Here is a 72,089-nt window from a genome sequence, read left to right as displayed (position 1 = left end):
TTCTTAACCCTTTTACCTTTTGCACAGGGCAGGTGAAATGTGGGGGCTACCGCTACCACTAGCTCTGTGTAAAGAATTCCTAGAAGAAGATGTACCAAGGGGTACGGGGGCAACCGTGACCAGGGTAACACCCTTTGCTCTCTTATTCACACACACACACGTGGTTGTACCATCCTCGTCGAGTTGAGGGGCAACTCTCTCGGCGAAGATGACGCACCGGGTGAATTCTCCACACCAAGGGGCCACTTGGTGGAGATGCAACCTAAACCATCTTATTACTCACACTAGTTTCGGGCAGGATAAGAATATCAAACGTAATTTGATATCTAGTTTCCAGTTTAAGATTTTAAACTGTCTCGCGTGCACATCTCGGTTTTCGTCCCTAACGTTATCTAGGGGGTTAATTATAGAAACCACCCCTCGTGAGTATAAGCGTCAGAACAATCATTATTTTATTAAATCTAGTAAAGCGTAACTCGTTAGTAAAAGTAAGTAACGTAACGTAATGTAAAACTCGGTAAATATGTAATAAGTGAAACGTTCAAAAGTATAACGTAAACTAAGTAAATTCACTAGAGTTAAAAGTTATTGAATTGTTTAAAATTATTACTCGTTAATCTCGAAGGTTTACTAGCGTACTATATTTTATTATTATAAGTTCTACGATCTTTCTATCGTTCTAAATTTATACTATTTTGTTATTTTGTATTTTTGTTATTTTATTTGTTACTAAAATATACTTTCTTACGAAGGTTTAATTAATGCCTTATTAATGACTACACCTTATTCCAAATCATGGTATAAAACGGTCCTAAAGATAAATATATATTGTTTTGATAAATTGATAGAATTTAACTAAACTAAGAACCCGGACTCCATCCGGCGAGCAAATCCTTTTGGCAAATTTTAAGATCATTACAGATAGTATATTGTATTTTCAAAATTCACTGATTTGAAATTTTTCGCCAAATTACACTACCGGTCAAAATTGAGAGACCACCCATTTTCAGGTAATTAAAAAACATTTTAAAACATAAAATATATGTAGAGGAGAACGGGGCGAGGCAGGCAAGACGGCACATTTCGTTTGCGAGGCAGTTATTTAAATAGATTTTTTCAATTTTAATATCGCGTTAGAAAGCTTGTCTTATTGGCTAAAAAATCGCCATAGAACATTTTGACGTAGGTTGCACTTAAAAATTTCTACAACCCTTTTCCCAAAGGACCACATTTTGGCATTTTTGAAAAAACGTGGGGTGAGGCGGCCAACTATTTTAATAGTAAAAAAAACATAACTTAAAGTTGATATTAGTGAAACACAACAAGGTAGTTGTCCTAAACTTACTTTTATTTTGTTAGTAAACTACAACAATTTATATTTGAATAATATTATAATTATAACATTAATTAAATTCAATTTAACATTTTAAGGAAATACATATAAGTTTGTTATTCAAAAACTGGTTTATAAAATTCAATGTTAAGTTTAAAATGTATTGGAGTAGGAAAAAAAGAGAAAACATTTAGAAGAACCATTAAAATCAACACAAAAAGACGAAAAATTTAGTGTTGGCTGCCTAACCCTACGTTTAAAGGTAGAACTTTTATGCTGATAACGTAGAAATTGATACAAATACAGCAGAAATGTTACGCCTATTGCGCATGTGCATTCTTTTACTAAATAAGGTTAACTGTCCATACTAAAAACGCTTGATTTTTCTCTCCGTGTGGGCAACGGATTTTCCAAGGTTTGCAATTTCTATAATAAACTTTATAAAAATAAAGTACTAATAGAGGGACAAACCGTCACCAAGTTTTATATGAAAATATTCATTTGTTTATTTTTTATAAACAATTTAATTTTAATGTAACATTTTTTTTAAACATTTATATCTCAGAACTGGATAATCGGATTTTGATGAAAATTTTTGGACACAATTAATGAAGATTTGAGCTTTTTAAGAAAAATTATTTCAATGTTGAAAAAAAATTATTTATTGTGAAAAATAATTGTAATTAATAAAGAAATGAATAATTAATTGTGTTCTGGACCTTTTTCGTAAAAAATTTTTACAGAACCTTAAACTATATAAATCAAGGATTTTATAACTGAAAAAAAAGTTGGTAGATCGAAATAGTTTGTTAACTGTGAATTTTTTTGTGAGCGCGGTCGCGTTGTTCCATGCGTCGCGGCTTGACGTGGAGCTCCATAAGTTCATTGCACACTCACCACAAACACCAAGTATTCTTAAAAACTGAAATACAGAATAAGTATCTAAAATTTAAGATTATAAGTAGAATTATTTTACCACATTATTGTTTATATTAGTGACAATAATATGTAAAAATAATTTTTTATTTAGGTATTTTTAAGAAATGTAATTTATTTTCAATTAAATAAGTTTTACTTTATTAGTGTTTAACTAGTATTTTTGTTTTAATTTTCGACTAAATTTGTAAGTAAATAAAAAATGTTTTTGTTAAATAAGTAAAAAGTTCACAGTAAAAAAATTTTCTTTAAATTAAAATTTTTGTTATGGACTTTTATTGAAACTGATAAAATTTCGTCTAAAGCAGAGAATTCAAATTTCCTTGTGTTAGATTAATAAAACAAATTATACAATACTTTTTGAACAAAAAGTTAAAATTGAAAACTTTCCAAGTGTAAAATATTGTCTTCTGACTAATAAACAGTTTTTTTTCTTCAAATTATCGCTGATGATATTAATAAAATTAATATAACATAAGCAAATTTGAAATCTTTGCTTTAGACGAAATTTTACCAGTTTAAATAAAATTCCATAACAAAAATTTTAATTTTTACTTTTAACAAAAACATTTTTTATTTACTTACAAATTTAGTCGAAAATTAAAACAAAAATACTAGTTAAACACCAACAATGTGAAATTTATTTAATTGAAAGTAAATTACATTTCTTAAAAATACCTGAATAAAAAAATTATTTTTACATATTTTTGTCACTAATATAAACAATAATGTGGTAAAATAATTCTACTAATAATCTTAAATTTTAGATACTTATTCTGTATTTCAGTTTTTAAGAATACTTGGTGTTCGTGGTGAGTGTGTAATGAACTTATGGAGCTCCACATCAAGCCGCGACGCACGGAACAACGCGACCGCGCTCACAAAAAAATTCACAGTTAATAAACTATTTCGATCTACCAACTTTTTCTTTCAGTTATTTAATCCTTGATTTATATAGTTTAAGGTTCTGAAAAAAAATTTTACGAAAAAGATCCAGAACACAATTAATTATTCATTTGTTTATTATTACCAATTATTTTTTACAATAAATAATTTTTTTCAACATTGAAATCATTTTTCTTAAAAAGCTCAAATCTTCATTAATTGTGTCCAAAAATTTTCATTAAAATCCGATAATCCAGTTCTGGGATATAAATGTTTAAAAAAAATTTTACATTAAAATTGAATTGTTTATAAAAAATAAACAAATGAATATTTTCAAATATAACTTGGTGACTGTTTGTCCCTCTATTAGTACTTTATTTTTATAAAGTTTATTATAGAAATTGAAAACCTTGGAAAGTCCGTTGCCCACTTCAGGAATTCTTACCCAGCAACTAAAGTAAACTACCATAAGCAGTCTAAATTATCAATAGCGCATGATTTGAAAAAATTATGCAGAAATAAGAAGCAATTGGCTGCCTCGCGCCGTTCTCCTCTATCTAAAAATTTTTTCTTTTTATTTCTTGAAAGATGATATAATTTTGAAAAGAACAAGATCTTTTAGAAGTCATTTCGGCAATATTTTATATAGATATTTTTAAAAAATCGACATTTTCAATGTTTTACAAAAATTTGAATAACTTCTAAAATAATGAACGCTTGTTAATGAAGTTAGGCTAATTTAAAAGGTAATTTGCTACACTATAAGAATTACTTATAGGCATTAACGTGTAATTTTTTTTAGAAAGTGTAGACCGTCAAACTTGGACCAAAAAAATTCAAAAAATTTTTTCTGTACTAAAAACTATATTCTAGAAAATATATTTAGAAGTTATTCAAACTTTTGCAAAACATTAAAAATGGCAATTTTTTGAAAATATCTAAATGAATTATTGGCCAAACGAATTCTAAAATATCTTTTTCTCTCCAAAATTTTATCAACTCTCAGAAGATAAACAAAAAAAATTTTAATTGAAGGAAGTGAATTTATCATTCGGTGATTAAATATTAAATATGAAGAAGTTAAAAATTTTCCCGAATCAATCTACACAAATAAATTAAATATCTCAAATAAATCTCGATAATCTCATGGGCTTCAATGTATCGACAGCACAGCTGCCCTAATACAGAAACCTGCTTAATTTTAAAAATATTTTCGAAATTAATTAATAATTTCAAAATTATCAAAGAACTCAGAAAAAACGGTAGCATGGTGGGATACGAGCCCACGACCTTTCTATTGCCGGTAGACTGCTCTGACCACTGAGCTACATGTACCCCGAGACTCTCCGAGTTCCTTGAAATATACTATCCCTGCCCTAATACAGAAACCTGCTTAATTTGAAAAATATTTTCGAAATTAATTAATAATTTCAAAAATATCAAAGAACTCAGAAAAAAACGGTAGCATGGGAAAATTGTTAACTTCTTCAAATTTAATATTTAATCACCGAATGATAAATTCACTTCCTTCAATTATAACTGCCTATGAATTGTAAAATTAGGCTTACCATCTTTAAGAACCTTCCTACGTTATCATTAAAATAATGTAGGAAGGGATAGTGCTCAGTGGTCAGAGCAGTCTACCGGCAATAGAAAGGTCGTGGGCTCGTATCCCACCATGCTACCGTTTTTTCTAAGTTCTTTGATAATTTTGAAATTATTAATTAATTTCGAAAATACAGTAAACCCTCGTTAACGCGTACTCGGTTAACACGAATTCTCTCTTAACACGAACAAAAATTGCGGTCCCGGCAGAGATGCATATAAACTGTATAGAGTCTTCCTCGGTTAACACGAAACCCGGTTAACACGAAACTCAAACAGTTTTTGCGGTCCTCATTTCGTTCTTAGCTCGGTTAACGCGTACAAATTTGTACCATCACACTTAGAGTTTTTTGTTCCAAATATTTTTTCACCCCTTAAAATATTTTTGATAATTTAATAACTTTATTAATCGTTTGATCAATTCGTATGAAAACGTATTGTAACAAATTATTATTATAATTAAAAAAGAAAAGAAATATATTTAGCGAGTGATGTCAATTTATTATTAATAATTTAAATTTCTCCGTCCATATAAAATAAACAACATCAATAAAATTTCCTGCGCAGGTATCGAAATTTTATTTATAATAAAAATCATATAATTTATAAAAATGAATTAGACACATGAAAATAATACATATACACACATAGTCACACATACACACATAAAATATAATATTCAAAAGTATTATGATCGTTTTGTACCTCACAAACGAGACTCATGCTTTAAATTCAATTTAACAATATAAAATTAGTCAAACGACATGGTACTTATCATTCTTCGGTCCCAAATCTCAATGTCCGGATAATTATCCCACAATCTGGTCATTAATAATTGGAATCGATGTACATACAGGATGTCTTCAAGGTTCAAGAATGCCGATGTCATCGGTTCCGTTTCATATTTTATTCCAAAAGGTGTGGTTGTAATACAAATACACTGTAAAAAATTTTTGGGGAAAATTCCCCAAAATCTTGGTGACGCAATTTTAACCAAAAAAGGTAAATTTCCACCAAGAAAACTTGGGGAATTTTCCCCAAGAAAACTAGAGGAATTTTCCCTTTAAAATCTTGTGGAATTTTCCCTTTAAAACCTTAGGGAATTTTCCCTTTATAATCTTGGTGAATTTTCCCCAAAAAACTTTAGGAATTTTCCCTTTAAAATTTTGGGGAATTTTCCCCAAGAAACTCGAGGAAATTTCCCTTTAAAATCTTGTGGAATTTTCCCTTTGCATCCTTGGGAACTGTTCCCTTTGAAATCTTGGGGAATCTTCCCTTTGCAACCTTGGAAAATTTTTCTTGTAAATTCTTAGAAAATTTCTCTTTTAAATTACTTATTATGGAATTTTTCTCTTCGAACATTGGGATATTTTTACTGTAAAATAGTACAGAATTTTTCAGTAAATTTTATCCTTTCATATTTGGGAAGATTGGTTTGTAAGGTTGAATAAATCTTGAACAAATTTTTTAAATACTGTTTATTATATTAGGTACTGTCAGTGAACGATAAGTACTTCAATTAAAAGTACTACATCTGAACTTTACAACATTAATAATTAATTTTTTGCTTTCGGATCGCAAATAGTCTTTGTGTAATGCGAAAGTTCTCCGTTTATATTGCCTTTAGGGGGTTGATTGTCCAACAACATACTGTAAAAATAAATTATCATTTACCTTTTACAATTGACATAAAAATACATAAAAATTAAATTGAACAATAATATATTTACCAAAAACTATGAATATATAGTAGTAATGGGGATATGACTTTTCTACTTCAATATTATATTTTATATTTTTATTTATATATTTGTAAAATAAATTAAAAAATTTTTATTTTGATTAAAATATAAAAAATACCTAAACTACGTTATCTAACTAAAATATTAAAAATTAATTGAATTCTATAAGTCAATTGTTAAATTAACATTATATGGCAAAATATGAATAACTAACTAAATTTTTTGATAAAACCAAAAATAGTTTTAAAAAACTTAACAATACAATATGTTACACTTACAATATAATTATAATATATCTTTAAATATTATTTACCTTTTTAATAATTTTTAAATAATCCTTAAATATCGTTCTAGAATATTATTAAATATTGTTGAATTGTCCACTTCACTATTATACATATAACCATCACTATATATTTAATAACTTTGAATATTTTTTTCACTCAAGGTTTTACTCTTACGAAGGCTGAAAAGCAACTAACATGTAAAATCATCTTGAAAGACTTTTCGAAGAAGACTTCTTGAGAATTTCTCAAACATTCTAGCTAAATAAATTTATAAGAAAAAAACGGGTCCTGCGAGAAACTCATAAAATACGTCCCCTTGCAACGAGAAACCCTTAGGTATTGTTGGTCATCCAAAGACAAACCAGATGTGCCAAATCTTTCAAAATGAGAAAATGCTTCAAAACATTTTATACTTTTGACTAAGAGCAAAAAAATTTTAAGGCCCCCCATAGTATATATCTTTTAATAAACCTAACTATTTATGGCAATAATGCTTTTTATAAGTAAAAAATAGTTTATAATTGTTTGTTAAACATGCTTTATTAAAAAATTTTTTACCAAAGTATTAATTGTATTTTTAATATAAAATTTTTACTATAAGTAGAACAAAAAATTTATGTAGTTTATAGTGAAAGTATTTTTTATTATATAATTATTAAATTATTAAAATTATAATAATTGTAAAGTTTAATTAATTTCATTTCTTCTAAATGCTTTTTCTAGTAAAAATTGTTATTTAAATTATAAATTAGACAAAGCTCATTTGTTTAAAACATTAATTTAATGAAGTATTATAAAAAAACATTTCACTGTAATATAAATATTAATTTTTTAGCCCCTAAATCATACATTTTGTAAAAATGTTAATAATTTTGTACATGCAATTTAGTAAAAATTAACCCATTTTATAAAATTTAAAAAAGTTTTTTCAACTTTGTGGAAATTTTCATTAAATTTGGGAAAATTCCACAAAGCTTTCATAAAATGACATTTTCTTACTAATATGTGGAAAATTTCCTAAAATTATATACAAATTTCCCTATAATATTGTTGAAATTTTCACTATTATGTGGAAAATTGCACAAAATTGTAGTGGAAAATTTTTTCCCCTTCGCTTTGTAGAAAATTCCCTAATATTTTATCACTTTTCCCCAAGTTTGTTCAAAATTTCACTAATTTGTGGAAAATTCCCCAAAATCGTAGTGAAAATACTTTTCCCCGTGAATTTGTGGAATATTCCACAAGGAACCTCAGGGAAAAATCCCCAAATTTTTTACAGTGTATGTACAACTTACGTTATAAATAATCTCTTATATTTGACAATTCTCTCAGTATTTCCGTCAAATAATACAAGAAATAGTGTTTACATTGCTAAGAGTAAAAGAAAACAATCAAATATCGACTTAAACGCAAAATTATTAATTATAGTACTTTATGTTATTTATTATGAATGCCTCTATAACACGAATTATTTAAACACGAACTGCTAATTTTTCGGTCCCTTCAAGTTTGTGTTAACGAGGGTTTACTGTATTTTTCAATTATAATTGCCTATGAATTGTAAAATTAGGCTTACCATCTTTAAGAACCTTTCTACGTTATCATTAAAAAACCGCTGCCAAGTTGTACATTTTTATAATTTTGGTGTTCATTTCATGAACACTTTGCTTCCTCATAGAAATAATAATAATTAAAATATAAGAATTACTTTTTATAAAAGGGTTAAAAATCATTAAATCTTGGTCCAAAAAATGTGTTTATATATATTCTATAAGATGGTAATAATAGTTTAATTACACATAAGTTAATAAACAAGAATGTTGAAAAAATGATATTTTCCACAATTTTTTATTTTTCAAATACCAATAATTTCATAATTTCTGCCCGAATCAGGTTAAAAAATAGGTCAATCGAAGAGTTTTTTAATGCTCTTCAAGTTGGTAATGAAAGTTTTAAAGTTTCTTTTATATTTTTCAACAAAATTTTCAAAAAAGTGTTATTTTCGAAAAATTTAGATTTTTAAAAGTTTAATATCTCCGGTTAATATAGACGAAAAATGTTCAATTAGGTCTCAAAAGATGCGTCTGAAAAAACCCTACAAAACTAAATACAAAACAAAACTAAACTTCTACGTTTTTAAAAAAAAATTTAAGTCTTATTTTCCAAAATTTTTGATTTTTAAAAGTTTAATATCTCCGGTTAATATGGACGAAAAATGTTCAATTAGGGCTTAAAAGATGTGTGTGAAAAAACTCTACAAAACTAAAGAAAAAGATTTATAAGTGTCCTAACATTTTTTTAAGTTATGTCTAAAAAACATTTTTTTACAAAATGAAAAATGCAAAAAAAAATAGTTAAACTTCATGAATCGGGCTGAAAATACTCTCATTTTATGTCCCCCGGGAAGACCTACAATTTAAAAAAAAATTGAGGCCTTTAGCTCTTTCTCGTTCTGAGATATTGAGGCAAATGTAATGTTAGTACACACACACACATCGGGACAAATTTTTAAAATCCGTTTTTTGGACTTCGGAGGTCAAAATACGTCGAAATTTTTTTTTAATTATTTAGAACATTTATACGGGGAGTTCCTGTGCATATATAAAGTACTAAAGTATTAGGCATAATAAAAAAAATTATAAATATGTCAAAAAATGACAATCCAAAATTTTGCTAATACAAAGCTTCCTTTATGAGGAAGCAATAATGTAGAAAGGGATAGTATATTCCAAGGACCTCGGAGAGTCTCGGGGTGCATGTAGCTCAGTGGTCAGAGCAGTCTACCGGCAATAGAAAGGTCGTGGGCTCGTATCCCACCATGCTACTGTTTTTTCTGAGTTCTTTGATAATTTTGAAATTATTAATTAATTTCGAAAATATTTTTCAAATTAAGCAGGTTTCTGTATTAGGGCAGCTGTGCTGTCGATACATTGAAGCCCATAAGCTTATCGAGATTTATTTGAGATATTTAATTTATTTGTGTAGATTGATTCGAGAAAATTTTTAACTTCTTCAAATTAAATAAAAAAAATTTTAGTTTGAATAAATTTTATGTTTTAATACGTTTTTCATTCGTCTAAAAATGGGTGATCTCTCAATTTTGACCGGTAGTGTAGTTTAAATTCTACCGATATTGAATCCGACATTTTGAATTTTTGAAAAAATGAGGTCAAATTCATCATCAGCGACCTTAAAAACCCCCGAGTGACAAGTTTCAAAAGAAAACAGTCATTTTACTTCCTCATAGAAGAAGTATTTTAAATTTGTCGTCCGCCATATTGGATCCGCCATATTTAATTTTTGAAATCTAAGGTTATATTCGTAATCAGCCAACTTAAAAACCCCCGATTAAGAAGTTTCATAAGAATTTGTATAATTTTTAAAAATAAGTCCGCCATATTGGATCCGCCATTTTGAATTTTCGAAATATAAGGTTATATGCGTAATCAGCAACCCGAGTTTATATTGTATAACTTTTTTAACGAGTCATTATATATTTTGTGACTTATAGTAAAAGTAGTTGGGAGTACAAGGAACCAAAAAATCATTGAGATAATGATGTGCCTCAATTAAGATAAAAATGGGGTACCTGCAAACTTTCGAAACAACTTTTCTTAAATTTTGACAGCTTAGTAATTAACTTGAGATAACTTTTTTAACGAAGATTTTCAACTAACCATATAACAGGGTTACATTGTCTATACAATAAGAAGAAATTTGAACCCTTACAGGAATATTTGCCACTTATATATAAGAAATGCGATGACTTTAAACTTTCAAAACAAAACTCATAATAAAAACCTATATTTTTGAAGGGCACATGTTGAATTTGATTTCTAAACACTTTTAACTCATTGTATTCTCTTCACGCACATTATAAAAGTATACATAAAAATCGTTAGCCTCTACTCTATTCATAAGAAGTATATATTTAAGAAAGAATATTAGCTGATTCTACCATACACATTGTTTCATGAAGAAAAAAAGCATTAAACTCACAAACTGGCCTAAAATTTATTATTTTTAGTTTTCTGGGGTCTAATCTTACTAATCTGAAGTTAGTTTAAAAAAATTGTATATGGCAAATCCAAAATGGTGGACGAAATTTTTAAAAAATTATCACCCATACAGCACATTATATTTCCTAAATATTTTCTGAATATTTCACTGAAAGATTGAAATATTTCAGTGCAAGGTTCTTAAAATATTGCTGCAAATAGGAAAATGTCCATATGTGAAATATTGACGCGAAAGTTTAAAAAATATTTCATTGAAATATTCCTGCAATATTACAATGACAATTCTGCAATATTTTGAAAATATTTCACAAAATTAAAAAATTTGTTAAGCATCTGTAAACCAATAGGAATTTCACGTCAATATTTCACATAGGCGGACATTTTCCTATTTGCAGCAATATTTCAAAAACCTTGCACTGAAATATTTCAATCTTTCAGTGAAATATTTAGGAAATATCATGTGCTGTGTGGGCAGATTTTAATGTCTTTTAACATTTAAGAATTTTTTGGTTTGCCGATTACGAATTTGAAATAATTTTAAAAAAATTTTAATTAGAAAATCCAATATGGTGGATACATTTTTGAAAAATCGATTTTTTTTGCATGATACATATTATTTGAACTTCTCGTTATATAAAGATTCATATGTCATTCAAAAATAGTTATAAAATTTTTTTACTAGTCTTTTATAGGTAATAAGACTTAAAATGTTCAAAAATTTAACAATATTATTAAAAAGTTTTTGTTTTTATAAGTTTCCATGGTAATACTATTTTTAATATGTCACAATATTTTGAGTGCCTAATTTAGATATTATGTATTTTATATAAATAATTAATTATGGATAAAGAACGAGAAGTAAAACTGTTAGTTAAACGATAAAAAGTGCAGCAGAAACGAAAATTGGCTAAAGAAAAAAAAGATAAGGAAGTCGCGAGAATGAAAAAAATGAATGAAGTTAATAAAGAGAACAAAAATCCTTGAAAAAGGTTAGAACATATTTTAGAAGGCACAATCTTGCTTCGAAAAAATCCGATAAGACTTTCTCGTGGAGCATCCGTAAATTCTACTTCAGCAGAATTTAATGCAAATTTAATTTCAAATAAAAGATTATATTCTTAAAAATTTAATTCAAATTCCTCGAAAACATCAATTAATTTAAAATAAAAAAAAAATTTTAATTCCTTGGAAGAATTTAATTGTTTATAAAAATTTTAGAATTTTTCACAGGAATTCAATTATTTACCAATATTTTAATAAAATTTTTTTAAAGAAATCAATTAGTTTAAATACAATTTTAATTAAATTTTTTTGAAATAATTCAATTATTCTTTTAGATTTCAATAAAATTCTTCCCATGAATTCAATTATTTACATAAATAATTCTTCGAAAAAAGTCAATTAATTCGAAAAATAACAAAATTATTTCCAAAAATTTCTATTATTTTGAGGCATTTTAATAAAATTGTTTGCAAAATTTAATTATTTTCGTAAATAACAATATTCATCACAAGAATTCAATTATTTAAGAAAGTAATAAATTTCTTCTTGGAAATTCAATTATTATCAAAAATTCAATTTGGGGCCGTTTATAAACTACGTCACGCCTTAGAGGGGGGGTGGAATTCATTTTTTGTGACGTTTAGAAGAATTTAAATATTTTTAATACAGTTGTAATGCATTTGATACTATCACTGGTGTGAGTAACAAGGGCGCATAAGAATAGAGAAACACAGAATTTTCGTAAAAAAAATAGTATGCTTCTTATTCTAACATGCAGCCCTGTCCTTGGCCGAGCCATTGGCCACGCGCTTTCCCTGCATTTTCCCTCGCGCCTCCCTTTCACTTTCGTTCCTTTCACTTCGCTCGTCGCTTTCCCTCATTCGCTGGCGGGCTGCCAAGCGTACGGCCCAATTTCTTTCTTCCCCGCGCCGCCTACGCTTTCCCGTCTACCACTCACTTGCTTTCCACTACCACCGGCGCGTCAGGCCCTTTGCTTCGCCTGCCACTTTCTCTCAGTTCCTAGTACCCTGGTGTTTTTCCGCGCCTATTTTCAACTTATTTTTATAAATTATGGATGTTCGCGGGTCACACTGTGTGTTATATTTTTATATATTTAATCAGGAACATATATAGGACTAAAACCGCGGAGAATATAGATATGTTCATATACATGCATATATACATATGGGGCAAAATTCCTTGACTGTCAAGGTCAAAAAATGAATTTTCTCTAAACTTTGCTAAAATGTTACTATTATTAGTAGAAGTGTAAATATAATTTTTTTTTGAATTTGGTAAAATATTTTTTGAGTTCTGAAGTTTCAAAATTTTGATTTTTTTGAAAATATATTTTTTTCAATTTAATATATTGATAAGTAAAATTAATCAAATTTAAAGTATGAATAGTGATTCTTAAAGGGGTTTTTACGGGCTATAAGCTGGTGATGAAAAAAAAGTTGTTTTCTTTCAATTTGACCTTGAAATTCAAGGTCAAATTCCTAATTTCAATATATCTCAAAATCGATGTTTTTGATTTTTTTAACCTATCCCAATCGAAATCTTACCTTTTTTCCTATGAGCCATGTAAAAATCAGAGTGGGACCTTGGAAATTTTTGAGGCAAATAATAATTTATCATTATTTTACATAGAAAATCATGATTTATAATTAATTTCTTCAAAAATTTCCATGGTCCCACTCTGATTTTTACATGGCTCATAGGAAAAAAGGTAAGCTTTCGATTGGGATAGGTTAGAAAAAAATAAAAAACATCGATTTTAAGATATATTAAAATTAGGAATTTGACCTTGAATTTCAAGGTCAAATTGAAAGAAAAAAAATATTTTATCAAATTCAAAAAAAATTTATATTTACACTTCTACTAATAATAGTAACATTTTAGCAAAGTTTAGAGAAAATTCATTTTTTGACCTGGACAGTTGAGGAATTTTTCCCCATATATGTGTATACGTGCTTACACTCTAGGGTATAAGTATTATATATATGTATAAGTGCGATATGTTTTGAACATAGTTATATTAATTTTTGTGTTAATATAATTAGTGAATAATTAATTGTTTTATATAGACATAGGAGGAATCTAATATATTTAATAGGTTAAGGTATTCAACATACGTGGTATTATATATTCTTACAAGGGTATAATATTTACTACGTAAGTGTAAGCATAATTTTAACCTACTTTATAAATATTAAATTATCACTTTAGTATTAAGAACTACGTTTTGTTATTATTTTTAATTGTTAATTAAGTTCTCGAATTAATTAGAATAGAGATGTGTGCGAATCTTTTAAGATAGAGGGAAACTCGCGAGAAGACGCGCGACTTTGCCTCTGGCTCAAGCGAAACGCGTGAACCGTACGCGCATTTCGCGGAGTCAAAGATAAGAAGCGCAAGCGCAAACTGACCCTCTCTCTAGAGAAGTTTCTCCCACTTTACGTTTTGGAAAAGTCGCGGATGATAAAATCTGATGCACTGGTATACAAACTGCTATTAATAATAAAAGTTGTGACGTGTAAATTGTTGTCTCTAGTTAATAAATACCTTATCCAAATGGTAAGTACACTACTATCTCGAAAGTATAACCGTACCCTTTAACAACCGAGCTGGTTATCCTCTCGACATACACATATTCTAACCGAGTTGGACATCCTCTCGGACACACCACCTTACACCTTTGAGTTGGATTTCCTCTCGAACCGAGAACACCGCGTTAAGTTGGAATTACCTCTTAACTACTCTCACTCCTCTCGTCGAGCTGGAATTTTCCTCTCGATCTGAGTAAACACGATTAAGTTGGACTTTCCTCTTAATTACACATATACCATCTCTTCAACTTGGATTTCCTCTCGAACGGAGAACACCGCGATAAGTTGGAACTTTCTCTTAACTACACACACTCTTCCTCTCGAGCTGGAATTTCCTCTCGATCGGAAGATACACTCACCAACTGGACTCTCCTCTTGGTAGAAACCTAAACTGTTAAGTTGGAATTGCCTCTTGACCTTATTTAATTATCTGTCTACTAGGGAAAGAAACGGTCAAGAAACCGATGGCAGCCGTACGAGAGTCGATCAGCCCCAAAGTCTGAGGGATACTTTACGACAACCCCTGAGCCTCCTCAATCTCCCCCACCATTGGCAGTAAACCAACCTGAGGATCAACCAGCGCTCCTAATTCTGGACGAATTATTTGCGGCCTGTCAAAGGGAACAGTCGGCTCTTTAAGAGATCGAAAGATTAACAGGGCTCCTAGCTCGAGTAACTTATGAAGCGTATTGTCTGCGCATCGAACGGCGACAGCATACGGACGCCTGTCCATCTACTCTGCCTTTGATACCTATCTGGACTGGTATCCCACTGACCTCTCTTCCGCTCGCCGCAGAACCCGTGTCGCCACCCGGGACAATTCGCCCTATCTCACCCGTTAGAAGCTTTCCTAAACCACCTCTCTCACCGAAGCCCGTTCGCCTGCCGTTTCGACGTTCATCGAACTTCGAGAAATAATGGGATTATATATCCTGTAATCGTCGACGGCCCCAAGGGCGGGTGCCTCCCAGGATACACAAACCTCAGCCACTCGAAACGGTGACAATCAAACCGGCAGAATCTACAATTAACAAGTCGACATCGATCGACCAGCCTGACCCCTTGAACAATCGCCGAAGAAGCTAAACCAAGCCGTGGCCCAAAGGACCAACCAATGTTCTGGAGCCAATTTAGCCCACCAACCGCTAATCCTACCAGCGCGTCACCAAGCCCCGTATCACTATCGACAGAGAAGTCTCCTCTCAAATCTCCGAGGGATCCCGATTGTTTAAGAGACGATGACGACATTAATGGTGTCTTAGATGCTGTGCTCCAGACCCACAAAGTCCCGACTCCGTCAGAAGGATCAGACACCTCTATCGACGATACACCGCCTTCTTCCGTTTTTTCTTCTACATTATTGCAGTCACCGTTAGAAGGCACGCCTGGTGTACTTTAGTGTCGCCCTGATTACTTCGATCTTCCTTTTGTTAAGCGTTCTCGTATAAAGCGAAATCTGTCTCTACTCTTCTAATTTTCCGTGTTAGTTTAAACATTTGATTATGTATATTGATACTACCGTCTTCGGAATAAAGTGAGATTTATTAATAATTACGGTTCATCACTTGAGTATACCTTGATTGAAAGGGCATTAACTACCAACCCTTTCAATCTCCTCTCGTCAAGGAAAATATCTAGCGTTCTAGGACATATCTCTAATTCAAAAGAAACCTCATCTTTGTTTTGTACGGATCAATCAAACGATCATCTTTAGAGTAGATCAATTAAGCACTTATTCCCAACTCTTCTTTCAACTCATTGAACCCTTTGTTTTCCGACAATCTAAATTGTCTATCTCTGAGCCAGTTAATCTTCCCCACTACAAGTTGACTGGTATCACATTCTTTCAAAATATTTATTAAAATTCTTTTGAAAAATTTAATTATTTACATAAATTAAATTCTTCACAGAAATTTAATTATTTACAAGATTTTTTTAAAAATTTATTTGCGAGAATTTAATTATTAATAATATCCTTTGAAAAATGTTGATTATTTTTTTTAATATAATTTCAAATAACTTTCTCAATAAATGCAATTATTTACGAATGTTAATTACAAATTTTGTCAAATTTAATTGAAAAAAATTTTATATTTCAAAAAATTGTTTTCTTTATCCTTAAAAATTATTTTACAATATTATAATTAAATTGAAGTAATAAAATAACCAATTACCGAGGCTATTCCATTTTTTAGATCAAGTAAAAATGAATGAGAATGGATTGGAGACAACTAACGGGAGAATGACACCACCTCTTGAACCACCAGGAGTTGAAATTCCGACCCTCGAGATACCCCCTCCACAAACTGGTTCGTTAGCACCAATTGCTGGTTCAGATCAAAATGCTGGTGGGGAAACTATTAGAAGAGATGAATTCTCTGATAAGGAAATTCAAAATATTCCGAAGGAGTATCGTGTAACGTCAACGCGTTTTGCGTCGTACACGATGCCCGTTCAAGGAATTGGTTTTCCAGGGCCTTCACCAAACCAGGTGCAGAATACTAGTTATTCCTTTGCTGGTGGTTTCCCAAAACCGTCCATTTTAAACTGGTGGTTTTTCTGTTCCATTTAGTGGACCATCGCTGAATGGCAGTGGGCAATACTATAAGCATCAAGTGCCCACTATTTCTGCTCCTGGCTTCGGTGTAGGGTATCCCGTTCAGCGAAATCAATTTTCTAGTACGTTTCCCTACCCGCAGCCTCTGAAGCCAGAATTTCCTTCGTATGGTGGTTTTCAACCCCAGCAGCCGATTCTAATGGGGTACAATACTAGAAATCCTATATATTACGGTGGTGAGACTCCGTGGCTTGCGATCATCGAGGTTAAGCGACATCCAGTGCGGTTAGTACTTGGATGGGTGACCGCGCTTCGACTCTCGCTATAGCCCGGTGTTTTCTCACTACTTTCGTAATATATCAAGCGGGAGGTTTGACGTCGAGGTATAATGATGTGCACTGTCGATTATTGTCAAGTACACACCGTTAGAACTCGGCGGTCGATAAACCGGTTGTACTCAGGAGACGTTTTCTACAGTTTCCCTCTTCTCTGGCGAGAAAACCCATTGACGGGTGGTCCAGGCGAATGCGAGTACTCCTAATAAAGTCGGCTGTAGACGCAAAATTAGGTTAATATATAGAAAAATTTTAATTTGTAGAATGGTTATGCCTAATCCAATAGGGCAGGAGTATAAACAATAAAAAAAATACTAGAGACCCTATTGCCTCGATGCTGGCGCTGCAACAATCAATGATGAAGGCACAACTCCAAGAATCATTGATGAGCAGTCGTACAGCTGTCAAGGCAATAGAGTCGAATACGGAGAAAATCTGGACAAGGGCTCTGAAAAACAGCAGAAGATTTATGAGATTAAAAATGATAATTACACATCCTCTTAAAAAGAACCTGCTGAAAAAAAAGAGAAGTGAACGTAAAGGTATATATTTTTTTAATAATTTTTATAAAAATTTCTTTAAACAGGCTTGTCACAAAAATTCCATTTTGATATCTCTGAATTTTCCACTATTTCCATGTGAACGTTTTTCTAATTTCTCTTAAGAATTTTACTTTAAAACCTTCATCTATAAGTCAATTATTTATAATACCTCGAATTGTTTTTAATAAAAATTTGGTATTGTTTTATTAATATTTTATTAAAATAATATTAATATTAATAATTAATAAAAATTCTATTTTAAGAAACATTCAATTACTTAATAATTAATCTATGTTTGTAAAAAATTAATTTTTTGTAGAATTGTCTAATAAAAATTGATTTAAAAATTAAGTTCAGTTACAGTTTTAGATAATATTTGAATATCAGTTGGGTTACCAATAATTGTAATTTTTAGAATTAATTAAATTTTGTAAAGGTTTCAAGTTAAAATTATTGAAAATTTCAAATTTTTATACTTTTATTTAAAGCTTCTATGCAACCAATTTTTTTCAAAAAGCTTAATCGAAATTTTTTAAGTATGTGAAGTTTGTGTTTTCTAATGTATATTTCATTAAAGAATTTCCGAATAATCGAAATTTCTTAATATTAAATTGTAAATAAATAAATTTGACAATTTTCAAAAGAACTTTAAAAAAAAATAATTGATACTTAGTATTTTTAAAAATCGAGTTTTGTTAAAAAAATATCAAAATTTTTTTCCAAATATTTATCACTTTTATCCCTATTGATTATTTTAATACTATCCAAAAATGTTCCTTTTTTATAAGCTTTCTACCACCTAAAAGTTATTTTGGGACAGCAAGCTGCAACTCTCTATTTTGAATTAAATGTCCTCCTGCAGTCTACAATAAATTTTCATTCATAAATTTATAGTCAAATGATGAAAAAAATAAGAATTGGGGAAACTTAAATAACATGATATAACATGAAATGACTTAAATGACATGAAATATGTAAACAAACATTTTTCAAAAACAAACAAAACAGACAAAACAAAAAAAATAAGAATAAAAAAAAATAAAAAAAAAATCTTTAAAAAATAAAAAAATCGGGCAAGTGCGAGTTGCACTCGCATTAAGATCGAGGGTTCCGTACACCAAAATAAAACTCATTTTCTATAAAAAAAAAAATATATATAAGAAATATAATTCATTATTATTAACATATATAAACCTATTGAGCTGAAAGTCTGTACACATATGTATTTTTATTACATATAGATTAAAAAAAAACTATAACTATAATCCACATTAATATTAACATATATAAACATATTGAGCTGAAATTCGGTACACATATGTATTTTTATTACATATAGATTAAAAAAAACTATAACTATAATAATCCACATTGAATTCTTATGTTTTATTTACAAATAACAAAAAAAAATATATTTTTTTACCTTAATCTTCACTTAAAAATGAAGATCCCTACCGAATTTCAGCTCATCAAATTAAGATTCCTAAAAGTTCAAAAGGGGGAGAGAAAAGTATCATTTTTGCAATTTTTTCGTAAAAATTAAATTTCTTTCCCTCCTAGTTCGCAAATATGTCCGTCAATCGAGTTCGCTATATTTTTCCTGTAATCTGCAATTTAAACTGAAGATCCCTACCGAATGTCAGCTAATCAAATTAAGATTTGTAAAAGTTAAAGGTGGAGGACAGGGTAATTTTTTCAATTTTTTCAAAAAAATTCAATTTCTTTCCTTCCTAGTTCGCAAATATGTCGGTCAATCGAGTTCGCTGTATTTTTACCTCAATCTTCACTTAAAAATGAAGATCTCTACCGAATTTCAGCTCACTAGGTTGAGATTTGTAAAAGTTAACCGCAGGAACAGGGTAATTTTTTCAATTTTTTCGAAAAAATTGAATTTCTTTCCCTCCTAGTTAGTGTTGCACGTCAAGCAAAATATTCAAGAAATAAGTGAGTGCAAGACGGTTTCTTGTCTTTAAAGGCAAACTTCTTGCCACACTTCATATTGTTAATACGATCATCTTGAAATTCAATCATATCGTTCGAGATTCTTGATATTTTTAAATTTAATTTAAAATTAGGGTTAACTAGATGTTTTTTAGTAGAATATCTAATGAATGATTCTAAACTAACCTCCTTAGTGTTTTTTAAATAATAAAATCTTAATTAAGAAATAATAAAGAAATACACGATTTAAAGGTTAATACAACTTATCTAAAATATCTAACGAATTAAAATATGTTATTGAAAAGTATCTCACTGCCGACTTTAGTATACCTAGTATTAACAATATTTCTTTTTAAAATATCTTTTAAAAATTTATAAATAAATTTAAAAATAATTTGACCAATAGAGAATTTAAATTGTCAAAAAATAAAATTTTTACATCAAATTTTAAAAATGATGTAAAATCAATGTTTCGAAATTTAGGCCTGCAGGTTGACTCACATTTCAAAAATTTCTTTTGGATTATATAGAAAATTGATTAAAAAATTATTAGCATAATTTTTATAAGAAACTATTTTTAATTCTTAGAATTTAATTTTAATTTTTTTAATAATACCTTTTAATAAATTTAAATTGATTGATTAAATTTTTAGACTATAAAGTATAATGATTAAAAAAAGCATCTCAGAAAAAATTGTAACTTAATTTATCCATAAATATATTTCATGTGTTAGCACATGAAAAAGTCACATTTTTAATTTTTCAATTTCTTCACAAGTCAATTTCAGAATTTGTTCAACAAAAACATTTTTATTGCTTCCTTTTGCTCCAAAAGATCATAAAAAGTAATAACTAATCATTTGACAACAATATCAGTCGCGTTTTTAATTATGACACTTTTAGAATAAAAAATAATGCAAGTGGGACAATTTGCTTGCCTTTTTCCTATCAAATTTTATTTAATAAATTAAAATAGGTTATATATATTTCACCTCAATTTCTCAGTAAGCTTACAAATAATGTAATACTTCTGCTTTTAAATACGTAATATTAGAGTTAAATAAATTAAAAGAGACACTGATAACTATTAAACAATTTATTTAACACAATTCAATAATCAGTGACGTAAAAATAGACGTGAAAGGTATTACATCAGTGAATTAATTTTCGAAAATAATGAGCATGAGGCCCATGAATTAAGAGTCATCAAAGACTTAATAGATTTGTCATTCAATTTATTGCGATGTTTTCTGATCGTCAATGCAGCTCGAGAAAATAAGCGTTCTGAAGACACTGATGTCGCTGATATTGCCAAAAAATCACGAGCCATTTTACTAAGATTCGGATATTGTTGCTGGTGATCTTTCCACCATTTTAGCACATCGACTGCAGCCACGGCTCTATCTGCAGCAAAATAGTGATTTAATTCCTGTTGATAATCATTTTTGCTTGCTCTTGATGTTGCAGAGGGCTGATTATTTTCTTTTTCATACAAAGAAAATAAATCAATTTCATCATCTAAATCCGAGGTTGATTGACTTTCTGTATTTTCTCCAAATGTTTGACTAACTGGATCTGAGATTTCCTATATTTTTTATTATTATTATTAATATTATATAATTTTTTATTAATTTATTTTTAAAATTTTACAGGGTTAACACAGGTGAGGGAATTCAGGGAAAAGTCAGAGAAAGTAAAATTGGTCAGGGAAATCAGGGAAAAGTCAGGGATTTTTATTAAAGTAACTGGAAAAAATTGAATTTTGGAAAAGTTACAAATGATTGCAAAAATTCAATTATTTTCAAAAGTAATAATAAAATTCTTTGCAAAATTTCAATTATTTTCGAAAAATTTTTCTCAATTCAATGATTTTCAATATCTACTCTTATAATAAAATTTTTCAAAAGAATTCAATTATTTAAAAAAAATGTTGATAAAATTCTTAGCAAACTTTGCAATAATTCATTTTTTCCAGTAAATAATAACATTTTTTACAAAAATTTAATTATTTTCATGAACAATAAAAATCATCATAGAATTTCAACTATTTTTAATTTAATTGAATTCCTTGAAAAATTTAATTATTCTTGAAAATTTTATTAAAATTTCTCGAAAAAATTTAAATTTGTTGATAAAATTATTTATGATAATTCGATTTCGAGAAACATTCATTTATTCAATAAATTATTTATTTTTGTATTTAAATAATTGAATTCTCGGAGAATTTTATTAATTTATGAAAATAATTGAATTCTTGCAATGAATTCGTGAAATGTAATTAAATTCTTACAAAAAATTTAAGAAAATAATTTTATTTTTCTAGGGATTTACTTTAAATTGTTTTATTAATAATTGAAATCCTCAGAAAAATTTTATAGTTTATGAAAATAATGGAATTCTTAAAACGAATTTTATCAATTTTTTTAAAATAATTCAATTCATGTCGAAAATTATATTACTTGTAAAAATAATTGAATTTGTACAACGAATTTTATTACATTTTATTTAAATAATTAAATTCTTTTGAAAACTTTTATTTAAATTGTAAATTTTGAAAATTATGCAAATAATTTCATTATTTGTAAAATGTACCCTAATTTAATTCTTGCAAAAAATTTTTAAAGATAATTTTTATTTTTCGAGAAATTTATTTAAAATTGTATTAAAAATAATTAAAACCCTGTGAAGAATTTTATTATTTATGAAAATAATTGAATTCTTGCAACGAATTTTATTAGAATTTTTGTAAATAATTTAACTCTTTTTAAAAAATTTTAAGGAAATTAAAATTTTTATAAAATATGAAGATATTCTTATAAGTTGAATTTAAAAAATGTTTGAATTTGAATATTTAGAATAATTATAATTCCTATAAAAAAATAATTATTAAATACTCATTTACAAATTTAGTTATTGATGTTTGCAAATAATTTTACAATTTAAGAAATTCGTAAGTAAATGTAATATAGAATGTTTTTTTTAGTGTAATAATTTTTAGAGTGAATCAGAATATTCTTTAGGGTCAGGGAAAAAGTGAAAATTTTGTCTGGAAATCAGGCAAAAACAAAATTAATTTTTTGTGGCAATCCTGTTTTATTATAATTCCAACTATTTTTATTGGCATAATTATTTTCTTCAACATTTTTTTAAAGTTGTAATATTAATTTTTTATTGTTTGTAACTTTATTTGCCTATTATTTATCATTTTATTTATTAATTAACAATTTTAATAGATTACCATTTCCGATGGTGTGAAATATTCGGATTTAAATATTTCTTTAAACTTTTGCAATGACGTTGCTTTCATTTCTCTTCCCCAAGACGTCTTTGAAAATGTCTTTAGCTTAAACCGAGGATCCAAAATTAGGACTACACAATATATCCAATTAGATTTATTATAATGTTTCATCAATTTATCCAATCCTACATTAAGAGCTTTCAAAATGTTTTCTTCAACCGCATTTTTCTGGACTTTTTCATCTAAAATTTTAATTGAACTCTCGATCTTATCCAAAAGCATGTTGAATCCTACAATAACTAGGTTCAAGGTCGGGTAGTTTTCTCCACTAAATGAGGTAGTTAAAACCTTAAAGTGATTTAAATGCTTGTTAATTTCCTGCAATAAGACCCATTCTTCTTCGCTGATCATTAATTTTCGCAAATCTGAATTATTTTCTGTTAATAAATTTATAGCTGGGCGTATACGAATAGCTAAATTTATCATTGCACATGTCGAATTCCACCTAGTTTTTACGTCAATGTTGGGTGCTAACATTTTTATGCCACAAATTTCGCAACAGGATTTTAGTTTGCTAGTCCATTGTTCGGATCTCCTTAGAACAGTAAATAACTTTCGAAGTCTGGACAGTGGTGAACCAGTTAAGCGTGTTCTGATATCATTTAATACCTCATCAACTCCACCTTCATCTTCTTGATTTTCCTCATCTAAATCCATTTCTTCGACATCATTTTCATTCATTTTTTCTTCACACTCATCATCACTGACATCAGCAAGATTCAATATTTTCAACATACTTTGTACCGCAATGTTGAAAATATGCGCATAGCACTTGAAGTGTTGGTTTTCATAATCGAATGCCATCAGAAGAGATAACTCAAACATAAACCGATCATTTGCTGATGTATTGTCAAGTGTTATGCCCAAAACTTTAGATTCTATTCCGTAAGTATCAACTGCATCGTGAAAACATTTCGCTAAATCCTTCCCAGAATGAGCACCATAACAAGGACAAAAATCAATTACAATTGAGTGCAATATCCAATCATCGTCAATAAAATGACACGTTATTCCGTTATATCCACGATGAGTAATTGCAGTCCAACCATCCATAGTGAATGACATTTTAGATTTATTGTTTTGAAAGATTTTTTGAAGACTCAATTGCATTTTCGAAAACCTGTCTACAACCATACTTTTTAAACGATTACGTTTAGGAATTTTAGCCAAGGGATTCATAAAGCAGAACAATTTTTGTGTTGTATCGTCATCGAAGAATCGAAACGGGAGATATTTTATCGCCACCCAATCCACTAACATCTCGTCCAGTTTTTCTTGTTGAAACACCTAATTATTATTTATATTTTAGTAATATTTAATAGTAAATATATTTTTAGTATTTATTTTTTTAGTTATATTTGTTTATATTTCTCGGTTATATTTTTCATTTTTTATTATTTCATGTGTAAATATATCATGATGTTAATAATAGATTAAATAATTAATTATTTATAAACACTTTTAATAGAAAGAATTATTAAAAATATTCTAATAAAATAATTAATTACGAAAATAAATGTTATATAATATAATAAACAAATAAATTATAATTATAAATAAAAAATTTACTTAAATGATTTCTTAATCAAAGGTTATATAATTAAATATTATTCAAACTAAAAAATTACATTTTCAGTGTCCTCAACATAAGTGTCTTTAAATACATCTGGATGTGCCTTTTTTAGATGGCGTTTGATTCCGGTTGTATTGCTATTCTTCATCTTAATAGGTTTCGCATTTTCTAAATCTTTCAAAGAACACATTTTACATTTTGCCCATTTCACCCTTTCCTCATCAAAATAAAATTCAAAAGATTCATCTAAAGGTTTTTTATTCAGTCTTCGACGCTTACTTTGGTGAACAGTGTCTTCTTTCTGATTTTGATCACTGTGTAATTACATACAGGTTAAAAATTACAATGCTTTTAAAAAGAATAAATAAAGACATATAAAATAACAGGTTAGAAAATACTTGGATGTGTAAATTAAATTCAAAATTCAAAAGATAAAAATACAAGAATAGAAATAAGAATGTAATGTAAAAATGAAAAGTGTTTTTAGTTTCCATAATTAAAAATTAATATAAATTTAAAAATGTTTCAAAATTTAATCAATACAACATTAAAAAAACTAATTTACTCTAAAGAAGTTCCTTGTGATTCGTTTTCCATTTTTCAATAGTCTGAAATATTTTTCACAGTATTTTGATAATATTTTGACAGATTTTGAAATAATCAGAATCTTGTCAAGAATCTTGAGTCTTGACACAACATTAAATGTTGAATAAACAATTGAATGAGCGAGAAGTTTGTCGTTTCAATTTCTTGTCATTCGAACAAAATACTACAAGCCAAACGAACATATCGGCTTGACGTGCAACACTACTCCTAGTTCGCAAATATGTCCGTCAATCGGGTTCGCTATATTTTTCATGTAATCTGCATTTGAAACTGAAGATCTCTACCGAATTTCAGCTCACTAGGTTGAGATTTGTAAAAGTTAACCGCAGGAACAGAGTCATTTTTTGTAATTTTTTCAAAAAAATTGAATTTCTTTCCCTCCTAGTTCGCAAATATGTCCGTCAATCGAGTTCGCTATATTTTTCCTGTAATCTACACTTGAAACTTAAGATCCCTACCGAATTTTAGCTCATAATGTTGAGATTTGTAAAAGTTAAGGGGGGGGACAGGGTCATTTTTAGCATTTTTTTCGAAAAAATTGAATTTCTTTCCCTCCTATTTTGCAAATATGTTTGTCAATCGGGTTCGCTATATTTTTCCTGTAATCTACACTTAAAACTGAAGATCCCTACTGAATTTCAACTCACCAGGTTGAGATTTGTAGAAGTTAAGGGGGGGACAGGGTCATTTTTTGCAATTTTTTCAAAAAAATTCAATTTCTTTCCCTTCTAGTTCCCAAATATCTCCACCAATCAGGTTCGCTATATTTTTCCTGTAATCTGCACTTAAAACTGATGATCCCTACCGAATTTCAGCTCACTAGGTTGAGATTTGTAAAAGTTAAGGGGGGGGACAGCCCATTTTGCGTAGCTGGGACGGACACACGAGTGATTTCATAAGGGTTCCGTCAGTACACCTATGGTGTACGGAACCCTAAAAAAGAAAAAAGATTAAATTTATTTAAATCTTAAATAATAAATAAGAATTGGGGAAACTCAAATAACATGATACTAGAACTAACTTTGCGCGCTACGCGCGCCCATTACATCATTTCAACTTGAACAACTATTATGAAATGAAATTGTGCCCATATCATCTGTTACAACTATTGTGATAATTAAATATTTTAAAATAACCGAATTTTCTTTCCCTGTTTATTATTCCATATTTTAATATTTATTAACATAAGACTTGACAATTTAAAAAAGTGTGTTATCTTGAACTTTTCTTGAATTTATTAAATTTAACGTTTGATAAATCATAGAGCTACAGAGTTAATAAACATTACAGTATTATATTAAAAATATATATTCACGCTTGCACATATATGAAATTATAAATGCATGAAATGAAAATTAATTCAAATTCAGAATATAATTATTTTATTTAGTAAACCTATTCTTTAAAGACACGTGAAAATTCTTTGTGTAGAAAATTATTGTCTTGCTTGACAATTTTACATATATGCATAATAATTTTCATCACCATTCGTTTCTATCACAAATTCTATAACATGATAAGATGTAACATTACTTATATCAATATAAAATAAACTTAAATATTTTAAAGAAATTTAGAAGATCAGTTCAATAAATCGATTTTCATGTGGAAGCATGCGATAATACCAGTCAAGTAGTAGTGAATGTTCGAGAGCTATTCATTGCAACTTGACTGGTATTAACTCAGGTGATCGCACGTACATATTAATTTGACTGAATTCTTCAATTAATATGTCAATTAATAGTAAATAATAAGTATAATAATTATAAGTAAATAATACAATAGCATTAACAAGTAATATATTATAAGTCTTAGTTTCTCGTCTATATGCTATATCAGTCTTATCAAATTTGGCTTATTATTACTTGACTGCATTAGAGCTTGCAGCCAATCGCGGAAACGCTGATTTCTTTTATCTATTTAATTTCGATATATTTGATCGACTTGATTCATTTTTAGAATGCATTATTGAAAAAAAATTGAAGTCTCTCACATCACAAAGTATGTTTATAATGATATTAACTAAACAAAACAGTTTCATTAAGAGACCTACATATCAAAATATGAGGCGTTGATTGAAAAGAAAATAGATTGAAGTTAATGAAAAGAAACATTTGAAATTATATAATTAAAGAAAAGAATTAAGATATTTTATGATAAAAAAACAAGCATTATAAGTAATGCTAATCAAACGAAAAATGAAATTAAACAAATGAAAAACTATGTCCGTATTCAATTGGAATGTTTACATGAAATATCGAGGTCACGCAAATTTCATTTTATTCAACGAATTCCTTTTTTATTCCCTTCGTCTTAAATTGGAAGGTTCTTCCCCGGCTTGGAATATTCTTCTCATTTCTCGAAAACCGCTAAGAAGTTCTGGTAAAGTCATTATCGCATCATCAACAAGCTCAATATCACTTTCGTCGTCTGTTTGTAAAAATATTCTTGGACCTGTAAGAAAATTATGTTTTTTTTTCACCGTTATTCAAAAGTCTTGTAATATAAGGAATCTCCTTTAACAGATATTGACAAAGTAATTGATAATTACTTAAAATTAATTTATCTTAAAAAATATTAACTTATTAACAATGGTTTATAGAGTGTGCTTGCTAATTATGTTTTTTTTATTATTATTTTTTATTATTTATTTTATTTTTGTTTATTCTTTAATGTTTATTTATTTTTATTTATTTTAGTTACAGTTTACAGAGTTTACTGAATCGTATATATGAACACAAAATCTGTACAAATTTTGTTGATTGTCTAAAAAATTGTTTTTAGTCGTCTTGCACTGCATAAAAAGTCGGAAAAAGCCTAATTTTTAAATCCTATTAAATGTAATTAGTTAATAATTTTTTATAATTGACTTAGTATTAAATGTGAAATCAGGGTTGCCATGCAACCTGAAAACAATGAAATATCTCGAAAATTGTAATTATTCTTAAAATTTTTATTAACATTTATCAAAGAAATTCAATTATTTTAAACATCCTTCCTACAATTTATTGATTATAATTTAAGTATTATTAGCAATAAATTTTTAATTAAATTTCTTAAAAGAATTAAATTATTTTTAAAAATTTTAATGAAATTCTTTTTAACAATTCAATTTTTTTCAAAATAATTTTAATAAAATTTTTCCCATAAATTTAATTAATTTCAATAATTTATCAAAATTCAATTATTTTTCAAATCTACTATTTCAATAAAATTTCACAAATGAATTCACTTATTTTAAAAAGAAATATATTATTAAAATTCGCCTGAAGAATTCAATTATTTTAAAAAGCAATAAAAGTCATCGCAGAAATTAAAATATAATCGAATGTTTAAATAACAAAATATAATTATTTTTAAAAAATTTCTTAAAATTCCTCGAAAGAATATGAATTATTTAAAAATTTGTTTATAAATTCTTTTCAAGAATTCAATTATTTTCAATACAATTTTAATAAACTTTCTCAACAATATTCAAATATTTTGAAAAAATTTTAATGAAATTCTTCGAGAGAATTCAATTATTTTCAAAAACTCTGATAAAATTCTTTATACGATTTGAATTATTGTCATCACAATCTTAGTTAAATTTGTTGAAATATTTTAATTTTTTTTAAAAGTTCGTAATAAAATTCTTTAAAAAAATCAATTCTAAAAAAATTTAATAAAATTATGTAAAGAATTCAATTATTTTCAAAAAATTTAATTAAATTCTTGGCAAAATGTCAATTATTTTCAAAACCTTTTTTCAATTCAATCAAATTTTTTTACAGAGATTCAATTATTTTTAATACAATTTTAATTTAATTGCTCCAAAAATGAAACTATTGTCAAAAATTTTCTTAAAATTCGTCAAAAGAATTTTAATTATTTAAAAATTTGTTGCAAAATTCTTTATGAAAGTTCAATTTTAAAAAACATTCAATTATTCAATAAATTATTTATTTTTGTATTTAAATAATTGAATTCTCGAAGAATTTTCTATTAAAAATTTATTTAAATATGCATTTCAGTTAAAATTTTGGATAATAATTGAATATTAAACTTTCTAAATTTGAGTTAGTGACTGACTTTATGTTTTTGAATTATAGCAGATTTTATCAATACATAGTCGTTTCTACTAATTTAATAGTAAAATTTACTAATTCAAAAGCAAAATGTCAGTAACTAATTCCAATTAGTAAACAATTTTACTAATTAAAATTTAAAGAGAAAGTATTATAGCGTGAATTTTTAGAAATAATTGAATTTTTAAAAGGTTTCAAATTATAATCTTTGAAAGTTTGAATTTTTCATACTTTTAACCAAAAATTGTGTCGGTTTAATTTTTTTAAAAATTTTATTGGAACTTGTTTGAAATTATTTGGTGTTTTTATTTTCTAATATATATTTAATTTTTAATTGAAGCGTTTTGTGCAGAAACAGCATAAGTCCATAATTCGAAATTGTTCAGGAATCAATAAAAACTGTTTTTCTCGTAAATGTTAAGATTTTTTTTAATTTGGCTTTTTGCTATATATTCTACTAACCTATAAGTTAGAAAATCCAATATGATTGATTAATTATCTATTTAATATAAAATTTAAAAAAATAAATTAACATTTAGACTTATGCTGTTTCTGCACAAAATGAAATGAAAAACACAGAAAATTTATTAAATCCAGTGAAATATCAAAGTTTTATGAAATATTTAATAACATTTATTTAAAATATTAAATTTGGATAAATTTTAGTAACATTTTATAAATAATAAAATTGTTTTAAGAATAAATTTAACAAATTTTCAATTTTTTCTAATTTTAAAATAATTCTGTCACCACTGTCACTTTTTGCTTCCCATGAGTGTTTTTATTTATAATATAAACTGTTTAATATAAAGTATTAAAATACGTCAAGAATATCACAAATAAATATAAAACTTATCATGGACTTGTGCTGTTTCTGCACAAAATGATATTTTAATTATTTTTTTAAAGGGTTTAGAGTTTAGTCACTTATGTAATATTTTACCAGATTGAAAAGCTTCATTTAAAGTTAAATTTTCAATAAAAAAGTGATTTTCGAAAAAAATGAACTTATACGGATTTCTGCACAAAAAGCTTCAATTATTATAACAATTTTTAAAAATTTTTTAATTTTAAAAAGGTTTGAATTTGAATGTTTTCAAGAATTTTAATTCTTATGGAAAAATAATAATGATTAAATATTTATTTAAAAAAGAAGCAATAGAACATTTTTCTGAGTAATAATTTTTAAACTGAATGAGAATATTTTTATTAAGTCAAGGAGAAGTAAGAATTTTGTGTGAAGTTCAAGGGAAAATCAGGGAAAAGCAAAATTTAATTTTTGTTGTCAACAAATGTAGTTTTAAAAACCTGGAAAAATTCCATTTTTTAACCTGGAAAACCTGGAAAAGTCACGGAATTTGAAATGAGCAAAAGCTTGGCAACCCTGGAAATTGTTTGGTCTTAAAGATTATTAAAAAAAAAAAAAAACAATAACAATTTTTTTTTTCTTAAAGATTATTATTTATTATTACAGTGCCGCTCAATAACTTTTGCCCACCCTACAGCGATTAACCAGTTTACAAAAAGTTTTGTATTTTGTTTATTATTAAAGTTAAAAAGTTCAAAAAGGTCTTTCTAAAATTTACCTTGATTACAAATTCTTCCGGTCACAGATACATGTTGCCCTTTCTCGAAATTTGATACTCCTCTGAAGGACGCGATGCGTACCTCCAATTTATGGGAACCGTTTGTTATGGATCCACATCCATACGTTCCAAATTGCTGTCCTACTCCAATCCTTTGCTTCACAAAATTAGTCTTGAGAAATGCAATCACTCCTATTAAATACAAAAGTAATTATGTCAGAAATAATATATATATATATAGTACCGCTCAATAACTTTTGCCCACCCTTCAGCGATAAAACATTACAAAAAGTTTTGTACTTTGTTTATTATTAAAGTTCAAAAGTTTAAAAAGGTTTCCTCTTAAAGCTCTTTTCCTAAGCTTTAATATTATAAAAAAACAGAAATTAAAAAAATAGATTTGTTAATGTTTAAAAAATGTTATTGCAATATAAAATATTTTAATTTTTTTTGTTTTTTTAAAAGTGGTGCAGTTTTTTAGAAAATCATCGCATGTAAATCGCAGTTATATATAATAGTATAGTAAGCAGCAAGTGTATAAAAAAATATACAATATTTTTTTTAGAAAAAATTTTTTTAACGTATTTTTAAAAAAAAATTTCTTGCATTCCTTATATTTTTAAATATTAATTGTAGAAATTTGCAACTCTTACTTACGACAACAAAAATATAAATTTATTATCGTATATATGTAATTATTTTCAACTAATAAATTATTTAAATAACTTTTGATAATATAATTAATTTTATTGTTTGTAAACTGATCAAAAGTTATTTAAACAATTTCTGAGTTGAAAATAATTAAATAAAAATGATTAAAAATTTATTTCTTTGTTGTGGTAAGTAAAAGTTGCAAATTTCTACGATTAATACTTAAAAATATAAAAAATGCAAAAAATTTGTTTTCAAAAAATACGTTAAAAAAATTTTCTATATTTTTTTTGATTCTACATGTAAAAATAAACAATTTATGTTCTTAAAAAAGTTTTTTTTTTAAGAGGAGACCATTTTGAACTTTCTAACTTTAATAATAAACAAAATTCAAAACTTTTTGTAAAATTTTTAATCGCTGTAGGGTGGGCAAAAGATTTTTAAGCGGCACTGTATATATATATTATTATTACTTTAATTTGAGAAAAAAATATAAATTATTATCGTAAAACAGAATTATTGAACATTATTAATCACTAAATTTAGTACTGTAATATTTGTAATTGAAGATAAAACTAAATAATAAAAAATTTATTCGATAACTAATTAATAGGTAAGAAATGTCACATTTAATAAAATTATTCGTAAAATGTATTTACTAATAGTTTTTGTTGAATCGAAATGAATGACATTCGGCAAATCCACTATTTCAAAATCCTGATTCTCAATAGCTACCAAATGCTGTCCTAAGGAGTTGATAATTGTACTGGAAAATAATTGTAGTTCAAAAGGAACATTTCCCTTATTAAACTCAACTCTTGAAGGCACTCTTGCCCAAGCCCCATCGATATGCAATATCTACAAAATGAATAAAGTTAATAAAATGGAAAATTATTTTTAATACGTGGGTAATTAAAAGAATAAAATAAAAACGTCACAAACAGAAACGACTTGAATAATATACCTCATGTAGAACAATATGATCTTCCAAAGCATTAATGTCTGTAGGCCCCCAAACGACGCATTGAATATATTTTCCATTTTGGTTTGACAGATAGAATTTCAATAATTCAGTGGCACCTGTCGCTTTTCTAGGAATGATATTCTCAACAGAACCAATAATTTCTCTGAAATTTAAAAAATATGAAAAAAATATAAGACTTAATGTCATAAAAGTATTTAGTTTAATTTGTATAAACGTATATATTATAAAAATCTGTGTAAAAATAAAATTTAAATTTGTAATTAATTAAAGTAATTCAATTGCAATTAAAATATATTGTGTAAAATCAATACTTAGTCCAAAAAAATAAAGTTTTGAGTTAGGAAACTTTTCAACAGTCAAAAATTTTGCATAACATCAAAAATAAATTTTCTAAAATTTTAGAAACTTAATTGATCTTTTTATTTTAAAAATGCGTTGTAATTTCAAATTTTTATCATAAAAGTGTTTTATATAACAAATAATAACTTGTCGAAAAATAAAATGCTTTAATTTTAAATGATTTTTAATATAAAAATTTTAATGTATACTGGAATTTAAGAATAAATCGATTAGTTTTACGTAACGTACACTGTTCTATCCCAAAATTGGATTTCTTCTATTTCTTCGGACGAGGTAAACGAGACAGCCATGTTACAAAAAATTTTAAGAATCTGCAAGAGAATGTTGAAAATATTTTTTATTCACATGTAGAACATTTTCTAAACAAATAAAAAATAAATGTATAAACAATTTCACAAAACAACTAAAAAAATATTAATTCAATTTTTTAAAATAACATAATGTTTTCAATTTTTATATTAAACGAAAATAAAAAGTAAAATATTAATAAAAGTTAAATTATTATATTATACAATGTAATTAAATATCCCTGCATATCTGAATTAGTAGAATTCTACCAAGAAACAGTAAAATTTTACTAATTTTTAGTACTTTTCATGGAAGACTTTTCCCCTTTTCAATTAGTAGAATATTACCAATCTTTAGTAATATTTTACTAATGTTTTAGTAGAATTCTACTAATCAATTAGTAAAATCTACTAATAATTAATAAAATTTCACTATTTATTAGTAAAATTATTACTAAATCATTTGATGGAAGACTTTTCGTCATTTCATTAGTAACTTTCTACTAATTCAGATTTAGAGAGCAATAATTGAGTCAAGAAAACTGAATTTATAAATAATTTAGTTTCCAGTAATAGCATTTACAAAAATTAAATATTGCTTCAGACGAGGTAAATGAGACAGCCATGTTACAAAAAATATTAGAATCTGCAAAAGAATGTTAAAAATATTTTTTATTCACATGTAGAACATTTTTTAAACAAATAAGAAATAAATAAAAAATAAATATATAAACAAAACCACAAAACAACTGAAAAAATATTATTTAAATTTTAAAAATGACATAATGTTATCAATTTATTATTATTAATAATTTATTTATTTAATTATATTATTATTATTATTATTTTATTATTTATTTATTTATTTATTTATTTAATTTATTTAATTTATTTATTTTTATTTATTTTTATTTATTTTTTTATTTATCAATTTATCAATTTTTAAACGAGAATAAAAAATAAAATATTAATAAATGTTAAATTATTATTATATTATACAGTGTAATCAAATATATCCCTGCAATAATTAACACAAGAAAACTGCATTTTATGGAGTTAATTTACTCCATTTTTAAATAATTTAGCTTCCAGTAATAGCATTTAAAAAAATTAAATATTGTAAATTTTTTAATATTGAATTGAAGTAAATAATTTATAAAAATTATGAAATAATTAAATTTAACGTTACTAATATATGATCAGTTTCGAAAAATAATTATCGTATAAAATCTCTGTAAATTAATTTATTTTTAAAAAAATATAATTGAATGTTTGAAACCAGTAAATATAAAGACCATCTAGTTTGAAATTTATTCAATTAAAAAATCCTAAAACCTCAAAAAATTCTAGAATTAACAATCATTTCATTTGTATCACTATATACAACCAAATTTAATTATAATTCTAGTTAAGAATTATTAGTCTATAAGAAACCTTTTTCTAATAGTTAAAGAATAAAAATAATTTAAATAATTACATAATATGTTTTTCTTAAATTTTATTTTTTTATAAAACAAAAAAAGAAAAATTAGATATATTATAAAATATTTGGTTTTAATAATTTTGTATAAAATTTAAACGATAACTAAAAATTATTCATACATTTTGTAATATTTTAAGAGATTATTCATACAATTTAGTTATATTTCAAGAGAAAAAGAGATCAAGTTATTTGTGATATCCAACAGGGAAAATGTCGATATGTACACATCAGTGTATATAACATGAGTAGAGGTGAAAAAGGTTGAAAATGAGCATCAGAACTGTAAACATAATTCATGGATGACCCCTTCCATTATTAGAATATACATTTTAACACAATTTTTATCAAAATAATAATCAGAATTTGTAAAATAGATGTTTTCAAAATATGGAATATTTATGAACAATTTTGAAAATTAAGTACTTCTAGTATAAGTATATCGAAAATGAAAACTTGAATTTATATAAAAAATCAGAGGACAATCTATAAAATCTGTATAAAAATAATTCCAACAAAATATAATTATTTGTAATATTAATATATCAAGTTATTGTCTATTTAATATTTATTAGAAAAACTGTATCTTTATAGAAATTATATATGCAAAAATCTAGCCGTGAATTAATCATTGCGACTAAGGCACATATATATCAGTATATCAGTTACATATATATATATATATATGCATGTGTGTTGAGTTACATGTATAGATATGAAAATTAACGTATAAATTTATTAAATAGTTGTATATTTTTTAAATAAATTAGAAATATATACCATTGACAAACATTATAGATTCTAATTTTTAATATTTTAAACCTCTAGTTATTTAAAATAGCCAATTATAAAAATATAATTCAAAGTTTTTCAAGATACGTAAAATACTAATATAACGTTAAATAATTATAGTTTATAATTAAATAAAACATTAATAATTATTATCATGCGTATTTAAATGAAATTGTTTATAGTTATATACCAAATTGTTTACTCACCTTACGATGTAAGTCGATTACAAAATTTTTGTCTAGAGAAATGCACATGCGGTTCACACAATCAGATTCTTCTCACTATACTGTCAAGGTACACTACACAAGTCCTTATATTATGAATAATAAAGATCGCTAGATGCTGGTAGTAATGGATAACTTTAGAGGTTTTCCACCAGATGTCAGGTCATGCTACATACACTCAGTGTTGGGCAAGTAAAATACATCAAGTAAATTAGACTGTTTCATTTGTGACGTCACAGTAGATTCGAGATATGAAGTCAAAATAATGGAGAGACAATAATGTAGGCAACACAATGCTGTTCCTAGGTTGTGTCAAAAACAACTATACTGTACTGTAGTGCAAAATTAAAAAAAACTGCCACCCTACAAGAAAAAACATGAAGGCATGAGCAATATCGAATATTGAAGTTATCAGTTTGCAATAAGAAACTCGAATTGCGATTAGCAATCTCGAGAAGCGATAAATCGAGAGCAAAGACATATACATGGAATTTAATTCATGTTGAATTGATGGCACCAACTTTTATTTTTGAGCATAAAAGATAGTACAGAAATAAAAAAGTAATTAATTTTAATATATTCCATAGTAATTTAACTACACGATATTAGTATACCTGAATTCTACAAATTACTGTTTTAATTAAATATGTTAATTTAAATTTATATTTTTTAATTAAAGCGTTAAAAAGTTGTATTTCTAATAGTTTTTTCAACATTTATTTTTGAAGTACGGTAAATGAGGAAGCACCCAAACAAATTGAAATATTAATTAATTTAAAATTTCAAAGAAAATTGACTGGGAGAATTTTCGGACGAGAAAAACCTCAATTAAATTAAAAATATTATTCTTTGCAACGTTTAACATTGTCCTGAGACGTTTGACAAATCATAGAGCTAAAGAGTTAATAAACATTAGAGTATTATATTTGAAATATATATTCACGCTTGCACATATATGAAATTATAAATGCATAAAATGAAAATTAATTCAAAAATCAGAATATAATTATTTTATTTAGTAAACCTATTCTATAAACAAATGTGTAAATTCTTTGTGTAGAAAATAATTGTCTTGTTTGACAATTTTACATATATGCATAATAATTTTCATCACCATTCGTTTCTATCACAAATTCTATAACATGATAAGATGTAACATTACTTATATCAATATAAAATAAACTTAAATATTTTAGAGAAATTTAGAAGATCAGTTCAATAAATCGACTTTCATGTGGAAGCATGCGATAATACCAGTCAAGTAGTAGTGAATGTTCGAGAGCTATTCATTGCAACTTGACTGGTATTAACTCAGGTGATCGTACGTACATATTAATTTGACTGAATTCTTCAATTAATATGTCAATTAATAGTAAATAATAAGTATAATAATTATAAGTAAATAATACAATAGCATTAACAAGTAATATATTATAAGTCTTAGTTTCTCGTCTATATGCTATATCAGTCTTATCAAATTTGGCTTATTATTACTTGACTGCATTAGAGCTTGCAGCCAATCGCGGAAACGCTGATTTCTTTTATCTATTTAATTTCGATAAATTTGATCGAATTTGATTCATTTTTAGAATGCATTATTGAAAAAAAATTAAAGTTTCTCACATCACAAAGTATGTTTATAATGATAATAACTAAACAAAACAGTTTCATTAAGAGACCTATATATCAAAATATGAGGCGTTGAATGAAAAGAAAATAGATTGAAGTTAATGAAAAGAAACATTTGAAATTACATAATTAAAGAAAAGAATTAAGATATTTCATGATAAAAAAAACAAGCATTATAAGTAATGCTAATCAAACGAAAAATGAAATTAAACAAATGAAAAACTATGTTCGTATTCAATTGGAATATTTACATGAAATATCGAGGTCACGCAAATTTCATTTTATTTAATGAATTCCTTTTTTTATTCCCTTCGTCTTGAATTGGAAGGTTCTTCCCCTGCTTGTAATATTCTTTTCATTTCCCGAAAACCGCAAAGAAGTTCTGATAAAGTCATCATCGCATCATCAACAACGTCAATATCACTTTCGTCGTTTGTTTGTAAATGTATTCTTGGACCTGTAAAAAAAATTAAGTTAAGGTCTTGCAATATAAGGAACCTCTTTTTACAGATATTAACAAAATAATTGATAATTACTTAAAATTAATTTATCTTAAAAAATATTAATTTATTAACAGTGGTTTATAGAGTGTACTTCCTAATTATATTTTTCTTTTATTATTATTTATTATTTTTATAATAAATGTAAATGTTTTTTGGATTATTTAAATTTAGTATGTTTTTGTTTTAAATATAATCCACTTATTTATTTCTCTTTTTTACAAATACATTAGCTGTCGCCCGACAACGTTGGGCCACTTCATATGAGAATTTGAAGGAGATTAATTCCTTTAATTTAAAAAAATATATATGTTACAAAAATTTTTCATTTTTTTCAAAAGATCATTTTTTAGCGCGAAAATTAATTGTGTATTATGATTAAAGCATGGTTGCCGCATAATGTATTTACAACGATACATTCTACTTGGCAAACACGTGCGGTTAAATGTATTCGTGCCAAGCAGAATGTATCGTTGTAAGTACATTATGCAGCAACCATGCTTTAAGCATAATACACAATTAATTTTCTCGCTAAAAATGCGTTTTTGAAAATAATAAAATTTTTTGTAAATTATATATTTTTTAAATAGAAAAAAATCCACTTCGAATTCTCGTCTAAAGAGGCCCAACGTTGTCGGGCGAAAGCTAATGTATTTTTAAAAAAGAGAAATAAATAAGTGGATTATATTTAAAACAAAAACATTATATACTAAATTTATTACTTTTAATTATTTATTTATTATTTAATGTTTATTTATTTTATTTACAGTTTACGGAGTTTACTAAATCGTACATATGAACACAAAGTCTATATAAATTTTTTTGATTGTCTAAAAAATTGATTTTAATCGTCTTGCACTGTATAAAAAGGCGGAAAAAACTTAATTTTTAAATCCTAATAAATGTAATTAGTTAATAATGTTTTATAATTGACTTAGTATTAAATGTGAAATTGTTTGGTCTTAAACTTTTGCCCACCCTGCAGCGATTATCCATTTTACAAAAAGTTTTGTATTTTGTTTATTATTAAAGTTAAAAAGTTCAAAAAGGTCTTTCGAAAATTTACCTTGATTACAAATTCTTCCGGTCACAGATACATGTTGCCCTTTCTCGAAATTTGATACTCCTCTGAAGGACGCGATGCGTACCTCCAATTTATGGGAGCCGTTTGTTATGGATCCACATCCATACGTTCCAACTTGCTGTCCTACTCCAATCCTTTGCTCCACAAAATTAGTCTTGAGAAATGCAATCACTCCTATTAAATACAAAAGTAATTATGTCAGAAATAATATATATATATATATATATATATATATATATATATATATATATATATTATAGCAATATAGCAATAACTTTTGCCCACCCTTCAACGATAAAACACATTACAAAAAGTTTTGTATTTTGTTTGGTATTAAAGTTCAAAAGTTTAAAAAGGTCTCCCCTTAAAGCTCTTTTTCTAAGCTTTAACACTATAAAAACAGAAATTAAAAAAATAAATTTGTTAATGTTTAAAAAAATGTTATTGCAACATAAAATTTTTCAATTTTCTTTGATTTCTTTAAAGTGGTACAGTTTTTTTAGAAAATCATTGCATGTGAATCGCATTTATATTAGTTGAAGGATAGATTTAATACCTTTAAAACACATTTTTTAAAAAAAAATTTACGATAATTTTTAAGAATAATATGATCATTTGTTTAAAATAATAGCAATTTTTTTAATTGTTGATAACTCAAAAACAGTTTGTTTAAAAAAAAATTTTTTAAGAGCATAAATTGTTCATTTTTACATATAGAATCAGAAAATTTCTACGATTAATACTTAAAAATATAAAAAATGCAAAAAAAAAAAATTTTTTAAATACGTTAAAAAAATTATTTTCCAAAAAAAATTTTGTTCATTTTTTTCTGATTCTACATGTAAAAATGAAAAATTTATGTTTTCAAAAAATTTTTTTTAAATGAACCGTTTTTGAGTTATCAACAATTGAAAAAAAGCTAATCTTTTAAACAAATAATCATATTATTCTTAAAAAGTATAGTAAATTTTTTTTTAAAAATCACTTTAAAAAAACAAAGAAAATTGATAAATTTAATGTTGCAATAATATTTTTTCAACATTAACAAATTTATTTTTTTTAACTTTTAATTTTTTTAATTAATCGCTGTAGTGTGGGCAAAAGATTTTTAAGCGGCACTGTATATATATATATATATATATATATATATATATATATATATATATATATATATTATTATTATTACTTTAATTTGAGAAAAAAATATAAATTATTATCGTAAAACAGAATTATTGAACATTATTAATCACAGAATTCAGTACTGTAATATTTGTAATTGCAGATAAAACTAAATAAGAAAAAATGTATTTGGTAACTAATTAATAGGTAATAAATAATGTCACATTTAATAAAATTATTCGTAAATTGTATTTACTAATGGTTTTTGTTGAATCGAAATGAATGACATTCGGCAAATCCACTATTTCAATATCCTCATTCTCAATAACTACCAAATGCTGTCCCAAGGAGTTGATAATTGTACTGGAAAATAATTGTAGTTCAAACGGAACATTTCCCTTATTAAACTCAACTTTTGAAGGTACTCTTGCCCAAGCCCCATCGATATGCAATATCTACAAAATGAATAAATTTCATAAATTGGTCAATTATTTTTAATACGTGGGTAATTAAAAAAAGAATAGAAAACTTCACAAACAGTAACGACTTTAAAAATATACCTCATGTAGAACAATATGCTCTTCCAAAGCATTAATGTCTGCAGGCCCCCAAACGACGCATTGAATAGATTTTCCATTTTGGTTTGACAAATAGAATTTCAATAATTCGGAGGCACCTGCTGCTTTTCTAGGAATGATCTTCTCAACAAAACCAATAATTTCTCTGAAATTTAAAAAATATTATAAAAAAATATAAGACAATACAATTTATTCAAATGACTTGAATACTAAATGTCCTAAAAGTTTATTCACTTTAATTTGTATAGACGTAGGTATTATAAATATCTATGTAAAAATAAAATTTAAATTAGTAATAAATTAAAGTAATTAAATTAAATTTAAAAAGTATTGTATAAAATCAATACTTAATCCAAAAAAAAAAGTTTTGAGTTAGAAAAATTTTCAACTGTCAAAGAATTTTCATATCATCATAAATAAATTTTCTTAAATTTCAGAAACTTAATTGATCTTTTAAGTTTAATACATTGTAATTTCAAATTTTTATCACAAAAGTGTTTTATATAATAAATAATAACTTGTCGAAAATATGCATTAAAAAAATGCATTAAAAAATGCATTAAAAATGCATTAATTTTAAATGATTTTTAAAATAAAAATTTAAATGTATAATGGAATTTAAAAATAAATCCATTAGTTTTACGTAACGTACACTGTTCTATCCCAAAATTGGATTTCTTCTATTGCTTCAGACGAGGTAAATGAGACAGCCATGTTACAAAAAATATTAGAATCTGCAAAAGAATGTTAAAAATATTTTTTATTCACATGTAGAACATTTTTTAAACAAATAAGAAATAAATAAAAAATAAATATATAAACAAAACCACAAAACAACTGAAAAAATATTATTTAAATTTTAAAAATGACATAATGTTATCAATTTATTATTATTAATAATTTATTTATTTAATTATATTATTATTATTATTATTATTTTATTATTTATTTATTTATTTATTTATTTAATTTATTTAATTTATTTATTTTTATTTATTTTTATTTATTTTTTTATTTATCAATTTATCAATTTTTAAACGAGAATAAAAAATAAAATATTAATAAATGTTAAATTATTATTATATTATACAGTGTAATCAAATATATCCCTGCAATAATTAACACAAGAAAACTGCATTTTATGGAGTTAATTTACTCCATTTTTAAATAATTTAGCTTCCAGTAATAGCATTTAAAAAAATTAAATATTGTAAATTTTTTAATATTGAATTGAAGTAAATAATTTATAAAAATTATGAAATAATTAAATTTAACGTTACTAATATATGATCAGTTTCGAAAAATAATTATCGTATAAAATCTCTGTAAATTAATTTATTTTTAAAAAAATATAATTGAATGTTTGAAACCAGTAAATATAAAGACCATCTAGTTTGAAATTTATTCAATTAAAAAATCCTAAAACCTCAAAAAATTCTAGAATTAACAATCATTTCATTTGTATCACTATATACAACCAAATTTAATTATAATTCTAGTTAAGAATTATTAGTCTATAAGAAACCTTTTTCTAATAGTTAAAGAATAAAAATAATTTAAATAATTACATAATATGTTTTTCTTAAATTTTATTTTTTTATAAAACAAAAAAAGAAAAATTAGATATATTATAAAATATTTGGTTTTAATAATTTTGTATAAAATTTAAACGATAACTAAAAATTATTCATACATTTTGTAATATTTTAAGAGATTATTCATACAATTTAGTTATATTTCAAGAGAAAAAGAGATCAAGTTATTTGTGATATCCAACAGGGAAAATGTCGATATGTACACATCAGTGTATATAACATGAGTAGAGGTGAAAAAGGTTGAAAATGAGCATCAGAACTGTAAACATAATTCATGGATGACCCCTTCCATTATTAAAATATACATTTTAACACAATTTTTATCAAAATAATAATCAGAATTTGTAAAATAGATGTTTTCAAAATATGGAATATTTATGAACAATTTTGAAAATTAAGTACTTCTAGTATAAGTATATCGAAAATGAAAACTTGAATTTATATAAAAAATCAGAGGACAATCTATAAAATCTGTATAAAAATAATTCCAACAAAATATAATTATTTGTAATATTAATATATCAAGTTATTGTCTATTTAATATTTATTAGAAAAACTGTATCTTTATAGAAATTATATATGCAAAAATCTAGCCGTGAATTAATCATTGCGACTAAGGCACATATATATCAGTATATCAGTTACATATATATATATATATATGCATGTGTGTTGAGTTACATGTATAGATATGAAAATTAACGTATAAATTTATTAAATAGTTGTATATTTTTTAAATAAATTAGAAATATATACCATTGACAAACATTATAGATTCTAATTTTTAATATTTTAAACCTCTAGTTATTTAAAATAGCCAATTATAAAAATATAATTCAAAGTTTTTCAAGATACGTAAAATACTAATATAACGTTAAATAATTATAGTTTATAATTAAATAAAACATTAATAATTATTATCATGCGTATTTAAATGAAATTGTTTATAGTTATATACCAAATTGTTTACTCACCTTACGATGTAAGTCGATTACAAAATTTTTGTCTAGAGAAATGCACATGCGGTTCACACAATCAGATTCTTCTCACTATACTGTCAAGGTACACTACACAAGTCCTTATATTATGAATAATAAAGATCGCTAGATGCTGGTAGTAATGGATAACTTTAGAGGTTTTCCACCAGATGTCAGGTCATGCTACATACACTCAGTGTTGGGCAAGTAAAATACATCAAGTAAATTAGACTGTTTCATTTGTGACGTCACAGTAGATTCGAGATATGAAGTCAAAATAATGGAGAGACAATAATGTAGGCAACACAATGCTGTTCCTAGGTTGTGTCAAAAACAACTATACTGTACTGTAGTGCAAAATTAAAAAAAACTGCCACCCTACAAGAAAAAACATGAAGGCATGAGCAATATCGAATATTGAAATTATCAGTTTGCAATAAGAAACTCGAATTGCGATTAGCAACCTCGAGAAGCGATAAATCGAAAGCAAAGACATATACATGGAACTTTTATTTTTGAGCATAAAAGATAGTCCAGAAATGAAAAAGTAATTAATTTTAATATATTCCATAGTAATTTAACCGCATGATATTCTATACCTGAATTCTACAAATTACTGTTTTAAGGGGACATTCCAGTTCAAATTGTAAAAAAAATTGATTTTTTATTTTTTTTATTTTTGGATTTCTTATAGTGTCAAGAATACTCTCCAAAAATTTTATTGCAAAATTCGAAGTAAAACAAAAGTTATGCATATTAACTTATTCTTCGGCATGTCAAAGATGCTTTTATATGCGGATAAGCAGAACCCAATCGAATGATTTCAATGATTTCTTATTTGCATTTTGTAAAATGACAAACAAAAATGTATTTGGTATTGCTGATCATAAATTAGATATCAAATTTTAGAAATTCAAAATGGCGGTTCCAATATGGCGGAAGAGAAAATTAAAAATCAAGTGTATTTGCGTCAAAATAGTTGCTCGGGAGTTTTTAGGGTCGCTGATTACGAATATGATATTAGATTTTTAGAATTCAAAATGGCAGATCCAATATGGCGGCCAATTTTTTTAAAAAATAATCGGATTTGCTTAAAAATCGTTACTTGGGGGTTTTCGTGGTTATTGATTACGAATCTGACATCAGTTTTTAAAAATTCAAAATGGTGGATCCAGTATGGCGGGCAATTTTTTAAAATTAATCAATTTTGAATTTCAAATATCTATTATCATACTCGTAATCTACTACTCCAAAAACCCCCGAGTAACGATTTTCAAGCAAATTCGGTGATTTAAAAAAAAATTGTTGGCCATATTAGATTTTCTATTTTGAATTTGAAAAATCTAATAACATATTCGTAATCAGCGACCCCAAAAACACCCGAGTAACGATTTTCAAGCCAATCCGATGATTTTTTTTAGAAAATTGTCCAAACTTAGCAATCAAAACTTTAAGTGCGTTTATCTCAAAATGTCTTTTATTGATCTGTTAAGGGGAGGTTCCCATTGCGGGAGTCAAAAAAATTGATTTCTTTTTTATTGTATTTTTTAAAGCTATATATATGTAGAATATGTGTGTATAGTGATTTTTTGATCCGAAGAATATTTTCGTTTTAATGGAGTCTTGAACTCATCGCCGTCCCGAGCACTGAGTAACAAATGCCAGGCAAATCGAATCAATTTTTAAAAATTTTGCAAATCTGACCTCAGAATCGTAAAGAGCGACCCAAAATACCTATAGATATTTATCATATACGCAAATTAGACAAAGAATTGCAAAGAATACAATTATTGCACAAAAATGTTTCTCAAACTTTAAACGCGTTTTTCTCGAAACAAGATTTTTCAAACTGGTGGGCATCGTAGCGTCTAAACTATTTAATCAATCAACTTCGGATTTGCGGCTAATTGAAGGTAACTAAATTCTACTGGGGTTATACCTATAATATGATAAAATTGTTAACAAAAGAGATTTTTACAAGAGGTCAAATATGGAAAAATAATGCAAAAACGAAGCTTTTTTAAAAATGTGTCCGACATTTTGTCATTTTATTAACTTTTTAACTATTTTTTAGGTATAACCTATTCTTTAGGATGTCACCTTTATAAAAAATTTTGAGTTTTTGTTTTAGACTAAAAATTGCGCAGTGTAGAATGCCCACCGTTTTTCCTATTTAAAAAAACATTATTTTCTAGATGCGCCATATTGGCCGCCATTTTGCATTTTTTTGAAAATAAAATATATATTTTAAAAGTTCAAGAATGTATCTTTATTTAGAAAAAAAATTACATCGTTAAGTCATAGCCGTTCCTCGCAAAAAATTGTCAAAATTTGTGTTTATTTTGGCCCCCGCAATGAGAACCTCCCCTTAAGAGTGATATCTCGAGTTCTTATGAAGCGATTTTGAAAAATCAAACGGCATTTGATTCATTGTCATCATGTCTATAAGTAGAACCTCAAAAACTGGAAAATTTCCAACTCCCCTTTTTTATAAGAGAAATTCTGAATAAAAACACCTTTTTTGCATATTTTGGAGGAAAAGTACTCTAAAAAAGAAGGGAAAAAATTCCTCTTTTTGAGGTTCCACACCTAAAGAAATATCTAACGAAGAGAATGTCACTTCGTTTTTGGTTTTATCTATTTTAGAAAGTTTGAAATCGATCTTACCATAAGAAATGGACATTTTTGAAAATGGCGTATATCGCCGCCATTTTGAAGTAAAAATGAAAATTTTTTTTTGCATAATCTTAAATAAATTATTTGTCATATGTAAAAGGAATTTTATAAATAAATGTCATAGTTATTTTAATAATATATATACTAAAAAGGCCTTGTTTTTTCTTGTTTTGAACTGGAATATCCCCTAATTAAACATGTTTATTTAAACTAAGGGATTAAAAGTTGTATTTCTAATAGTTTTTTCAACATTTATTTTTTAAATACCGTAAATGAGGAAGTACCCAAACAAATTGAAATTTTAATTAATTTAAAATTTCAAGGAGAATTGACTGGGAAAATTTTTGGATGAGAAAACATAAAATTGATGATATTTTATTAAAAATCAACCTAATATGTGTCTTGAAGAAAAATGATAACACAACATTAACTTAGACAAATTAAATAGTTGTAAAGAAATGTTCTTTGACGTTTACAGGCTGCTTTTGTTACGATTTCAGTCCCACAACGCCAGCATGATTAAAAGAGAAGACTAAAATTTTTCTTTTTAGTTGTCGACTGATAAAACAGTTGTTAACTCCATGGGACAGCACATCTAAGTACAAAATAAATACTTTTTTACAAATATATATATATATATATATATATATATATATATATGTATATAAATAATAAATATTTTTAGAAAATATAAAAAGAAAACAAAATGTAACATTTTAAAATTTATAAGTTGCAATAAATATCTTTCATTGATCAGAATACAAATTTTTATGAACTTTCAAAAATAGACTTATTTTCAATATCACCAGTTTGTTCCAAAACTTCAGTATAAACATAATTTTTTATTAACTTATTGCTTCTGTGGTCTCCTAAATATATTTTAACTGAATCAAATGATCGTACTCTAGATAACGCTACGTATAATTGTCCATGATTAAAAACATCTCTCCTTAAATCAATTGCTATCTTATTGAATGTTTGTCCTTGGGATTTATTAATAGTCATTGCAAATGCCAGTTTTATAGGAAATTGTCTTCTTTTAAAAACAAAAGGATAAACATTCTCACAATACAAAGTTATACGATGTAAAAAGACAATATTTCCACACTTATCTCCAGTCAAAATTTGACATTTAATTACGTTATTTAATAAATCTAAGATTAATAATCTTGTTCCATTACATAAACCCTCATTGATACTAAGATTTCTTATGAGCATCACCACGCTATGAATCCTTAAATGTAATTCATGAGGTGGTAAAACCGGTGGTGATAGACCATTTAAATATTCAGGTAATATCACGTCATTAAAATCACCATTGTCACAATTTTCAGTGGAGTCAATACTTTTATAAATTTTTTCTTTATCACTTTTCAACAATTGCACAACTCTTTTATTAATTTCATCAACGTCAACATTTCTTGGTGCTAAAATTGCACACTTTGCTATTTCTTGATACCTATTTTCCCGTATTAAATCACCATACACATCGTCAACAATATCTACATTTCCTTCTTGAATTATTTTTTCCGGCAATTCAATATTATCATTTATATCATTTAATTCACCATTTCCAACCTTTAATAAAAAATCTGTAAATGCAGTTTCTTCGGGCAAAACTCTCATATTTTCTGATAAATTGAATTTTTTAAAATGCTTCCAAACTTTACTGTTTTTTATTGATAAATTAACAATTTCTGATCTTGTGCCTCGTTCTTTTATTGGTAATGTTTGTCGGAAATCTCCACCCAAAATCAATACCTTTCCACCAAAAGGTTCATTTGATTTCATAACATCTCTTAATAATCTATCCATAATTTCTAAAGCATATTTTGGAGCCATTGGTGCTTCATCCCAAATGAATACATCAGTACCTTTTAAAAAGGTTCCTTCTTTTGATTGCACTTTAATACTTGAAGATGAATCACTATACAGAGGAACAGGTAAACCTAATATTTTATGAACAGTTTTACCATTAGGTAATAAAGTTGCAGCAATTCCTGTAAATGCCATGTTACAAACATTTTTTCCTCTACTTCTTAATAAATGCCACAAAGTATTATATAAAAAAGTTTTTCCAGAACCACCTGGACCATCAACATATATACACCTACAATTACTTGTAACAGAATCATGCACTGATTTTAGTACATAATCAACAACAATTTTTTGCTTTACATTTAATTGCATGTATTTCTCATTTCCTAAAATAATGTGTCTTTGAACATTATAATCATTATTTTTTTCTGAAATATTCTGTTCATCTTCTATATCTAACAATCCTTGAAAATCTGTTAATCGATATCCTTCATTACTCAATAATGTTTTAATATCTCTGTAAGCTTTATTTTCTGCTTCAACACTCTCAATTCCTCGATAATCTTCTGACATAATACCTTTAAATCGTTCCCACAATTCATTGGGTTCAACAGGATTACAATGTATTAAAATTCTAACAAATAATCGACGAAGTAACTGAGGCATCATCCATACTGCAGCTTCTTCAATTGTTCTAACCCACTCATGATCGTCTTCTATTAAGCCTAATGCTAAACAAGCAGAAGTGAATGTTTCATGTATTACTCCATCAACTGATTTTAAATCTTTAAATGAAGTAGCACCTTTTGTTGTAAGCAACAACAATCTCAAATGAAATAATTCTATTTGACTTGGACTAACAGAATATATTCTCCCTATTATATTGTCAAAACGCTTTCTTGGTCGCCATTCAAGAGAATCACTTATCCATGTGTAATGTTCGGGAATTTCTGAATAATAATACCGATGAGCATTGCTATCGCGTTTATTCAAATCAAAATAATCTAACAGTTTTGTTTTCTTTTCTAAAAGAAAGGAAATCTCACGATTTTCTTGTCCTTCACGAATAATTACATTCTGCTCATTTGGTAAATGTATAGGTAACCGATTAACGCTGTGACTCTTTTTTGCTAAAGGTTTACTAAGAATTCTCCATACTGCTTCAACTGGACCGACATATCTGTTTTCTTCATAATGACGTATCTCGTTGTAATCGATACTATTTTGTCCATCAACATTTGTAATAATAATAGAAGCTGCATCATGACCTTTATAAATATACTTATATAAATATTTAACAGACTTAATACTTGAAACAATTTCGACGTTAATATGACAATTAAATATTTGTGAAAGCACTGGACAATAGGGAACAACATGTCTATTATCAACAATATATCCATTTGGTCTTTCATATGTCTTGCCTGTATCCCTTCTACGGTATAATACATAGGAATTATCTCCCATTATTGTGTCATCTTGAAAATCTTTAGGAAAGTGTTTCGAACATTTACCATCAACTAAACACCAATCTCCACAAGGTCCATGAATATTATTTTGCATTATTATTTTATGCAATGTGGAATTAATATTCTCGTCTGGGATTTCTGCTGAAATAAAATGATCAACACTTTCTGGTGATAAAATTTTAGAATTTTCTTTCAATATAACTAGCATATGAATATGCGGTAATCCTCTTTTTTGAAACTCTATTACATAAACAAAAGATTTAACATCTCCAAACAACCTTTGACGAACAATAATTTCAATTAAATGGTTCACTTTTGAAGAAAACACTCTTGCTACAATATCAGGTCTATCAGATGCTGTTTGATTTGGTAACAAATTTTCTTGTATTTCTGTCCATTGTGGATTACATGTCATTGTAATAAACAAGTCAGGTTTACCGTGATTTCGAACAATAGCCATAGCATCTTGATATTGTTGCATCATATTACGAGGGGACCCAATAAATGTAGATGGTAAAATAACCATTTTTCCAATATGCATTTCATTTTCATTGGAAACATTTTGCATGTGATCAATTAATCCTTTATAACTTTCACATCTCAATTGAGATTGATTATTTGCACAAAAAGAAAGTTTATCTTTTTCATTTTTAACAGCATTATCAACTAACCATTGTTGAAATAATCTGCCACCATGTAAGAACGGATTGAACTCCTTATCTCTTATTGCTATTTTATATTTAATAAAAGCAGCTCTTGAAATTCTCACTTTCTTTCGTCTTTGGTGACTATCACTACGAATCATATTAATATTATAACCTTCAACTCCATATGGATAATAAATTGGATAAATCCAAGGTTCAACATTAGGATCTAAACTACTTACTAATTGTAATTCTTTAGTTGCTTTGTTATGAACTGTTACATAAGACTCTGGCACTTCTCCTTCTGAATTAGTATTAAAAATAGCCGCTACTTCATCCACTCTCTGAAAATTATATCTTCTTCGATCCATCCCTTTTTTTAAAGTAAATAATAATTTTAGTTCAGGAACTTTTTGATTAGATGCTCTAGCTAGCTCTGTTTCAATATCAATAACTTCTTTCATCATTTTAAAAGATTTGGTAAAAGCATTATGTGTTCTCATAACACTTTCTATACTATATAGAATTTCTGAATCTAAGTTATCATTGTAATTCAACCTATACTGAACTGCATCATCAGCATCATAAATAAACAACTGACCAAAATTTGGATCAACTCCAGTCTCTGGATATAATGCATTATTTATTTGATAATATATTTGACCTTGAATTTTAAAGCAATATGGACCTCGTCTTCTACTATTAAAGTCAACAATATTTGCATGAAATGAAGCAAAAGCAAAAGAACTATTATAACATCTTATATGCTTTATAAAGTGAACAGATTTAGGATGTGAACCATCTAACAATATTCTTAATTCATGTGGATAGTCTTTTGATTGCAAGTTTACACCACCATGACTACAACAGTCATTATAAGAATTTTTCTTACCCTGAATTTGCTCATCTTTAAAATGTTTGGCCTCACAATGCTGACATAAATGATTCATTTTACCAAGATAATGTTCAGAACAAACAGCTTTATGAGTCATATTATTTTTTTGACTTTCTTGCAAATGAACAGTATTTATATCAATGGATGACAATTTATCAGATGTAAAAGACAACTGGTGTTGAGGATTGCAATTATTACTATCTAACATTAAATCTCTTTCACTTTCTTTATTCACATTCAAAGAATGATCATAATATATTTTTTTGTTTAGACAGTTAGCATTCGTAACAAGTGATTTACGCTTTAAATGTTCCTTTTCTCGATTTATTACTTGCCTTTCATCATTTATTTTAAATTGAAATGTTGTTAACACATCATGAGCATAATCAATGTCTGATGTTGCCGAAAAATGCTGCTCGTTTGTATTATTAATTCTAGGCTGAAGTTCTGCAGCTCGATCGATTAAAAGCCTATCCCAATCAGACTCAACAATTAAACATCTGATCTTAGTAGTTGGTTTCGCGGGAAACGGTATTAAATGATTATTTGTAAACATTAATCTGATGTGTTGTCTCATTTCATCATAAACATAATCAAGAGTATTAGGCATCGTATTAAAATATAAAGATGTTGCATACGCTATTGCAAAAACTCCACAGTCCACACTACCTACCCGTTGTTGATGGACAGCTGCAAAAACTACTGGTGGTTTGAAAGGATATAATTTGATTAAATAATTTTTTTGGTCCTCATTTAAGCACCCATTATTGAGACTATCGTAAATATAAATTCTTATTCCATCATAATAAGAGCAAATCCAATGACCAGAATTATAAAGACCACTAAAAAGTATTTGAATATGCTTTTGATTAGATTGAATCGGGATAACATACTGAAGCGTGTATAAATACAAAGTGCTTTGCATATTAAAAGTTGAACTTGATTCTCTCCTCAACAATTCTCCAAATGTACAAATATGATCTTCATTTAGCATATCTGTTTCAGGAACTATAAGCTTTTCTTTAACATGAGCAGATGTTAAAGGACTTTTATGATTAGCATTAAAACTATCATTATCAATAGTAACAGAAGGTGTGTCACTAAATTTATTAGGAGACTGGTGATTTGAATTAACATAATTACTACATTTTTTTAAACTGCTATCATTTTCAATAAATAATCCTCTTTTCAATTTTTTTTTCTCACGGTACCTTTTTATCCTTGAATATGGTGTTTTCAATGGAAACATTTCAGATACATTATCATGAGATGATATTTCAAAAGATGTAAACGTAGTGCTTTTTTCAGAATTACAATTACTTTTTTCAGAACATGTAATTTCAAGTTTCTCGTTATCTCTATTAGAATCAACATGAACAGATGAGTGGTTATCAGAAGTGGAAATAATATTGGTCTGTGAGTTATAAATATTGCTATCTCTTTTTTTATTAACTGACTTTTGTTCTAATTTTTTTATTTCACGATACTTTTTTATCCTTTTATATGGTGTCTTCAATGTATATGCTGTTGAGGCATTCTCTAAAGAAACTATTCCACTGGATATGGCAGGTGTATTTTGATAAGATTTGTAATTCCTACTATCTAAAATTGTACTTTTATTATTTTCTAAGTTTGATGAAATATTTTTTTGTACAATTTCTGAATATGTAATGGATAAATCTCGGTTAACAATATTGCCAGTATGAGCCTTAGGTATATATGAATGTTTTACTTTTCTAGGCTGAAGTTCTGTAGCTCGATCGATTGAAAGCCTTTCCCAATCAGACTCAACAATTAAACATCTGATCTTAGTAGTTGGTTTCGCGGGAAAAGGTATTAAATGATTATTTGTAAACATTAATCTGATGTGTTGTCTCATTTCATCATAAACATAATCAAGAGTATTAGGCATCGTATTAAAATATAAAGATGTTGCATACGCTATTGCAAAAACTCCACAGTCCACACTACCTACCCGTTGTTGATGGACAGCTGCAAAAACTACTGGTGGTTTAAAAGGATATAATTTGATTAAATAATTTTTTTGGTCCTCATTTAAGCATCCATTATTGAGACTATCGTAAATATAAATTCTTATTCCATCATAATAAGAGCAAATCCAATGACCAGAATTATAAGGACCACTAAAAAGTATTTGAATATGCTTTTGATTAGATTGAATCGGGATAACATACTGAAGCGTATATAAATACAAAGTGCTTTGCATATTAAAAGTTGAACTTGATTCTCTCCTCAACAATTCTCCAAATGTACAAATATGATCTTCATTTAGCATATCTGTTTCAGGAACTATAAGCTTTTCTTTAACATGAGCAGATGTTAAAGGATTTTTATGATTAGCATTAAAACTATCATTATCAATAGTAACAGAAGGTATGTCACTAAATTTATTAGGAGACTGGTGATTTGAATTAACATAATTACTACATTTTTTTAAACTGCTATCATTTTCAATAAATAATCCTCTTTTCAATTTTTTTTTCTCACGGTACCTTTTTATCCTTGAATATGGTGTTTTCAATGGAAACATTTCAGATACATTATCATGAGTTGATGTAGATATAGTACTTTTTTCTAATTTACAATTACTGGTTTCTAAACTTGTAATTCTAACTTTTCTATTTTCTTCATTACAACAATCAACTTGAACACATAAGTGGTTATCAGAAATGCCACTAAGAATGTTTTTTTCGACTTTTCTCTTCTCCATTATATATTAATATAACTTATCAAAAGCAGAATATTGTAATTTATTTTTTAACTCTTATATATTACAATCTGTTTTGTTACTCTCGTGAACTTGAAATCATCAGCTCTTCTAATCTGCTTATATCAAACCACAACTAAACAAATCAAATTCAGCCAAAAATATAATATCTAATGATACCAATTAAATCTAATAACTAAGTACTAATCAACTATGAACTTCTTTATTTATTGATCCAATCCAAGAATTCATCTATTCATCTACAATTTTTACAAACCATTTTATTACCAGTATTCAATAAAACAATTTAAACTTTATAACCAAAAACCAATAGATATTCCTTATAAACCAAATTTCCTTGATGGGGACCTGGAAAAAAATAAAGAATTAATAATACCTGTACATCTGTATTATAGCTAAGATAGCTTAAGGGCATTTGATCCATTATCACGTCAAAGATTTACAATAAAAATTTTTCCGGTTATCTGGTCAATAGTTTTTAAAAAATATTATAAACGTTCAAATGCCCTTAATACGAGTGTATAAATATAAACAAATAAATAAATAGAAATATCCATAAATATGTTAATTATAAATCAGACAAAAAGCAGACAAATACATCTTATAAATCATTTAAATATAATTTTCGACTTTTTACCGTTCTCGCCCCTCATTTTGTTACAAATAAAAAATAAATAGACACGTATTTTTTTATTTTGATTTTAATTAATATTTAAAGGTACCTCAAAGCTGATAAATTTTTACATGTAGTTTAAATTGAAAAAACACTGTTTCATAGATTTATTATAAAATTGTCAATTGACTATTTGAATAGAAATATGAATTTTTTTTAACAAAAAAATGTGTTTCGAAGTTAAACAATAAATAAACTTTGTTCCTTTGTGTTGAATTAAATAGAATTCTTTAAGAAAATAATGAGACTTGATAAATTGTGAATATTTAATATTCTTCAAGTTGCTTATTTTTTTGAAAATACATAATGAAGTTAATATTATTGTTCCATAGTTTAAGCCAAAAAAAACGTTTTTGACTTTTTTTTTTTTTTTTTTTTTTTCTGAGTTTATAAACATTAAATATAATGTTGAAATAAACAAAAATAATTTTAAACATTAAAAAAGGTATAATGGTTTTTCGATTTTCTACCCAAGTTATAAAAGGCGTGACGACCTTTTTACATAAAGGAACAAGAATACATCCCCAAAAAAGATTTTTTGCTATGCTATAAAAAAATTCGGTGGCAGTCATAAAAGTTTTCATGATTCTTGGCAGTATTTTGAAGGGTTCTATTACTTTTTCATGTTTTTGAGCTGCAATTGTTAGAAAAACTGCTCAAAAACACCAGAAATTCTGATTATTTTTCTGATGTTTTGTCATTATTTTTTTAGTAGGGTTCATATATTAACATAATAATAATAATAAATAAAAATAAAAAATTACAAAAAACTTACCTCTTAACACCATAAAAATCACTTTGCGTGTAATTGTTTTTTTCAATTTTTACAATTTCTTCAATTCACATTCATCACAGCACTACGAACGCTATCAAGAAGGGAACAAAAATGGCGTAGCATGACTGCGCGCGCACAAAGATGTATTTTCGTGTCAATTATTATTTTTAATTTAAAAATAAAAAAAATTTATCAATAAACAAAAACTTTTTTTAATTAAACTGTATTTCGATGTTTTTTCTCTAACTTTAAATTAACATTTATTTTCTAATCTAATTTATTTATTTTTTATAATTAAATTATATTATAAATTAACAACAAAACAATGCACCAATAGCAAGCGTTGTCGCCAATACTTTTAGCCAATAGCAAGCGTTGTCGCCGATACTTTTAGCCAATAGCGAGCGTTATCATCGAATTCTAGCCAATAGCGACCGTTATCATCGTATTCTAACCAATGACGAGCGTTATCATCTTAGCAAGAACCAATAATAAGCATTTTCATCGAATTTAAGCCAATGGCAAGCGTTATCATCGTATCTTGACCAATAGCAAGCGTTATCATGTCATAAAATAGCAGATTTCTTATATAGGATAACATGAAATGACTTAAATGACATGAAATATGTAAACAAACATTTTTCAAAAACAAAACAAAACAGACACTTTTTATAAATAATGTCATCGAACAATGGAAAAGCATATTCTAAATTACAATTATCGAAAGGATTGTTTAAATGCATGCAGAAACGCGGTTTTAAAATGAATAAATGGAAAGAAATATAATGACCAAAGCAAAAAGTAGTTTACCGACAGTCGCCAGAAGAGGGCAGAAGCATGCAGAGCGAGCAATAGCACAGCTGGCACAGCTGTCTTTGATTCTTAGCATTACATTACTATCCAATTTTTAATTTCACAACCGCGCCTGCTACATGGATTCAAAAAAATCTGTTTGATTATTGTAATTTAGAATATGCCTATCCAATTATATTACAAAATATGTCTAAAAGTTACTGGATCAATATAATATACAAAATAATATGATTAAATTCAAACTAATACATGAAAATTAAATATTTTCGTACTTTCCCATGCATTTTGAGAAAAGTCGGCCTGAGAGGGTACAGCCAGCGCCATCATTTCTCTAGGTGGCGACGATCAACTTTCATCCCATTATATTTTCGTACTACAATAGAAATGTCACCGGGCTGTATTCCGTATTCGCCATGCATCCCAACACGGAAAAAAACATGATTCCGGGTTGGACGAAAATCACTCGCAATGCGGAATCGCAAAAATAAAATAAAATAAACGTTCAGGGACTTAAAAAATTATTGAATCTTTGAACGTTTATTTTCATTGTGACAATTTTTGGCCGCAGCTCTGGTTCATTTGACATGGAGCGTCCCATATATATTATTATAGAGCCATATCATTCAAAAAATAATTACTGGTTTTCTCAATTCTTATTTTTTCATCTTTTGAATATAAATTTAAGAATTCAAAATTATTGTAGACTGCAGGAACGAATAAAATGTAAAATTTAAATGTAGTTGATCTTATTGACATTTTTTTTATTGTAGTCGTAAGTATTGTGGCCTTTGGTCTATTATTGAATTTTTACTTAATAGACCAAAGACCACAATACTTACTACTATATTAAAATGTAAAATTTATAAATAATAATATCATATAAACTCATTTTTATAGCCATATTTACATTATGAAGTACATGATTTACTATTTTGAAAATAACCTATTGATTTTTGAATAAGTTGTTTTAATATAAGTTTCTTAATTGGTAGCTGCACTTGTACTGGAATATCAACCTCGAATGTTCAGTGAATGTTCAGTAAGAAATAAAATTGCAAAGAAAAAATTTTAGGCCGTCAGGTTTTACCTCCGAGTTGAGGTAATAAGTATTTAATTAAAATTGCATTATTTCTTTGTTTAATTCAAATTTTCGAAATTATATTTTACAGAAAGTAAGTGATGTGAATGAAGCAATAAATCAAAGTAAACGTATTGTTGGAAAACGTGGTGACACGCTCTAACCATTGATGATTTCAATTGGGAGTGCCACATGTTACAAACTCTATTTCAATTTATGTAGACGATGTAAGATACTTAATGACAGGTCCTCTTCAAGCTTTGGACTGTCTCTTTAAAATCTACAAAGTTCTTGATGCTGTTTATCCACCCGTGAATGCCATATTTCAGAAAAATAATAAAATTCAATTAAAAAGATAAATATTTTGTCAAAATTTATTTTAGCTGTCTCCCATACTTTGTCAGTCTCTTCTCACATTTCGGAAAATTAATAAAATTCAATAGAAAAAAGAAATATTTTGTCAAAATTTATTTTAGCTGCTTCCCATGCTTTGACAGACTTTTCTTATAGTTCGGAAAATTGGAAAAACTCAATAGAAAAAATAATCATTTTGTGAAAATAGGTTTTTGCTGCTTTCCATACTTTGCCAGACTCTTCCCATAATTCAGAAAATTAATAAATTTCAATAAAAAAGAGAAATCAATTTCCGGAAAATTTCCTGGAAGAAAAATCGACTTCCAGAAAAAAATTAACGTTAAAAAAATCAATTTCAGGAAAATTTCCGCAAGAGAAATCGACTTCCAGAAAAAAAAAGTATCGTAAAAAAATCAATTTCCGGAAGAAAAATGGACTCAAAAATTTTGTCTTAAAAAAAAATACGTATGTTTTTTTCAATACAAAATGGACAAAAAATATTTTTGGTCGATTTTAAAAGGTCGACTGAAATATCACGTGGAATTGGCCATATGTTAATCCTTGGCCGACTCAGATCAGCACAGCGGATCTTTTTGTCGTCATTCTTTCCAATCAAGGAATTTCTGGCTCCGGTACTTCCGTTTTATTGGAGGCGTTTCCTCTTTCTTCCTTTTACCGACTTGGGTTCGAGTCTCCTCTGGTCTGTCGCCTTCTCTCCTCCGTTTCTGAGCATCTCTTAGGCTGCTGCGCTGGCACAAGCATTGTCAGTGCTGTGTGTCGGATACGTTTCTAATGACATAGAATAGGACACGTATATATCCGGCACAATCCTTGTGCAAGCATCCTGATGACGCTTTTGACATTGCGCCTATAGTAGCGCTCTCTCTTTCTTACGGTCCTTGCTGTTACACTCCGCACCACTAAAAACGCATGCCAAATCGATGTCTGACTCATCGGCCGCGGCATGCTTTACTTTTGCATCTTTCAGCAGGACTTCGATGACTTTGAGTCCATCTTTTACCGTCCTATTGACGTTCTTCTGAATGTCACAAGACTTCATCATCTTAGCGACAAACTCCAATAATGCATCTGTGATTGAAATATAATACATTTATGAATTGTTATAACTTTCATTTAATATTGAATGAAAGTTCAGTCTCTCGAATGACTTAAAAGTTAAAAGTGCATAAATTTTCAGGCGTTTTCTAACAGTGTAAGTACGTCAGTTGTTTAACCTTTAGGGTGCAACCGTCGATAGCGTTGAGAAGAATAATTTAACTGAACTGTCTCTAAATGATACAGGTCATCATTTGCCGTTCACTGAAAACGTATTTTCAAGTAAAAACTCCCCTTTAGGCAAAAATTACTCGTCCGACGATGACACTTTTAATAGTTATTTTGATAGCGATATAGTTTATTGTGACCTTTCCGATGAAGATTTTGATAGTAGTAACTATGAAACTGATGAAAATGATAGTACTGAAAATGATTTTGTAACTGACATTAGAAATATTGTTTTGGAAGGAAAAGTGACCCAAAAATTGTCCAATAAATTATTTGGTGTTTTAAGAAAACATAGTCACACTGAGTTGCCTAAAGATCGACAAACGTTATTAAAAACGCCAAAAAACACTTCTCTCAAGCTAGAATCATTCGGAGAAGGTCAATACTTTCACTTTGGTCTTGAGTTTTGTATTGAAAGACCCATGTGAAAATCGCCCAAGTGAGCCATGACAGAGTTTGGTTTTTAGTCGGGGGCTAGCTGGGCTCTTAATTATTCTTTAATAAATGTAAAAACATATGAAAACTTTGGTTTGACTTTTTCGAATTTTACTAATTCAAAATAAATAACACACTTTCTTTTTCATTTATAATTAAAATCTATTACGTATTTAGGCAAACAATTATGAATTATTAAAAAAAATATTCAAAACATTAAAATTATTTTTATTTGTTTAATTTTTGCTGAAAAAAATTGTAATTTTTCGCCCAGATAGCCCCTAAATAAAAAAGGGTGTCGTTTCTGTCTGGGAGCTGGCTAAAAGCTTATACAGTGCCTAACTTATGCCTGGGATCCCTTCTTGTAGCACGAACAGACCCCAGCTTTTAGTGGTGCTAAACTCCCAACTATCTGGGGAGCTAAACTCGCTACTAGCACGGCTAGCGTCTAGATTCAATTTCCATACATGGACTTATTAGAATATACTGTAAAATATTCCAGAGACTTTACTTTTTAATGTCTTCGTAGATGGAGTACCGCTTGCAAAAAGTGTTGGTAGTCAGTTCTAGCTTATAATGATATCGATTGTTTTAAACGAAAAAATATTTAACTTTAATATTTAATTTCTAAAAGTAAGTGGGTGCTGATAACTGGGTGCCAGTTTTAGCTTCGTTGCAAGGTAAGCAATGTTGCACTGCAATTTTGCTAAGTGACCCCTAGACTCGTCAATACTATATCTATACGTGACGCTCCACGAGAAAAGGGATCTTATTTACTCTTGTCATAAGGTCCCTTTTCTCGTGGAGCGTCACATATATATTTATATTAAAATTAACTTTTTTGCTTAAATTTTCTTTTCAATATGTTTCCTTTTATTTAAAAAAATTTTAGTAACTAAAAATACATTATAGGTATAATTAGAAAAAACACTTTGGAAAAAACCCTCGGTGTGACCAGACTCCCCCCTTAAATGTGCGAAGATCAGTGACACAAAGAAGTCTTGTAAGAGAAAAAGGACAAAAAATGAAAGAACATGGAAACATAATATTTGCAAAAAAATATTTGTATATTGCTTGATAGGCTAAAAAATGGTTTAAAAATTCTTTTAAATTAATACTACTATATATAAGAGGATACATTATTTTTGACCATTAAGATTTTTTATAACTTTTATACTAAAGAATGTATTAAACAAGTAAATCAATTTTTAGATATGGTAATTAGCTTTATAAAAAAATGTTAATTAGTTAATCTATTATAAAAATTTAAGAATGTTAATTGAATAATATTTTAAAAAATTTATATTTAACAATGTATCTATTATTAAATTATGCAGGGAAAAGAATATACTTTTAAGAAAACTGGTATAACTGTTTCAGGTAAAAGATTTTTTACTAAGTTCGATGATATAACATAAAGAATGTAATAATCCAGATAAAAACAGAGGCGAGAAAATTATTAAATGGGATTATTACTTTCCCGAAAAATTCCAAGCAAATAAAGAAACAATTGTTTGCGAAAAGTTATTATAAAATGTATTTGGAATTAAGAAAAGTAGATTTAGAACAATACAGAGCAAATAAAAAGAAGATCAATGTTTAAAATAAAAGCGTGAAAAATCTAACAAATTTACGAAATTAACAGATGAATTAAAACAGTTAATTCATGAACACTAAAAGTCTTCCTTATTGAAACTCACATTATACTGATTCACAATTAAATTATTTTAATGACTGTAGTTTGACTTTGGAATCTTTGTAAAATAAATTTATTGAACAATACAAATTTAAAACTTAGAATAACTGCAGGGGAGACTAGGTGCGGTTGTTACGCTGTGCAGTTGTTACAAATGGAATATCTCAGAAACAGTTAGTTAAAGACATTGGGTTCCAAAGAGAAAAAATTTGACAAGTGCGAGTTGTACTCGCACTGCAATGGCGGGTTCCGTACACAAATATTAAAACAATACTTGCAACATTTATCGGTAATTGGTAGAATTAAAATAAACAATTAAAAAAATATATTAAACTCATTTAATAAAAAAGAATAACTAAAAAAATTAAAGTATTGTATATCTAATATTTTAAACAATAATAAGAAGAGGAACTATAATTTTGAAAATTTTGTTCCTCTGCTTATTATTGTTTACAATATTAGATATACAATACTTTAATTTTTTTTAGTTATTCTTTTTTATTAAATGAGTTTAATATATTTTTTTAATTGTTTATTTTAATTCTACCAATTACCGATAAATGTTGCAAGTATTGTTTTAATATTTGTGTACGGAACCCGCCATGGCAGCGCGAGTACAACTTGCACTTGTCCAATTTTTTTTTTATTTTTAGTTAAGAAATTAAAGTCAGAAAACAATCTCCTATTTATTCTCTTAAAATTTCACTCTTTCTTAAAATATTTAATGCCACGTGTTTAAACTAAAAAAAATTAAAAAATTTTTTTGATTTTTTTTAAAAAGTTTCTTAAATAAATTTTTTGTCGTCAGACTGTAATAATACACTAGGATACAAATTTTTAGCTCATTAGATCAAATAATGTAAAAGTTAGGGAAAAAAAAATTTTTTTTAATTTTTTAGTTTTTCCTTGACAACGCTATGGTCATCATTACATATTGAGTTCTTTATATTTTTCCTGTAATATTCGAGTAAAAATACACCAGCATGCAAAATTTCAGCTCTCCATGTCGAATAGTTTAGAAGTTAAAAAGGGGGGAATGGTCACTTTTTATGCATTTTTGGACAAAAATCTTGTTATTTCCTAGACAACGCTATGCCCATCACGTCCAATCACATTCGCTATATTTTTCCTGTAATCTACGAGTGAAAATAAATATCTGGACCAAATTTGAGCTCTTCAGGTCAAATAGTTTAGCCGCTAGGGGGGGACACGATTTAGCTACGGACACAAGAGTCTCACCAATAGGGTTCCGCCGTTACACTGTAGGTGTACGGAACCCTAAAAATGTTTAGTTTTTATGTACGAACTTACTGCAATATGTTTAAAAATTATATGCAAGCTTTACAAGTAAAAAAATAGGCACATTATTTTTTAGAGGCCAAAAGTAAATATTTCTCTTTCTCATATTTTTTAAATAATAAATAGACCTTTATACTTAACAAAGTAAATTTTTTTAATATCAATTCTATGTGGATTGAGCTTTAAAAAACTGCCTTGGTTGTCCACATTTAGTGTATACTTTTTTAATAAAGTGATTTATTGTAAAAAATGTACCTGTTGTGCAGTTGTTACAAGTGATAATGAGAACAGATATTTTTTCCAAAATTCAGCAGATTCATTTCAAATATAAAATATTTGTCAAAAATATAATCACACTCATTTTTTATAAAAAATCTCATGGTTTTTCTAAATTCATCTTCAAAATTAATGAAAAAACCTTTTTAAGTATTTATTTATTTATTTATTTAAGAATAACAAAGTTCCTAAGGCTACGAAGCCCTTCAAGGAACAGATACATTAGAATTATATTTGGTTACTTATTTAAGAATGATTACAATAATTATAATAACAATACTGAGAAGAAATTACGAAAATAAGATAACAATATTGAATATATATATAATAAATGTAACAGCTTTACTAATATATGAAAACTGAACTAAAAACTGTAGATAATTTATGACAAAAATGATAAATCCTACCAATAAGTAATATCAAATGTTCCATTGTTTTCTCTAAATAATAATTCAAAAAATAATTTTTTAAACGTTAATATATTAGGTGCATTTCTTAAAACTGGATGCAATTTATTTCACAGTCTTGCACCCCTAACAATAAAAGATCGTTGCATCAAGCAAGTTCGATGTGGTGGTATTATCAATATCGATTTTCTTTCTCTAAGCCTGTAGTAATTTTCTTCGACAATTTTGTTGAACTCAAAAAAATTAAATAAATAATCAGGAACTTTAGTTTTAAATAATGAGAAAAGTAAATTACCTATAAAAAATTTACGTCTAGTAGCAACATTTAATAAGCCAGACCTAATTCTATATTGCGTAATATGTTTAAATTTAGGAATATCATAAATATAACGAATGCAAGCATTTAGGGATCTTTCAAGTTTTTGATTTAAGTCATTGCTGATATCATCATAAACAATGCAACAATAATCAAGGAAGGGAAGAATCAAAGATTTAACCAAAGTATCTTTCATTTTAAAACAATATTAATGCTGCCATTTCTATGGAACTGTCACGTACTATTACGTTGAGCTAAAAATTATAAATAATTAATAAAAATGGTTATGAAAAATTATTTGTCTTCAATTTAGAAATGTTATAGATAATTCTTGGTATTGTAACAACCGACATTCACTTTGTGCAGTTGTTACAATTTACACGCTGTCACTCAAATGCTTCTAGTTAATTAAATAATAGATATACAGCTAAATCAATTTAAAACTAGATAAGGGTGTACTTCCGAATAAGGGGGACCTCCAATTTCAATAAAAATTGGTATACTAACGTATCTTGATGCGCTGATTACGAAAATGATAATGAAATTTGGCGCAAATTTCATCTTTATGGTGAAAACCATAAAAAAAACCATAAAATTGTGGTTTTTTGCGTATAATTCGTAAAAAACGAAAAATTTTATGGTTTTTAAGTAAGTATATCCCTAGATAATATACCTTTGATTTAATTGTTTGACCAAACAAATTGGACTTAAACTCTAATCACTGTAACTGTTTTGGTCAAAATTGTAACAACTGCACCTAGTATCCCCTACACCACTCACAGAATCGACATATTTAAAATATTTCTATCATTTCGTTAATTTCACTTTTCATGTCCCACGCACCGATTGCTGTAACATTTGGTACGAAAGCAAGCAAAATAATAAAGAAAACGATCCAGAAATTCAAATTCACAAACAAAATGTAACAGAATACACAAAAGTAAAAAAATTCATGTTATCTTCATTTAAAAAAAATTTATGTTTGGAATTTGACTTTGTTCACATTACGAGTGAAAATAGCAAATGGTGTCATTCCTCTGATTTCGTGAGTAATGCACATAAAATTATTTTTTTAAAGAAAAACAATTTAACATTACAATATAAAACATTGTTTTATGAATAACTATATTAATAAATTGTGAATATTGTTATATTATTTTATTTTACGTATTTAATATAATTTACTACTTATAGGCGGGTGATTTGCACGTAACTGTAATATTTGGCGGCGTCACAGAAAACACATTCAAAATAAAAAAATTTTGCTTGGGTAAGGATACATTTCACAGGTATATATAAAACCTATTCGCAACCACAAATATGTACAAATAGATATTATAATTTTTGATAAATTGCGGAATTCCCTCCAAAATTTCAGCTCCGTGGCGTGTCCGTTTTTTAAAATTTTAAGTTAAAATTCAGAAATTTTATTAAAAACGCCGAAACTGGAAACGAGAATTTTTGTAATATGAATTATGTTTATAGGTGAACAATTTGTACATATAATGCATCTTTTAATACTTCTTATAAAATTATAAAATGTAAAATAGTTTTGTCCACAAATTTTTTCAATTTTGTAATAAGATTTTTTTCCCTATAATTTAACTGTTTATGGCACATTTTAATGTTATCTGAGAATTACAATCTAAAATAAGATCCATTAGCAACAAATATCAGTAAAAAAAAAGGTTCAAAAATTGGAAGTTCTACACTCAAAAACAATTTTTTTTGTAAAAATGTGAAGGTCACAAAAAAAGTGATCAGTACCGTGGTATTACTATTCTTTTAATCTAAACACTCTCTGTTGTAATTAGTACGATTTTTTGAAGATTACAATAGAAACAAATTATCTGCCCAAAGAAAAGAATTATTTTGCAGAATTGTCGGAATTAGGTTAATTTAAATGTAAAATTTCAGCTCCGTGGTGTCACATAAAATATCAGCTCCGTGGCGCCTGTGGCGTACAGTGTGAAGGTGCAAATTCATGGATCAACAGTTGCTACAATAACACATATTATAGAAGAGGACAGACATAGTTGTGTCCTTTTATATTTCAGTGCTTCAGCAACCGTTGACTTATAAAAAAACACCTTAATATTCGAAAAAACACGCCTTCACTTTTGGTGCTTAATTTAAAATGTCTTTATGTCAACCATGCAGAAGCATAGTATTACTGTTGATCGTAACGCTTTCATTTGTGAATACTTTTCTGAAATTAGTTTTATGCGCTAATTTCATAATGTTATGAAAATAAAATTCTCTGGTTATGTCAAGCTGATAGTAAATAGTAAATATTTTTGCTGGGGCTATTTTGTGCATCAAAATGCTTTTTTTAACTCAGTAATTTATTCAAATTCAGAATTAAAAGAAAATCAACTTTTGCTTATGTTATACTTCCTTCTGAAGGTTTCCTATAAGTTAGTCAATGAAATAAATTTTTTTGTCGGAGTTGTAGTCATTAAAAGTTGTGCACAAAATAGACCCCGGGATAGGGCTACTTTGTGCATGGAACTTTCTGCTTTTATAATGTTACGTAAACATTTTTTTGATCCTTTCTTATTCATTAAATCTGTTGTGTAGATATTTCAGAGTAAATTAAAAAAGAATAAGATATTAAACAAAAAATTTTGTAAATATTATACAACAAAATGTAAAATAAAACATTAAGATTTTGCTAAAATCATGATTTATTAAAAATTAACAACCTTTCTTCAAATTTTATATTACTCAGAAAATAAATAACACTTTTTCTTTTTAAATATACATTTTACAATAATACATTATGATAATTATAATAATACTATCATTTAAACACATGTAAATAACTTTGAATCTCATCATTTTAATAGGAGCTTTTTTAAACGTTTTGAATATGATATTTTTCAAAAACTTGAAATTAATATTTTAAGGTTAAATTAATAACAATTTAATATCTAATACACTTTTTAAGTTATTAGAGAAACGAGAGAAATAGTTTTAAAACTAATTTAAAAAACTTATAAATATTAATTAAAGTTAATATTTTGCCGTTATGTTCCTCACCGGTTGAAGTTTTAATCGTTTTAAGGATTTTAATTAAATTATTTTTGGTTTTTTGACAAAGAAGTTCTTTTTATTAATTTTATTTATTAACCCTTTAACACCCAAAAACACAGAAAAGATATAAACTAATAAGATGCCATTCCTAAGGTTTTCGAGGGCGCTGATTACGAATTTGATGTCAAATTGACATTTTGACAGTTGACAGCTGTAAAAACAACTGTCAACTTTTGTAAAACTGATTTCTTTTATAAAAAAAGACTCTAAAAGGGTTTTCGGGGTCGCTAATTACGAATTTGATGTGAAATTGACAATTTTACAGTTAGACAGCTGTCAAACGAACTGTCAACTTTTGCATTACTGATTTATTTTTTATAAAAAAACCTCCGTAAAGGGTTTTCGGGGTTGCTGATTACGAATTTGATGTCAAATTGACATTTTGACAGTTGACAGCTGTCAAAACGACTGTCAACTTTTGTAAAACTAATTTATTTTTTATAAAAAAAATTAAAAAGGGTTTTCAGGGTCGCTGATTACGAATTTGATGTAAAATTTAAAATTTGAGAGTTGTCAGCTGTCAAACCAACTGTCAACTTTTGTAAAACTGATTTATTTTTTTAAGAAGACTCCATAAAGAGTTTTCGGGGTCGCTGATTACGAATTTGATGTCAAATTGACAATTTGACAGTTGACAGCTGTCAAACCAACTGTCAACTTTTGCAAAACTGATTTATTTTTTTAAGAAGACTCCATAAAGGGTTTTCGAGGTCGCTGATTACTAATTTGACGTCAAATTAACAATTTGACAGTTGGAAGCTGTCAAACCAACCGTCAATTTTTAAAATAACTAATTTTATTTATACAAAAGTGTCTATAAAATCAGCAAAAATTATACGAGTTATAATTATTACAAGAGTTGTGTTAAAATAGGGCTACAGGCGAAGATTTACCAAAAAAATCTAACGCATCTTTATCGGAACCTCGAAGGTGATGTGGAATACTGTTCACAAACGAAATTATTATTTTTTTCTTTGTTATTATGCCAGTATTGTCTGCGTTTTGTCAATTGGATATCAAACTCGTAATCAGCAATGTAAAAATCCTTTTACGGACATTTTTAAATAAACCAAATTACTTTCTATAAAATTGACAAGTATATCAAATGTCAACTGTTAAATCATTAATTTGCGTTTAAATTCGAAATATGCGACCCTAAAAACCTTTTTCCGTCACTTTTATTAAAGAGAAATCAGTCTTATAAAAGCTGACAGTTGGTTTAACAGCTGTCAACTGTCAAATTGTCAATCTGACATCAAATTCGTAATCCGCGACCCTGAAAACCCTTTTAAAGTCTTTTTATAAAAAATAAATCTGTTTTACAAAAGTTGACAGTTATTTTGACAGCTGTCAACTGTCAAAATGTCAATCTGACATCAAATTCGTAATAAGCGACCCCAAAAACTCTTTTGAAGTATTTTTTATACAAAATAAATCTGTTTAACAAAAGTTGACAGTTGTTTTGACAGCTGTCAATTGTCAAAATGTAAATTTGACATCAAATTCGTAATCAGCGAACCCGAAAACCCTTTACGGAGTCTTTTTTATAAAAAATAAATCAGTAATGCAAAAGTTGACAGTTCCTCTGACAGCTGTCAACTGTCAAAGTACAAATTTGACATCAAATTCGTAATCAGCGACCCTGAAAACCTTACGGAACGTTTTCTTTCTTTTTATTAATTTTTTAATGTTCGGATAATGTAAGACAATTTTGCTTCAAAGTGTGCGCCATCTTTAATACGCCATTTTTAAATTTTTGTGAATTTTTTAAAATGGCGACGATATTTGTATTCAGTGGTTCAAAACACTTCACATAGTAAGCTTCAAAAAATTTTTTGACTTCAGCGTCTGTACATGAGCTAACTGACTTTTTAAAACAATTTTTCCGATTTGCATAAACATTTTATTATTTTTTTATATTTGAAAAAAAAATTTTATTGTTTACTTTAATTTTTTTTGGATACCTGCACCGATTCTGAGGAAATCAAGTCCAACCCGTTTAAAAAATATTAATATTTAAAAAAGTTACAGTTGTTTTTGTAAGTGGGACATATATGTCCCGCAGGCGTTAAAGGGTTAAATATACCTCGTACATAAAGTAGCCCCAGTTGACGGCAGTATTATTCAATGCATAGGGTGGTCAGCTCCGTGGCAGTCAATTTTTGAAAATTTGTTATAATTTTTTTATAATTATAGCTGTAGTAAAACCGTTCAAATTACAACTATATTATGCCCTAATGATGAGGAAAAGTGATATTTAACATTAAAAAAACAAAATTTTTTTTCTTTTAAAACTGATCTTGAAATTGCACAGTTACGTGAAAATCATTCAGGCATAAATAGTCACCAGGACTCGAAAACTGGTGTCGACTCGACAAACTAGTTCCTTCCCCCTAATAAATGAACGAATTTAATAGTAAACTATTGTCACGAGAAGAAAGATACTTGGTTTTATTATAATAATTTAATGAGTCTCATAACATAAAATAATACTCTGATTTAATATTCTAAGGCAATTATTATTATCAAACATTTCTAAGGAATAATCAATTTTTTTACACTTTTGCTCCATTTTTACAGCTATTAAAATTTTTTTCCTTAAATATACAGATCTCACTTACTTTAATTTTAATTTTTTTATCCCTCCCATTACTCTTTATTTTCTTGCTTGTATTTTGTAACTGTTATAAGATTTACTAAAATTCTGAACTTTCAAATAAACGAAATTTTTGTTGTGTCTAAATGTGTTTAACAGTTACTGTGCAAAATGGAAAAACAATGTTAATTTAACATTTATTTAGTTGAAAATAAATTTTTTTTATATATATATACAAAGTATTTTTTAATAAAAAATAAATTAAAACAAGTAAAAATAATATTGGCTATAATTTCAACGATTTAAACTTTAGAGCAGGGATGGCAACCGAAATTTTATCGGTTTCGGTTTCCTCTTTTCGGTATTCTTCTAAAAAAAATTCGGTTTTGGTATTTCGGTTACGGTTTTTTTTCAAAGAATTAGGGTTTCTGTATTTGGGTTTCGGTTTTTAAAGTAAATAATTACGGTTACAGTTTCTTGTTTTCGGTTTCTTAAAAATTTAGGTTTTTTGGGTTAAAGGTTTCGGTTTTTCGGTTGTTTTTCCAGGACAATATATAAAGAAAAATATTTGTGTGCATTTTAAATACTTAGAATGAAATATGAGTGTTAATTACTCATAATTTATTTATAAAGTTGTTTTATATTTTATAAGATACCCATTGCGGAGGCATTATTCCTGAACTGCCCCAAAAATAAAAAAAAGTTCTTAGATTTCCTTTATACTTTGGAAATATGTTACCCTAGTAGGTACAAGTTACTACACCAATTTACAGGTCCAACCCCCCACCCCAATCAAAAGGGTGGGGGGTTGAAATTTCAGCTTCAACTCGAACATGCATTCTTTAAACATTTGTAGTTTCTACTTAAATTATTCAATTAAAAAAAGTAAGTAGTGTTTTAGAAAGGTTTTTTTGTGTACTTTTAAAATATTTTATTTATATAATAAAAAAAAAAATTTTTTGCAAAAATTTTTTAAAATAAATAGTTTTTTGCAATTTTGTGCAAGTTCGGTAGTTTTTATTTTCTTTTTAATAATCTCAAATGAAAGCTTGGAAATTCCCCTAAAAGAAGATATAAGTCTGAAAATGGGCCGAAACAATTTGCCAAAGATATAGTGTAATAAGTAAAATTTGTCCGTCCGCTCTCGCACTCCAGCGCGATGAACAGTGGGATTTTTTTTCAACTTACTATTGAAAATTGTCTAGAAACTACAAATTTTATCGGATGTTGATGTTCTTGATTTAAAATTACTAAGAGATCCATCAAAGTCGATTTTTGAATTTTTAATTGTTTATTTTTTTCTTGTTACTCAAAAATTTGACAAATTACAATATTTTTAGAAAAAATCATGTTAGTTTTTTTATTTTTCCATTACACATGATCGAAATCAATTTAAATTAGTCTAGTATGACCACCGGACAATTAATAAAGCATAATACAATTAATTTTAATTGTTGCAAACAATGTTAATTAACAAATAGATTACTTCGGACCTTCTTCATAGAAAAAATTGGTTTTTTTGCAGACAAGTTTAAATTTATGTCTAATTTAGTAAAAAACTATTTTACAGTTAGAAATTATCATTAATATTAACAATTATATAAACAATAATCAACTTCCTTTTGTATTTGTAAACATTTTCGTCATTTTTCAAACTTTAAATATTTATATCATATGTACATTCTTTCAAAAACATAAAAACTTTATTAGCTTAAACAATTACATTTGTTATAAACAAACTTTTCATTTTTAAACAAATAAGTAGCTTTTTTCATCAAACAAAATTTTTTCCTTTTTTTTATATTTACTATCATAAAAAAGAACTCCTTAATGAAATGGGAATACTATAAATTATTCATTTAATTCTAACGAACATTATAAGTTAAGAAATATTTATATTTTTAATGAAGTAAACCATTATTCAGTTAAAACAGTTTACATTTAAATGCATATAAATAAATATATTTTTTCTGTGAAAAAAGAACGAAGTTAAATATTTGTTAACTTATAATGTTTATTAAAATTAAATGAATAATTTATAGTATTCCCATTTCATTAAGAAGTTCTTTTTTATGATAGTAAATATAAAAAAGGGAAAAATTTTGTTTGATAAAAAAAGCTAATTATTTGTTTAAAAATGAAAAATTTGTTTATAACAAATGTAATTGTTTAAGCAAATAAATTTTTTAAGTTTTTGAAAGAATGTACATATGATATAAATATTTAAAGTTTGAAAAATGACGAAAATGTTTACAAATACAAAAGGAAGTTGATTATTGTTTATATAATTGTTAATATTAATGATAATTTTTAACTGTAAAATAGTTTTTTACTAAATTAGACATAAATTTAAACTTGTCTGCAAAAAAACCAATTTTTTTTATGAAGAAGGTCCGAAGTAATCTATTTGTTAATTAACATTGTTTGCAACAATTTAAATAAATTGTATTATGCTTTATTAATTGTCCGGTGGTCATACTAGACTAATTTAAATTGATTTCGATGATGTGTAATGGAAAAATAAAAAAACTAACATGATTTTTTCTAAAAATATTGTAATTTGTCAAATTTTTGAGTAACAAGAAAAAAATAAACAATTAAAAATTCAAAAATCGACTTTGATGGATCTCTTAGTAATTTTAAATCAAGAACATCAACATCCGATAAAATTTGTAGTTTCTAGACAATTTTCAATAGTAAGTTGAAAAAAAATCCCACTGTTCATCGCGCTGGAGTGCGCGAGCGGACGGACAAATTTTACTTATTACACTATATCTTTGGCAAATTGTTTCGGCCCATTTTCAGACTTATATCTTCTTTTAGGGGAATTCCCAAGCTTTCATTTGAGATTATTAAAAAGAAAATAAAAACTACCGAACTTGCACAAAATTGCAAATAACTATTTATTTTAAAAAATTTTTGCAAAAAAATTTTTTTTTTTATTATATAAATAAAATATTTTAAAAGTACACAAAAAAACCTTTCTAAAACACTACTTACTTTTTTTAATTGAATAATTTAACTAGAAACTACAAATGTTTAAAGAATGCATGTTCGAGTTGAAGCTGAAATTTCAACCCCCCACCCTTTTGATTGGGGTGGGGGGTTGGACCTGTAAATTGGTGTAGTAACTTGTACCTACTAGGGTAACATATTTCCAAAGTATAAAGGAAATCCAAGAACTTTTTTTTATTTTTGGGGCAGTTCAGGAATAATGCCTCTGCGTTGTCAAATAAAAAGTAAAATTTTTTTGAAAAAACGTTTTTCTCCCCAACTTCTACATTATTTGACCTAATTAGCTAAAAATTTGTACACTAGTGTATTTTTACAGGGTGATCACAAATAATTAATTAAACATAATTTTTTATAATTTATTTAAAAAAAATTTTTTTAATTAATTATTTGTATTATGCAAATTTGGTTCGTCTACTTATTATTTACAATATTAGACATACCAAACTTAAACATTTCTTTTTCATTTATTTTTTTGTACCAAAAGATTTTAATATTGGTGTACGGAACCCGTTATTTCAGTGCGAATGCAACACCACACTTG

General features: G+C 27.0%; 2 protein-coding genes across 3 annotated transcripts; both read right to left on the bottom strand.

Moving 5' to 3' along the window:
- Positions 1-26,492: 26,492 nt before the first annotated feature.
- Positions 26,493-36,115, bottom strand: LOC122501824. 2 transcript variants are annotated; one of them, XM_043611587.1, is made up of 7 exons: positions 35,685-35,756; positions 33,803-33,852; positions 33,148-33,179; positions 32,539-32,701; positions 32,234-32,432; positions 30,924-31,115; positions 26,493-27,724 (listed from the first exon to the last, which is right to left on the bottom strand). In XM_043611587.1, exons 2-7 carry the CDS (start codon positions 33,830-33,832, stop codon positions 27,570-27,572), a joined length of 771 nt encoding a protein of 256 aa, XP_043467522.1. In that variant the 5' UTR covers positions 33,833-33,852; positions 35,685-35,756; the 3' UTR covers positions 26,493-27,569. The 2 variants fall into 2 exon arrangements, with proteins under 2 accessions (XP_043467522.1, XP_043467521.1); XM_043611586.1 differs by lacking the exon at positions 33,803-33,852 and having other exon boundaries at positions 26,496-27,724; positions 33,148-33,230; positions 35,685-36,115.
- A 681-nt stretch (positions 36,116-36,796) lies between these two features.
- LOC122501825 lies at positions 36,797-44,154 on the bottom strand. Its single transcript, XM_043611588.1, has 6 exons — positions 43,182-44,154; positions 41,265-41,346; positions 40,595-40,757; positions 40,291-40,489; positions 38,898-39,089; positions 36,797-37,788 (listed from the first exon to the last, which is right to left on the bottom strand). Exons 2-6 carry the CDS (start codon positions 41,324-41,326, stop codon positions 37,634-37,636), a joined length of 771 nt encoding a protein of 256 aa, XP_043467523.1. The 5' UTR covers positions 41,327-41,346; positions 43,182-44,154; the 3' UTR covers positions 36,797-37,633.
- Between the last annotated feature and the right edge of the window lie 27,935 nt (positions 44,155-72,089).

This window comes from Leptopilina heterotoma, unplaced genomic scaffold (genome assembly GCF_015476425.1).
Source record: "Leptopilina heterotoma isolate Lh14 unplaced genomic scaffold, ASM1547642v1 Lhet_217, whole genome shotgun sequence".
Classification (NCBI taxonomy): Eukaryota; Metazoa; Arthropoda; class Insecta; order Hymenoptera; family Figitidae; genus Leptopilina; species Leptopilina heterotoma.
This window is presented reverse-complemented; position numbering and strand designations above follow the sequence as displayed.

Coding starts and splice junctions, on each gene's coding strand:
- LOC122501824 (XM_043611586.1), bottom strand. CDS start 35,732: ATGTGCATTTCTCTAGACAAAAATTTTGTAATCGACTTACATCGTAAG. Junction 32,433..32,538: donor ATCATATTGTTCTACATGAG/GTATATTATTCA, acceptor TTCATTTTGTAG/ATATTGCATATCGATGGGGC. Junction 27,725..30,923: donor CGGAAGAATTTGTAATCAAG/GTAAATTTTAGA, acceptor ATTTTCTTACAG/GTCCAAGAATATTTTTACAA.
- LOC122501825 (XM_043611588.1), bottom strand. CDS start 41,326: ATGGCTGTCTCATTTACCTCGTCTGAAGCAATAGAAGAAATCCAATTT. Junction 40,490..40,594: donor AGCATATTGTTCTACATGAG/GTATATTTTTAA, acceptor TTCATTTTGTAG/ATATTGCATATCGATGGGGC. Junction 37,789..38,897: donor CGGAAGAATTTGTAATCAAG/GTAAATTTTCGA, acceptor TTTTTTTTACAG/GTCCAAGAATACATTTACAA.